Here is a 71733-nt window from a genome sequence, read left to right as displayed (position 1 = left end):
ATGCAAATTGGTACTAGTTTTTGGTTATCACCGAACGCCTCTTTGTAATTTTTTTTTTCTTGAAACGGAAGTTATGTCCAGTAGTATAAAACCCTACTAACTCTTATTTAATAAATAAAGTGGTATAGAATTTTAATTAAATTAATTATTTAAAAACACTCCTTAACTAATTAACCATAGTTACCAAAAAGTCTAAATTTATAATTGAATTTTTTTTCCGGAGAGAGTATTTTATGGAAGAGATGACTCATTCTCAAAATGACCAAATGAGTCATTACATGCCAAAAAAAATTAAATATTAAATTAATTATATTTAAATTCTGAATATGCGGTCTTTTAATTTATTTATTTTTGAGCACTCAGTCTTTTTGATAGGAAAAGTTATATGGTGGCAGTGCAGGGTATCCAATTCATGGGCTCAAAAAGGATAATTGTATCAGAAAATATTGGAATTAGTATGGGCAGCTTTTTCTTTTCTTATAAATATTAATTTATCGATCCTTACTCGAAGCCACCATTTAAGGTTTGACCTCGTTAAAAAAAATGTCAAAATAAATTTGTGACGAATATTAGATAATGAAATTCTAACAAGTCGTTAGACTTTCAAATAAATAGGTAAAACTTGTCTTATAAGAAAATTGTCACGATTTCAAGGTAGTCAAAATTTGCCACAACTTTAGTAGATTTTAAATATATTGGGCTAAATTTAACCCACAAATCTAATAGATTTTAAATATATTAGGCTAAATTTAACTTGTCAAAAATTCTAACGAATCACTAGAATTTATAGTTGTCTCTGACATATCATCAGAGTTATGATCATAAACCCTAATAAATTATCGTTATTGTCCACAAAATCCTGACTTGTCGTCATAACTTGTTGCGTGAAAAATTTACCAAGTTTTGCTTCAGAATTAGCCCAAATTACTCTAAAGTTAATAGGCAACCTTAGTAATTAGATTTAATTAACCTTAACCTTAAAAATCTATAGATTCTCCTTTGTCTTCTTGAACTAGTTTTTAAGTTCAACAAAATTTAACAATTATGTGTTTTTCTTAAGAAAATAAGTAATATGAGTCTTTGATTTTCTACGACACATATCTCATTGTTTTTCAAGTTTAATTATGTGCTCATAATTTGTTAGAAGAAGAAGCTAGAAAAGGGGGAGGAAGTTGGAGAAGGAGTAGGTTTTTAGTGGAGTCTAAAATGACCAAAATTTATTAATATGACTAAGAATTAAATGAGTGTCCTTTTTCGGAGAAAATTAGGAAATTACCCCCCAATGACTTTGAAACAGAGTGATCTTGAACTATTGACCACGTTCGCCTGATTAGCAAACCTTCATCGCTAGAGCTGTACAGGGCAAACCGATAAATCGCACCAAATCGATAAACCGAACCAAATCGGAAAAAAAACCCGACTAGTGGTTTGGTTTGACTTGGTTTGGTGTTTTGAAAAAAACCCGACCATTATAGGGTTGGTTTGGTTTTAACTAAATAAAGTCAAATCGAACCCAAACCAACCCGATTATAGATATACTACTTTTAAATTATGTTATACATAAAAATATTTATTAAAATGTAATTTATAAATATTTTCTTAAATTTTTTCATAATTTTTGTTTTTTTTCTTACATTTAGATTTGGATTTGAGAAGCTCATCTAAATAATATACAAAAAAAGCCCATCTTATAAAGTTATATTATAAAGTTAAAACTTCAAAGCCTCCATCTTATATGTTGATATTTTGTACTAGAACTCTTTTTAAGAAGTACTGCTCTATGCTTTTTATTAGATACTATAAAAAACCCGAGAAAACCAAAAAAACCCGAAAAAACCGAAAAACCCGAAAAAAACAAAAAACCCGAAAAATCCGAAAAAAATTGATATCGAAAAACCCGACTTTTATTGGTTTGGTTTGGTTTATAGATTTAATAACCCGACATAAATAATTTGGTTTGATTTGTAAAAAATCCGAACCAACCCGGTCCATGTACATCCCCTATTCATCAGCGTCAAAAGTAAACAAATGTTGTCTATAAGACAAAATTTGTTAGACTTAAAGTTTTGTTCATGAAGTAAGCGGAGTCAAAAGTTGAGACTATTCATTTTCGAAATCGTTCTTGTACGCCGCTAGAAAAAGACCCAACGTAAATTCATGTTGGGCTGAAGGTAGATGGTAAAAGCCCAAAATTTCATTAGGCAAGACAAATGGATTGGTTCATTGAAGCCCATGAACTTTTAGAACAGCATCTATTCGGCCTGCCAAATTGTAGGTGGGTTCAAAGCCCATACATTTTAAAATTGTAAAGCTTATATAAATCACATAGTATAAATGACTAATTATCATTTTTTTTCTATCATTTTTTAATTTACAAAAATTCCTTAAAAATATGGTAATCTGAATACATTAATTCACTAATCCGAATATATTAATTAGAGTTTTATGTATCAGCAAGTAACATTTAAATCATGATACATTGAACATAGAGATAATTTAAGAATCGAAATTAATATATCCGGATTACTGAATTAATATATCCGGATAGAAAGAAGAGATTTTTGAATTTTTTTTAAAATGGATAGGAATAATAAAAAATATAGTAAATAAAGGAGTGTAATAAGGTAATGAAGATGAATTCTGTATATTTTATACAAATTATAAATTTATATGTAAAAATTAACTAAAATATCAACAAATAATAGACCTTTGTATCCATAATTTCAAAATTACAATGAATTTAGTATTAAAAAAAATTAACGATAAAATAAATTAAAATTTAAATTCTAAATCTACCTAACCCACAAATAATTACAACAACTGTTGAAATGGATAATGAAAAATAATTGAAGAATTAAAGATAGCAAGAATAAAGTTTTTGGATAGGCTTCTCATGAAATTGACCATGCAAAAGTTGTTTCTTGAAACTCATTACCCATTACGTAACCACAAAATGTCTTTTTGTCTTTACAGATGTTTAGTTGAAACTTCTTATTCCTTTTTTCTCAATTTATTTGATAGTGTTCAAATTTTCCTGAGTTAAATAAATTATTTTTGGATTATAACATATTTGTATATAGATTTTAAATAAATTAATAATCTTTTTTTATGTAAGTTTTAAATGTGTTTTTAGTTTGAAAAATTTAAAAATTCTCTGTCCAAATATATAATCAAAATTAAGAAGTTTGAATCTGAATTATTATTTTTTTATGTAAATTGAGACGAGTAATAAATTTTGAGGTGGCTATAGGCTATAGTTTTTGTCTTTGTTACGCAAAGATTTTATCATTACACTAATTTTGCTAAGTATTAATCTAAAAATCAGTGACTCATATGTTGCAACGTGTTGCATTACAAAATATTTATAGAATTGCTTTTTGGAATTTGTTATCCTAAAATTGTGGCTAAAGTTTAAATATGTGCTGACTATGCACAACATAATTTGTTGATCTTTTGGATACGTAAAATAAGAAAAGATGTTGACAGGCACTAATATTACTATTATATAATTAGTGAATTTGATTATTTTTTAAATGGTCTAAAATAGATTAATTAAAAAGTGATACGTGTCACCATCTGAGTAGCTCAAAAATTCATTTAGAATTAGTATGAATTATAGTTTGTTTGATCAAACTTTTAGAAAATAACGTAGGCTGTCGTGAAGGGATATCACAAAAGAAACTCTTAATTTTGATTTGGGGATAATCCTATTAATAGTTGCAGAGATTTATGTGTTTTTAATTTAGTCCATCATTAAATTAGAAATTCTATACATAAAACCCCATATTTTACGAGGTGTCTTATAAACCTGTTTGACTATAAAATCATAATAGATCACTTTTAATTTAGGTCAAACTTTATTATAATGATAGCAACCAACATACAGTTATTTTTAATTTTAATATAATAATATATGGATAAGTCCGTAAAATATTTTACAAGAGCGTTTGTCAATACTGAACAAAACAAATGCTTTTGAGTAATAGCTAAAATCTATTTTTTCATAAGCTAAAAATAAATAGCTTTTTGTGGAAGTACTTTTGAAATTTTGATCAAAAACAAAGTAATACTTTAATATTAAACAAAAGTATTTTTAATATTAATTTACTAAATATAAATTACTATTCTCAAAAGTAATTTTTAAAATAAACAAATTCCTAAAAATTTAACCAAACAGGCTATTAATCTAATATGTGTAGAAGTTTATAACCAAATTCATTCAACTTATGAGCAATTTTAGAAATCTTTATATTCGATAAGTAACTTATATTTTTGTCTTTATTAACAAAAATACATAGAAAGGCAAACCTACATAGGTATCAATTTTGACAAAATTAGTGTTAGAAAATAACTTTATTAAAGAACAAAGTAATTTTTAATTAAAATTGAATTAGGAAAAAGTTGTTTTAATATGAAGCTGCTAATTGTTATTTGGCATATATACTTACCAATAGTCAATAGAGTTTCTACTCTTTTCAAGCAATACAAAAAAAAAGGGAGTCCAATTTCCTCTTTTCAAAAAATTATACTTTATATATAAGAATATTTCTTTGTGTGTATATATGAATAAATTTTTGAATCTCGTTTATCGTCAAATTTATTTATAGTAGTTATTATATATTGTTTATAATAACAGCTCTCTAAAAGAAATATTGTTGTTCATCATCTCATTATAATAGCCAAAAAATATTCAAACAAACAAAATCATTGTAAAAAAGTTTGATTGTATATACGAAAAACTTTTAATGTAATAATTAAAAATATTCAAAAATTATTTTAGGTTATAGGTAAATTTGCATCCCGCAAATGTAATATTTAGGGTATATTATTTAGTTACCTTAATAAGTGTTTTGCTTATGAAATTACCTTTCAAAATAATATTAAACCTATATTTAATATTTGCTCATATATTGATTAATTTTACAGATAAAATATGAAAGAATATCTATGTGAAAACTTCAAAAGAAAGACAAAATTCAAAGAGTTGGTAGTGGTTGAACAAATACTGATCAAGATGCCCAATAATTACCTTTTTAAAATTTTAATTATGTACTATAAATTATATCTCCACCAAGATATAGGTTTAGCTTCTAATTATCGTCTTCGTAAAATATGATTCAATACATTTAACGTTGAATTAATTGAAATATGTATTTTGAATTATTTTTAAAATTTTATTACTGTCAAATATAAAATAATAGAACAAGCTAACAAATAGCATGAGTAATTAAGCAACGAAACAATTAGTAATTACCATCAAAAATGTATATTTCAATTAAATAAAGATTAAATATATTTAATCAGATATCATAAGGGCTAATATCAGAATTTATCTAGAATTAAGGAACCAAAAGTGTTATATTATCCTTTTTAAATAATTTGATTTCGAAGCAATCAATTATTGTTACTTAGATTTGTTAGACCTAAAACTACATTAGTTAGAGTTTGAAGAATACGTCATTTTCAAATTATTATTGTGATTTATGTAACTAATTATAACTTAAATATCACAACCAATTCTTGATGCAAATTATATTATCCAACTGCAGCATTATTATTATTTTTTGACTTGATAGGTAGCTAATTGATTAACTATTTGAAAGAGACTAGTGGTTATCACTAACCAAAAAAAAATAACCACGGAGAACTTCTATCGGTAAAAAATAAAAACTCATCGCTAAGCCTATTTAGTGACGAATTAACAGTGAATTATTAAAAAATAATTAGTTTCGATCTCTCAACGATTCCCTAACTCTTCTTTGACTGAATATTATTCAACCTATGGTCAGTTATGATATACTGAACTTCTTCTTTTCACCTTTATTTTCAATCGATCTGAAAGACTTTTTTTAATGGTTGAAATCTCAACAGGACATACTAGTGACAAATTTCATATATAGCTAATTTATATATATATATATATATATATATATATATTAGTGTATATATGTTAATTAAGTGTGGTGCAAAAGCCAAAATTATGGATAAGTTGTTGGATAGAAGTACTTTTAATAATGTTCCATTGGGGGAAAAAATTTCTATAAAATTTGTAGTGTGACATTTAAGATAAGGATGGAAGGTGTGGACATTGGAATAGACTGGGAGAAAATTATTCCTAACAAAATTTCATTATTTTTTTTATGATATTTATGATAAGGTATGAAATGTGTGTGAAACTTTGAATATATAGATCACTACAAAAACAATCAAGAAAAATAGTTACGAAATAATTTATTGATAATCCAATATGGTAAAAATAGGATTAGGAGCGAATTTTATTGTTCATTGTCATCTTAGTAAGAATAGTCTAAAATATTTTTATTTGAACTATCGAAACTCATATTTTTGCATGTCAGTTCTTCTTGAATCATATTTAAGACTTTTCCAATCAGCATCTCAGATCGATAGCTAGATCCGAGGCATTACTGTCATATTGCACAACTAATATTGATCCGAGCCAAAGGATGAAAAAGTGATGGTCTTCGCGATTAATTATTTGGAGAAAACTCGTAAATATTGAGATAAAAATTGAATAACACGAAAAGTCCACTTTCATCACGTTCAGATTGATTCAACGATAGCTGAAACCTCTATTTCGAAGGGTCATGGCCCAGTCTGAACATTTCAAGTTGATTAACAAACACAGAAAGCCTAAAAGGGAGAACAATCGTAAAAAAAAAATAAAAAAATTTAGAGATTCTCAATAATAAATTTTACTTAATTGACATCGAATAAATCGAAAAAAGAAGTACACTTTTGCAAAACGTTTTAAATTTATTTTTTTTTAAGAAAGAAAAAACTCCCACCCTGTAAGTGGGCCTTTTGTATTGGGCCCCAATCCAACAAATATGGATAAGTTGAACCAATTGATTGTCCATGTTTACATATGTGGCATTCTACTCTATTACTTGAAAATTTGGCCAAGAAACTTGCCAAATAAATATAATCATTAATCATAGGGAAAAGAATTATCTTTTAAGGTTACGTTGCATGAAAGCAAATTATGTAGCATCTAATATACAGCCAAATTTTCTTATAATAATGATATTTATCTGACTTTTTTTTCTCGTTATTATCATAAAATAATGTTGTAGCGACCATGTAATATAACATGTGAATTGATTTCAAAAAAATATTAATTATTATAATAAAATGTTATTATAGAGAATGTCTAGCGAAGTCTAACATTATTGATTTTGCATGTTTGATTTTCCCAATGAAAACTAATCAGCAAGGTCGGCATTATTGTGAGTCGCTTTCATAAGAAGATTTAATTAATAATTAATAAATGTTTGTATAATGCCACTTTATAAAGTCATGAATTTGCTTTATCTTTTGCTTTTAGTCAATGATAAAACCAAAAAAAGATTGCTTATTGAGTCTATCTTTAAACATCTTTAATTTAGATGATTTAATTACAATTCTTAATTATTTCCAAAGGGCGGGTGTGGGGGAGTGGGGGTGGGGGGTGGGGGAGTGACTAACATATATTAGTTAGGAATCGATTAATATTTTTTTTTTATATATAGTGTAGCAAGCTTTTCTGTATATGGTTTGTTTGTGTTTTTCGAAATATTATTTGCGATTCAACATGGAAATTCACCCTATTATGTTCAAAGTATTGTTCGAATGAGAAGTATATGAAACATATACCAAGCTAAAAAATAATAATCCATATTGACAAAAAAAACCAACCACGTTTAATTATATATATATATATATATATTATCAAAATAATTAATATGTATCTATTGCTTTCATTAAAATTATATTTTGTGATTCAATTATTATTTCTTGCAGGAGGATAGGAATTTTCTTTCACGTCAAAATTTAATATTGTCATGTGAAAGCAAGTTGCTATAGATATTGACACCTATATATATATATATATATAGCATTTCACATTGACCAATGTGTATTGTTTATTGTTTTCTTTGTACAAAAAAATAGATTAATTAAAGAAGAAAATTAATACCTTGTTGAAAATAATTCAAGAGAGGTCCTTGTCTGCGGTTGAAAATTATATTGTAAACTTCTATGATCACTACTAAAAAGTTATTGTTTTTCTATTTAAATTTTATATTAGAAAATGTTAAGTGACTATTTTTATATATTTTGATTAAATTAGTGAGAAAAAAATAATATTTTCACATGAAAAAATTTAAAAAATTTCAGTATTTCGAAAGACTTTCTATAAAAATGAAAAAAATTATAGTTTCACACTATGTATTTATGTGTATAAGAGTGTGTTTGGTACGAAGAAAAAGATTTTCATAAAAAATAATTTCTTACTATTCTCGCTCGTGGACGGGGACGAGGGTAAGGAGAGGTAAGTGGGTTAAAGGAGCGTCTAGACTGAGAATAGGTTCTTGGAACATTGGGATGTTAACGGGCAAATCCATAGAACTGGTTAAGATTCTAAAGAAGAGGAAGATTAATATAGCCTGTGTCCAGGAGACAAAATGGGTCGGCTCTAAAGCTAAGGAGGTAGACGGGTATAAGCTTTGGTTTTCTGGTAAATCGAAGTATAGAAATGGGGTAGGCATTTTAATAGACAGTGATTTAAGGGATCAGGTGGTGGAGGTTAGGAGAGTCAATGATAGGATGATGTCGATTAAAATGGTCGTTGAAGGGATCACGTTGAACGTTATTAGTGCTTATGCGCCGCAAGCGGGCCTATGCGAGGAGGATAAGAGGCGCTTTTGGGAGGAGTTGGACGAGTTAGTGGGAGGCATACCACCTACTGAGAAGCTTATCGTGGGAGGGGATTTCAATGGGCACATCGGATCTATTTCGGGAGGGTATGATGATGTGCATGGGGGCTTTGGCTTCGGGGATAGAAATGGAGGAGGAACCGCACTATTGGATTTCGCAAGAGCTTTCGGGTTAGTGATAGCCAACTCGAGTTTCCCAAAGAAGGAGGACCACTTGGTAACCTTCCGTAGTTCAGTGGCTAAAACTCAGATAGATTTTTTACTCCTCAGGAAGGATGATAAGGGTTTGTGCAAAGACTGTAAGGTCATCCCGATCGACAACCTTACAACCCGACATAAGCTCTTAGTGATGGATTTAGGGATAAAGATGACAAGGATGAGGAGGGTCGGGGAAGAACGACCTAGAATCAGATGGGGGAGTTTGACAACGGTTAGTGCCCTTGAGATGGGAGAGAAATTGAAGGATATGGGGGCCTGGGATAGTAGTGGGGATGCGAACGATATGTGGGATAGGACAGCTAGTTATATTAGGGTTGTAGCAAAGGAAGTGCTAGGAGTCTCGACAGGTAGTCGTAGTCGGCATCGAGGGGACTGGTGGTGGAATGGAGAAGTGCAAGGGAAAGTGGAAGCAAAGAAGGTGGCGTATGCTAAGTTGATGGAGAGCAAGGATGAGGTGGATAAGTGGACGAATGGAGAACTGTATAAGATAGCGAGGAAGGAGGCGAAGTTGGCGGTTGCAACGGCAAAAATGGCAGCTTTTGAACGTCTTTATGCTGAACTGGAAGAGAAAGGTGGGGAAAGAAAATTATTCAGGCTAGCCAGGGCCCGGGAGAGAAGGGCACGCGATGTGGATCAAGTGAAGTGCATTAAAGACGAAGACGGAAAAGTATTGGTAGAGAAGACCCTTATCAAACAAAGATGGCAGTCATACTTCCATAAACTTTTGAATGACAAAGGGGACAGAGAAATTGTGTTGGGAGATTTGGAACATACAGGAAGGAGTCACGATTTTGGGGGTTGTAGGAGTATTACGGTCGATGAGGTTAAGGATGTTGTTCGTAGGATGCGCTGGGGAAGAGCGACCGGACCTGACGAGATCCCTGGAGAATTTTGGAAAAGTGCGGGCTCAGTAGGTTTGGAATGGCTGACTAGGTTATTTAATGTCATCTTTACGACGGCAACGATGCCCGTAGAATGGAGATCGAGCATCATGATCCCGCCTTACAAAAATAAAGGGGATAGCCAGAGCTGTGACAACTATAGAGGTATTAAGCTTCTAAGCCATACTATGAAAGTGTGGGAAAGAGTGGTAGAGATGAGGGTGAGGAGAGGCGTGTCTATTTCAGAGAACCAGTTCGGATTTATGCCGGGACGCTCAACTACAGAAGCCATCCACCTTATGAGGAGACTAATGGAGCAATATAGGGAGAGGAAGAGAGACTTGCATATGGTGTTCATCGACTTGGAAAAGGCTTACGATAAAGTCCCACGAGAGATACTATGGAGATGTTTGGAGGCTAAAGGTGTACCTGTAGCGTACATAAGGGTGATCAAGGACATGTACGAGGGTGCCAAAACCAGGGTAAGGACAGTAGGAGGGGACTCAGAACACTTTCCAGTTATGATGGGGTTGCATCAAGGATCAGCTCTTAGCCCATTCCTATTTGCCTTGGTGATGGATGGATTGACGCGACAAATTCAAGGTGAGGTGCCATGGTGTATGCTTTTTGCGGACGACATAGTCCTCATCGATGAGACTCGTAGCGGAGTTAACGCTAAATTGGAAGATTGGAGACGCACATTGGAGTCTAAGGGGTTTAAGCTGAGTAGAACCAAGACAGAGTACCTAGAGTGCAAGTTCAGTGAGACACCACAAGAGGTTGGCGCGGAAGTTAGGCTCGGGGACCAAGCCATCCAAAAGAGAAGTAGTTTTAAGTACCTTGGTTCTATCATGCAAGACAGCGGAGAGATCGACGAGGATGTCACACACCGTATTGGGGCAGGATGGATGAAATGGAGGCTTGCCTCCGGTGTGTTATGTGACAAGAAGGTGCCACCACAACTTAAGGGCAAGTTCTACAAAGTGGTCGTTAGACCAGCTATGTTATATGGGGCGGAGTGTTGGCCAGTTAAGGCCTCCCACGTGCAAAAGATGAAGGTGGCCGAGATGAAAATGCTGAGATGGATGTGTGGGCATACCAGGAGTGACATGATTAGAAATGAGGCTATTCGAGAAAAGGTAGGAGTGGCCTCGGTGGAAGACAAGATGCGGGAAACGCGACTGAGATGGTTTGGACATGTGAAGAGGAGAGTCCCAGATGCACCTGTGCGGAGATGTGAGAGGCTGGCCATGGATGGTTTCAGAAGAGGTAGGGGTAGGCCGAAGAAATATTGGGGAGAGGTGATCAGACAGGACATGGCGCATTTACGACTTACCGAGGACATGACCCTAGATAGGAGGGTGTGGAGGACACACATTAGGGTAGAAGGCTAGTACATAGTGGTTTTATTCTCCCTTATTCGTAGGCATATTGGCACACTATGATTTCTTGTACTCTGTTGTATGTTATTTATGGTATTTATGTTATTATCCAATAATAATATCTACTGTTTTTTGTGCTTTGATTATACTATTGTTTGGACCGTTTTCGTCATCTACTTATTTACTCTAATATTCTTGTCTGACCTTGTTCTATGTTTTTATTGAGCCGAGGGTCTTTCGGAAACAGCCGTCCTACATTGGTAGGAGTCAGGTCTGCGTACACTCTACCCTCCCCAGACCCCACGATGTGGGATTTCACTGGGTTGTTGTTGTTGTTGCTTAGTAAATAAGCAATTTTTTTTAATCTTAAAAGCCTTTATATGTATATGGAATCTAGCAAAACATTATAGGTGATGGAATTGAGTGTGTTGGGTGTGTGGAGAGAAAATAATGAACTTGAAATGTTATTTACAAAACTTGTTTTTCTTACTTCCATTAGAAAAGTCATTTTCCTTATTTTTTAAAAAGATATATTTTTTAGAAAATATATTTTTCAAAATAATTCTATTAATCATACATAAGAAAATTGAAAAACATTTTTCGAAAAATGTCTAACAAAAAATCTTTATATTTTTAAAAAGATTGTTTCTATTCATATAGAAAATTATTCGTCCATCCTACATATCAATCACTACTCTGCCTTATTTTCATCCCTGTTACTCACAAGTCATAACTAGTTGGCAATTAATTAGTACCAAACCATTAATTGCATAATTTAGTACTTTTTTTTAAAAAAGTTTATTGACTCTCTTGGTGACTTACTGACTTCAATACTAGCATAGTATTAGTTAGAAATTTTGCGCAATTGGTCCAACTAAATAAAATAATAATAATAATAATAACAATAATATATATATATATATATGATGTAAGCATGGTGGATTAATTAGAAACAAAAATACAAAATTTGTACGTGTAGTGGCATTTTAAAAAAAATGGTTGTTTTATCTTTTCACTACAATAAATAAATAAATTTGTCGCTAAATTGCTTATAGCTAAAAAAAATTTATACTAATTAATCATTGATTTGTCGTAAATAGAATTAGTAATGAATTTTGTTGTTTAATTACAAAAATTATCTGTCGCTAATTTTTTGTTACTAGAGTTTTTTTTGGTACTTTAGCTTTTGATTTTACTCTCTTTCTCTTTAAAATCAGAACAAGAATAAGTTTAAATGAATAGAAATTTTATTGTTTTATTTTTAATCCATTGTTTTTTTTCCTTTTATTTCTTGGCCAAAAAAATGGTAGGTACAATAGTCAATCAAAAATTAATAAGCTGGATATTGTTGATGGATTTGTTATGAATAACAACTCAAACTGTTGACAAAAAGACCATTGCTTAATTACTTGTTGGAGTTGTCTTCTTTTTATATCTTTTTTTTCTTTCTAACTGGATATTTTCTTTCTTTTTATATCTAACTCTTTTGAATTATCTATTTATAATTAAATATTTAATAAGTTTTCTGATATAATTACAGAATTAATAAGTAAAAGATGAGTTTGTCCAAACTGTTTATATCTAATATTATATCTCTACCCCTAAAGAAATTGATGTGTCTCACGTTGACTATCAATGCAATCACGTCTTCTCTCTTGATCACCCACAATATTGATTTTTTAGAAAAAATTGTTTTTGTGTCATAGAACTTGTACGTAGTTTGACAATCCATCATATTAATTTGTTTATTCTTAAGATTTCAATTGTGTTCTTGGATAGTTATATTTATAACGACTCATAAGGTTCAAGATAATTAGGCCGGGGAAGGGGTGGTCCCCCAACATAATTTTTTCACACGGTCATGAGTCATGATCGTTTAGTTTATGCATGGTTCAATCGATAAAAAATGTTTTCTGCTTAAACTCTCATCGCGTAGAATCAATTAGAATTAAAAGTTTTTTCTTATTAATTTTTTTTCTCGAGACTCGAACTCAAAATAAATGATGGTAGGAAGAAGACATCACACTCCCACTGGTGGTGGCTTCTGGTCTAAATTAAAATGATACATTCCTCCCTTGTAAGTCTTATATTCTTTAAGGATTTAGAAAAAGGGACCATAAAGTTTGCTTGTTTGTTCTTCTTTTGCTTTTTGTTTCATGAAGAATGGACCTAAAAGGAAAGCACAAAAAAGAAAAAAAAAAAAGGCATGGTGAAATATTTGGAGTAATGTATTGTTAAGTAAAATTTATTTTTGTTTGATGCTTATACTAAATTAATGAACGCAACACATATATTTTTTCACATATTCATTTATTACTTAATCATCATTATGTAATATATATTTTAATTTTAAACTATAAAAGTTAATTTGTTGAAAATATTACAAGCGCAAGTAAACACAAAGTTGAGTAATTGTAAGGATTAGACTTGAATATTCTTGATTTTGGAAGATACATGAGTTCTAACATTATATTGAATATGTGACTGAAATTAAACTACATAAATAACCTATGGAGGTGAGGTGTCGATCGAGTAACTTAAAATTTAAATTTATTTATTAGTACTTCAATAGTTAATTAATAATAAGGTAATAGAAAAAGTTAAATATCTTTCTTTTTATTTCCTAAAATAGATGAGTAAAGAAAAAAAATTATTTAATATACAAAATTATAGTAAAAGAGAAAGGAGGGAATATATGTAAGTTGAATCCTTCAATGTCGTTCTTTATTTTTTTTTTAATTTCTTATTTAGTGTTCAGTCACCACATAAAAAATCGAATAATTCATGTATTACAAAGTACAGTTTCAAAAAAGATCTGCGTGCCTCATTTATAAAATCACACTAAATAAATTATTATTATTTGTATTATTATTGAATTTGGTGTATGTCCAACATTGCAACAATTTTGTTTTCTTTCTTCAATTACCATACAAAGAAAAAGCATAATAATTCTTGTCTTAGTAACCCTCCATCTAATACTTCCCCTTAATTATAGTAATTATTTTCTTTTCTTAACAAAACCACAACTACAATTATATTCTTATCTTTTTCCTCTATAAAAACTATATAAAGTTTTCCATTGAGAAAAAGCATTTTTATTTTTGCTTACAAAGATAACCAAAGTATGCTATTCTAAACACCCCACCCCCCACAAAAAAAGGAAAGAAAGTGCATCCTCTTGTCATAAGTGAAGTATTTACTTCCAAAGACAAAGTTGCTCCAGAAAAATACCCAACATTATTTCATAAGCAAAGTAAAAATTTAAATTTTATAGAGTTTTAAATTCTAGGATATATGATCATGTATGTATTAATAATTTGGTTCTGAATTTAATATATGTTTAGTGAATTTCTTAATATAAATAAAATATATTTATAATTAAAATCACCGTAAGCTTATTATATTCATGATTAATCTTTTTTACTCGAAATCTTATCAAATTCAATCTCATTCTAGGGACGACACATATAGTAATAGCTAAAAGAATTGATATTACATGATCATATTTTTATATTTAGGAACCAGACTTGATGAGGAATTGAGATAAATTCATCATAATCTTATTTGACCAATCTATAATGGTGAATCTTGAATATATTTTTTACTGATTGAGCTACAGATCTATTTTTTTCTTTCATTTCATCTGTCTTGCATGTCTCGACATCATAGGTTACTTTCCAGCTTCGTCCAATCATAGGTAAACACAGACACCTAACCCCAAATAAACCCCAAATAAGGATTTTACAACAAGTTAAGTAGGCACATATGGGTATGAACACCTCAAGTCCACACAATATAAGTGTTATGATCCAAGCTACACCCTAAACATGATAGGAAGAATAGAACATTATTTTACTTCCAAAATTTACTCAAAAAAGAAAATAAAGCATTAATAAATTAAATCCATAAATTGGATAATCTAAGTGCTGAGTCAATTTTTGGGCCCCATTCAAGGAGTTGGGCAATTTCTTCTCCTACTTTTTTGTTTATAATATATATATAGCAGTTGCAGCTTCTCCTCATAACCAAAAACACCAAAAACGCAAGCAAAACACACACAGTGAAAAATATTTGTATAAATATTTCATTTCTCAAAAGAATCAATAGAGAACAGACAAGAAAAAAGTGTCATTCTTTTTTTCTTTTCTTCACTTTTTTCTAAAAGATTTTTTTTTTTTGAATGTGGGAAAAAAATGCTAAGGATTAATGTGTTGATGCTGCTGTTTTTATTAGTGATCTGTTCATTGGAATTTTTTTCTTCAGTGAAAGCTAGTGTTTCTTATGATGACAGAGCTATAATTATAAATGGGAAAAGAAAGATTCTTATTTCTGGTTCAATTCATTATCCAAGAAGTACTCCACAGGTAAATTATACACCAAAAAACTTGTATCTTTTCATTATTTTCTTGTTTTTTTGGTTCTAAAAATCTTTGCTTTACACTTTATCATGGATTCTGTGAAATGGGTATGCTTTGTTTTTCTGTAATTCTTGTTCTTTTAAGCATTTTTGGTTCTAAAAATGTTAACTTCACACTTTTTATGGCTTCTGTCAAAAGGGTCTGTTTTGTTTTTTCTGTAATTTTTGGTTCTAAAAATGTTTTCTTCATACATTTTTATGGATTCTGGGAAATTGGTCAGTCTTGTTTTTCTGTAATTCTTGTTCTCTTTTTCTTTTTGGTTCTATTTTTTTTTTTTCATTTTATAAACATATTTATGGATTCTGAAAATGGGTCAGTCTTGTTTTTCTGTAATTTTTGTTCCCTTATGCATTTTAGTTCTAAAAATCTTAACTTTTACACATTTTTATGGTTTCTGTCAAATGGGTGTGTTTTGTTCTTCTGTAATTTTTGTTCCCTTATGTTTTTTGGTTCTAAAAATCTCATTTCTACACATTTTATATTTTCTAAAACTTGTGGGACAGCACTACTAATTATGTCACTATTATTGTTGTTTATTTGTTGAGGGCCGATGGTCCGAAAATAATTTTTCTACTCTATATGGTTATTGTTGTTATTTTCTTTACTTGAGTATATATCATAAATGATGTTTCCACTCATGGAATTACGCTGAATATGCTGTTGAAAAATGGATTTGTTTGGTTCTTCTTTGACTTTTGGTTCTAAAAATCTCATTTTTACACATTTTTATACGTTCTAAAACTTGTGGGACTACACTATTAAAGTATGTCACTATTATTGTTGTTTTTTAGTTGAGCTGATGGTTTTTCTACCTTCTTAACGAAGGGCTAAAGACTGCGTATGTACCATCCTCGTGTAATTATACTGTATATGTCGTAATTGTTGTTATTTTCATTCGTTGAGTTAGAGTATTTATCGTAAATAACGTCTCTACCTTAAGGGGTAAGAATGCACATACACCACTTGTGAGATTACACTGAATTATTATTATTTTCTTTTTCTATTGGTGATTTTAGATGTGGCCTGATCTTATACAAAAGGCTAAAGATGGAGGTTTAGATGTTATTGAGACTTATGTTTTCTGGAATGCGCATGAACCTTCTCCTGGAAAAGTAATAGCCTTTTAACTCTACTTACATATATATTTTTTTCTTAATATAAATCATAATTATGCAATTAGTATCCAAAAAAAGAAAAAAAATAATATATTTTTTCATTTTTTATTCAATTTTCAGTATAATTTTGAAGGGAGATATGATCTTGTTAAGTTCATCAAATTGGTACAAAGAGCAGGACTTTATGTCAATCTACGTATTGGCCCTTACATCTGTGCTGAATGGAATTTTGGGTAAATATACACAAAACAAGTTACTCACTCCGTATTAATTTGTTTGTCTGATTTGCACGAAATTTAAGAAATTAAAGAAACTTTTTAATTTTATAATCTTAAACTAAAGATACGTAGAATGTATTAAAATATTTTTTAATTATGTGATCTTAAATATGTGGAAAATTAGAATTAAGGACATTCTTTATAAAACGGACTCTAAACTCTTAAAGGAAAGTAGGACAAACGAATTAAAACGGAGGAAGTATAAAAGATTGGGCTTTATTTTTATTTTTTTTTATTTTTTTTGTAGGTTCCCCTGTTTTATACTCTGTTTTTATGTTTTATTTGTGTGCAGGGGATTCCCTGTTTGGCTAAAATATGTGCCTGGCATGGAATTTAGAACAGACAATCAGCCTTTTAAGGTTTGTTTATTTTACTTTCTAATCGTCTAAAAGTTTGAGTCGTTAGAAAGAGCACAACGTCTCTCTTCACGTGTATGTTTAGTTCTTTTTTATGAGCTAAAAACGTGTAAATATCTTTTTGTTTTTTAGAAGTCAAGTTATAATATCATATTGAAATGTCTCGTGCCTGATGATCCTATCTAAAATTTAAACTGTTAATAGATTTATGATCACTTGTCTGTTATGATATCATATTGAAATATGCGGTAATTTCATCTAAAACGAAAATACATTTTAAATTAGTATATTTACTTAATTATATCACGTCACAACGACTCCTCATGTGTGGGGTTAATTTTTTTTTTTATGACCTAAAAACGTGGAAATTTTTATGTTTTTCGAGTGGCGGGGTCAAGAGTTCTACCTAGTCCCATTTGTCTGCTATAATATCTCGTTGAAACGTGTGACCATCCCAATTAAAATTTTAAATTACAAAAAATTGAAAATCATATGTTTTTATTAATATTATGTCTGAACTGTCATGCTTTCTGGTTGACTATGATGAAAGGTGGCTATGCAAGGATTTGTTCAGAAAATAGTCAACATGATGAAGTCAGAAAATTTGTTTGAAACTCAAGGAGGACCAATAATAATGGCCCAGGTTTGGATTATGCTCATGCCTTGTCTTTACACTATTTATAGAAATGAACTTGGAATTTTTTGTCCCCTCTTAATTGTTGTTTTGTCCCCTAATTCTTGTTTAAGGTAGTCGAACGTTGTTTAGTTTCCTTATCAGTAGTGTTATTTAGTAATTCTCCTATTATCGCATTCTTCGATTTTACTATTGCATGTTAGTTATTTGCTTCATTTATCGTATTATTTGTAGTTGCTACTGATCTTTTTTCTACCCTTAGCTGTTGTTTTGTCCCTTAACTCTTGATTAAGGTAGTCAAACATCGTTAAGTTTTCCTTATCAGTAGTATTATTAGTAATTCACCTACTATCGTATTATTCTATTTTACTATTACATGTTATTTCTTTGCTTCATTTATCGTACTATTTGTGGTTGCTACTATTCCTTTCTCTCTCCTTAATTGTTGTTTTGTCCCCTAATTCTTGATTAAGGTAGTCGAGCATTGTTTAGTTTTTCTTATCAGTGGTATTGTTAGTAATTCTCCTACTATCGCATTCTTCAATTTTACTATCACCTGGTGTTTTTTTGCTTTGTTTATCGAACTATTTGTGGTTGCTACGGTTCTTATCTTCATTATTTTTCTTTATGCTTCACTTGAACTGAGGGATTATTGAAAACGGTCTCTCTACCTTCACAAGGTAGGGGTAAGGTTGCGTACACATCATCCTTTCCAGATATCACTTGTGGGATTACACTGAATATGTTAGTTATTATGTTTAATTAAACTTTGGTAATTAAATGCTGCAGATAGAAAATGAGTATGGACCAGTAGAATGGGAAATTGGTGCTCCTGGTAAAGCTTATACAAAATGGGCAGCTCAAATGGCTGTGAGTTTGAAAACTGGTGTCCCATGGATCATGTGTAAACAAGAGGATGCTCCTGATCCAGTGGTAAGCAATTCCCAGTTTCCTCCTAATTTCAAATAACTTCATTGACTATCCTTTTTTTGGACTATTTCTCGATTTGTTCGTGTCATCCTTACACATTGATCATGTTAAATCTTCTTTGTATCGTTCCGATTTTATCAATATCTGCAAAGGAAACTACCTGCATAGGGTATTTTCTAAGCACTACTTAAGCCCATATAAGTTGTTTAAATGTGTGTGAAAAAGTATAGTGGCATAAGTGACGGAGCCAAGATTTCACAAAGGAAATTCCAAAAATAAAGAAGTAACCACAGGAAGAAGCCAAAGGGGTTCGATGTAGATGTAAAAAGATAATTTTGACGTTGTATGTACAGTATAAATTTCTAGCGAAAGTGATTCAAGTGACATTCCTTCGTCGGAAAATTCACTATGTAGATAGGTAAAAGAAATCTTTGTTATGTATATATACTATATGACGAATCCCCTTGACTTCTTTGTGTATTTACTTATTGTTTTCATTTCGACTCCCCTTAGTGAAAATCTTGACTCCAAGACCGCACATTCTTGTGGATAGTTATAGGAGGAACTTGTCAATTCTTGAAGTAGATAACTTTAGTGACTTGTTTTCAAGATTCTTTCGGACATCTCCATTCTCTCCCCAGAACTCATATTTTCTTGATTCTGCTACAGATTGATACTTGCAATGGCTTTTACTGCGAAGGGTTCCGTCCTAATAAACCATACAAACCGAAAATGTGGACAGAAGTTTGGACTGGATGGTAAGTTCCAAGAATGCAAATTACATGACTATAACACAGTTTATGTTCTTCTCAGTTGGTTTATTAATTCAACTACACTATTTAGTTGAGTGTTCGTTAACTATATACTCTACTATGCTTAGGTATACAAAATTTGGTGGTCCAATTCCTCAAAGGCCAGCTGAAGACATTGCATTTTCCGTTGCAAGGTTTGTTCAGAACAATGGTTCATTCTTCAATTACTACATGGTAAGTTAGACCACTGATTTTGTGTTCAAATTTTTCTCGTTAAACATAGCTATTTATTGTATTGATACTGTGGTTGCTTCAGTATCACGGAGGAACAAATTTTGGCCGGACATCTTCAGGGCTTTTCATTGCAACTAGCTATGATTATGATGCTCCTCTCGATGAGTATGGTATGAAAAAAGAACTAGAAATCTTCTTATATCTACACATCTGCATAGATCAGAACGAAAATAATGGAAAATTTTCCAACAAATTGTTCATGCTTGTCTTGACGATTTGCTTTATGGTGTAAAAGGGTTGCTGAATGAACCAAAATTCGGGCACTTGAGAGACTTGCATAAAGCTATCAAGCTGTCCGAACCAGCTTTAGTTTCATCATATGCCACGGTGACTAGTCTTGGAAGTAATCAAGAGGTTAGTCTGATATAGATAATTGTTGGTTTCAGTTTTTTTTCCTCTTGGAGCCGAGGGTCTATCAAAAACAGCATCTTTACATCTGCGGTAAGGGTAAGGTCTGCATATGCTCTACCCTCCCAGACCTCACTGTGTGGGACTACATTCGGTATGTTGTTGTTGTTGTAATCGTTCTAACGCTGTTTACATTTTTGTGACAAACATAGGCTCATGTCTATAGATCAAAATCTGGAGCTTGTGCTGCATTCTTATCCAACTATGACTCTAGATATTCAGTTAAAGTCACCTTTCAGAATAGGCCATACGATCTGCCTCCTTGGTCCATCAGCATTCTTCCCGACTGCAAAACTGCTGTTTACAACACTGCACGGGTAATGAAAGTCGATCCTTTTTCAAGTTGAAATAAATATATACAATCAGATCTTTGTATAACCGTCATTCTCTATAACAACATTTCTGTATAGTAGTCATGTTTTTTGTGGAACCGATCTTTCATGTTAATGTTATATTATGTGTTTTCTAAAAAAACATTTCGCTATTGCAGCCAAAAAGTACTGAAATAAACGATGTTGTAATGATGCAGTTATAGAGAGGTTTGACTGTATAAGCATTTGTGCCAGAAGTTTTAATGTCCTCTGTGTAATGCCACAGGTTAGCTCCCAAAGCTCGAGTATAAAGATGACGCCTGCAGTTGGTGGATTGTCTTGGCAGTCGTACAATGAAGAAACACCGACTGCTGATGACAGCGATACACTTTCAGCTAACGGACTATGGGAACAGAAAAACGTAACAAGAGATTCATCAGACTATCTGTGGTACATGACAGAGTGAGTAACTTTCATTTTCTTACTTTTTTTCGAATATCTGGTTCCGTCTTTACTCAGACAGATCTAATATCACAATGACATTTTTCGTTACTTTTTTCAGTGTAAATATAGCATCTAATGAAGGATTTCTAAAGAACGGAAAGGATCCTTATCTTACTGTTATGTCGGCTGGTCATGTCTTGCATGTTTTCGTCAATGGCAAACTATCAGGTAGCGGAAAAAGCACCATTTGGGATTGTGGCAACACGTTATTTCCTAACAAACTACTCCTCTGTTTCATTTGTTTGTCTTCCTTTCCTATTTAGTCCATTTAAAAAAGAATGCCTCTTTTAACCTTCCACATGGCATATTTAAGACCACAAGATTTAAGGTTATTTCGGTACATTCTAGTTTCTATATATCTTTAGTTTAACACCACAAGATTCAAAAGTTTTCTTTACTTTCTTAAACTTCGTGCCAAGTCAAAACCAGACAAACAAATCGAAACGGGCGGAGTAGTCTTTTTAAGTCTATTCCTATCTCCTAATTTCTCTGTCTTTGAATTGTGGTAGGAACTGTTTATGGGGCATTGGATAATCCAAAACTTACATACAGTGGCAATGTAAAATTAAGAGCTGGTATTAACAAGATTTCTCTGCTCAGTGTTTCCGTTGGTCTCCCGGTTAGATTCTATTTCCTGTTTATCCGATCCTTTATCTAGCAGTGGTAACTGAACCATTATTGTAGATTATTTATATAACCTAGGGTTTTAAATTACATTTCAGAACGTTGGCGTGCATTATGATACGTGGAATGCAGGAGTTCTAGGTCCGGTCACGTTGAGTGGTCTCAATGAGGGGTCAAGAAACTTGGCGAAACAAAGATGGTCTTACAAGGTATGCTAACTAACTAATTGCTTCTCTTCTCTTCCTAAAGCTTGATCATCGTATAATTTTGTTAGAGGAGATGAATCAAGCTTTTATGATCCGCTACTCCTAGCCCCTATTTTTTTTTCCTTTTTCCTTTAAAAGAGCTACTCGGATGAGAGAGTAACAAGTTGGTGCGATATATAGATCATTGATACTTGAACAATCTATAGTATTTTCTCATGATTCCTTCACTTCAGTTATTTCTTTTTCGATCTGCTTTGATATGCTTTTCCTTGAGCTGAGGGTCTATTGAAAATAACCTCTCTACCTCACAAGGTAAGGATAAGATCTGTGTACACTCTGCCCTCCCTAGTTCTCACCTGTGGGATTGCAGTGGGTATGTTGTTGTTGATACCTGAATATAATTTTCTTGATCATAGGTTGGTCTAAAAGGCGAATCGTTGAGTCTTCACTCCTTAAGTGGGAGTTCTTCTGTTGAATGGGTTCGGGGTTCACTAGTGGCTCAAAAGCAGCCCCTGACTTGGTACAAGGTAAATTCCTATTGGTATAATGTCTATAAGGTCAACAAAACTACATATCAACATGTGTTTGTCGATTTTATGATGTTGAATAACATGTTATAGCGCGTAGTTAATAGACTAGTACCTTTTTTCCAGGCTACATTTAACGCGCCTGGAGGAAATGAGCCACTAGCTTTAGACATGGCAAGTATGGGAAAAGGGCAGATATGGATAAATGGTGAAGGCATAGGTCGCCATTGGCCTGGATACATAGCACAAGGTGACTGTAGCAAATGCAGTTACGCAGGAACGTTCAATGAGAAGAAATGTCAGACTAACTGCGGACAACCTTCTCAGAGATGGTATGCAATTTCCATAATTCATACAACATTAACAGGAGTTGTGGACTAGATAAACTTTTCGTGGAAAATTTCACACGACAAATCAATCCTTACTTGTTTATAGCAAAAAGTTATAAACCATTTAAATATTAGGAAGACGTTTTATCCCTTATATTCCATAGATCACATGAGGTAGGGGTAAGGTCTGCGTAGACCTCACCTGTGGAAATACAATGGGTACATTGTTGTTGTTGTTCCATAGGATCACACAAATCAACAAAACACATGATGTTTGAAGAAATATGGTACTTTTCAACTTCAACTTCTTTTGAGAAACTTCGTGAAACTGTTAATTTCAGGTACCATGTTCCACGATCGTGGCTGAAACCAAGTGGAAACCTGTTGGTAGTATTTGAAGAATGGGGTGGTAATCCAACAGGAATTTCTTTAGTCAGAAGATCAAGATAAAGAGCTCAAAAAGGTATGTGCAATTCTTTGTGCTTTACATTTGTCATATTGTCAAAAGCTCATTTAAGGCGCGTTTAAGCCCTGAAGCTCAGGGTTGGCCCGTCCCTTTTTTAACTAAAGCTCACACTTCAATTGTTCTGGAGGTGCTTTTTAATGTTTTTCGCCTTTGACAACACTAGTCCTGATTCAAAATTCTGTATTTCACGTTGCGTCTAAAATCATACATTCTGTATATATATATTTTCATATTAACTTTTACTATTGTTTTACTTAATACTTTTCTTGTTATTTTTTTACTATGGCAGTAAGCTTGCTCAGTAAATATGTGAAATCGCGCGGAATGCATATAAGAAGCTAACCATGGAGGTTATATTTGCAAATTGAAGCTGAATAAATCATTTGAAGTACAGAAATATTTGATTAAAAGGTATATAAATTTACAGAGAATCTTCTTGATTCTCTGTAAAAAGCTTTGGTTTATGAAGTTTATACAGAATTCTGCCTGATTGGATTATGAGATTGAAGAAAATTGTACAGCTTCCAAATACTATTAGAATACAAATAAGTTTCATGTAACTATATACAATTACTACAATTTGTGTATTACATGATTATGAAATAATAATACAAGTTATATAAAGGAAGCCACATTTTTTCAGTTTTTCTTTGAAATCAGAGGTCTCGAATTCGAGTCCTGGGCATGGAGTTATCTTTAGTATGGTGCGTTTTACTTTCCAAGGTGAGACTTTTCGGCACAAATTTGAATTAGTCGGGATCCAAAGCAGATATCGGACAACAAATTGAAAACCAAATAAAAAAATAAAAAAGAAAGAAGCTATAACATTTGTTGTAATTTCTGTTAGAGCCTTGAATCCTTTGGTTTTTGCATTATTGTTATGAATTCAATTACAGATTTGTTTCATATGAAGTTGAAAGCAAGTATAGCAATTACAACTCCATGAATATCATTTTATATCTTATACTCGTGCTCGTGAAAAATAACAGATATTTTGTGAAATTAATTGAGGTGTGCACAAGTTGGCTTGTTATAAAAGAAAAATGAAATAAACAACTAATAATATATTTGATCGAAGTAGGATGATGAGCGGACACTATGGTTTTTACTAATCGAATCACAATCGGTCTGCATCAGTCGAAAATGGAACAAACGAATCTAGGGTGTGACTCGCTTTAACGGGATAAGAATTGCTTTAATCGACATTTAATTTCTTGTCCTTAAGTAGATTAGCAAGGTAAAAATTTACTCGCACCCCATATTTACGCCAAGTTAATAGAAGCATGACATATGTTTGTACATCAATTTTTAACACTTAATCATGATTAATTGACATACATGCATTCTCACCTCATTAAATTTTTTAACAATAGTAAAAGTTTATATGCTTCAGGTTAAAATGCTTACCAAATGAGAAAAAAAAGAAGAGATGTAATGATTATTATTATTGTAAATGTCGATTATTCTTATTAAAAAGGGCCATTCAATTTTATTTTTTAAATTCAAATGTTTTGCTTTTAGGATTTAAAACGTGATTTTGGGATTGAAGGGTAACTAACAAATGAAGAATGGACAAACTTCAAATTCTAATAGAATATAAAAGAATTTATTATGTATTTGACTCTGAAAAGAACATTCATTACAAAAAATAATACTTGCCATGCTGGCATGAGAGCCGTTTGGATTGACTTATAAGCTATTTATAAACTATTTCCAACTTTTTTTTTGATTATTTGACTGACCAACTTAAAGTCATTTTGTGCTTAAAATAAGCTCCAATAAATAGTTGAATTTATTTGGATGAACTTATTTTAGACAGTTTATAAGTTGAAAACAACTTATAAATCAAAAATAAATAAATTGGCTTGTACCTATTTTTTTTTGCTTAAAAATAAGTTAATCCAAACAGACTATTAGTACTATCTTGACCAAAAAAAGAAAGAAATTATATTGCTATGAAGACAGAATCCTAATCATTTTCTTACCAAAGATGTAAAATAAATTATTACTTAATTAGAAATTAAAAAAAAGATATTAATTTATCTTGGAGATATTTCAATTATTATTTTACCAAAGATGTATAATTAATTTTTTTAAAACCAAAATTAGAGATTTATATGCACTTTTGATCCATTTACACGTGAATATTCAAAATTTTACTAAAATTATCAGTTGTTCAGCTTAATTACCTCTATAAGAATCAAGAATTTACCAATAATCGACGGACTAAAAGTATAAATTATGTCAAAAAAGTAATATGATAGCACTCCTATATATATTTTTGCTTTTTGTTACATACTCACAAAACAATTTTTTTTGTTTTCACAACATTTTCATTATTTGCCTCTAAAATGGTCTCTCAAAAGCCCAAAATTGTAATAATTGGGGCAGGAATTGCTGGTCTCGCAGCAGCTAAAAAGCTTTATACAACACAAAACTCAAATGAACTATTTGAGCTTTGTGTTGTAGAAGGTGGAAACAGAATTGGTGGAAGAATTTTCACTACTGAATTCTGTGGTGATAGAATTGAAATGGGTGCAACTTGGATTCATGGAATTGAAGGAAATCCAATATACAAAATAGCTCAAGAAATCAATGCATTTGAAACTGATAAGCCATGGGACAGAATGGGAGGTAAAGTAATGGATAAAAAAGTGACTATAACAGAAGATGGGCATGAGGTAAATTCATCTTTTGTTAATCCTATAGCAATTTTTTTCAATAATCTGTTAAAATTTTCATCAGGTGAAGGGGATTTTGAAGGTGGGGTTGGTAGAAAAATTCTTGAAAGCTTCAATCTTGAAAAAAATGGTGACATTGATAATCTTAGTATTGGTTCTTATCTTAGAAAAGGACTTGAATTTTACTGGGGTTTAAGAAAAGATCAAGAAAATGTTGAAAGTTTCAATCTTGAAAATGTTGGTATTGGAAAAGATCAAAAAAATGTAGAAAGCTTCAATCTTGATGATGTTGGTACTGAAAAGGATGAAGAAAATATTGAAAGTTTCAATCTTGAACATGGTGGTATTGAAAAAGATAAAGAAAAAGTTGAAAGCTTCAATCTTGAAATTAGTGGTACTGAAAAAGAAGAAGAAAATGTTGAAGTTCTTGAAAATTGGAGTAGAAAATCACTTGAAGAAGGTGTTTTTGCTATGTTTGAGAATATACATAGGCATTATTCATCAGCTGGTGATTTGGGTACTTTGGATTTCAATGGAGAAAGTGAGTATTCTAATTTTCCTGGAGATGAAATAACTATAGCTAAAGGGTATTCATCTGTGATTGAATCTTTGGCTTCTGTTTTACCACCTGGTTTGATCCAATTAGGCCGAAAAGTCGCAAAAATTGAATGGCAATTGGAAAACAGTGATGGTACTGAGCCAGTGAAGTTGCATTTTAGTGATGGATCAGTTATGTATGCTGATCATGTCATTGTTACAGTCTCATTAGGGGTTCTAAAACAAGGAATTCGTGAGGACTCGAGTCTTTTTAGTCCTCCACTTCCAAGTTTCAAGACTGAAGCAATTTCAAGACTTGGTTTTGGTGTTGTTGATAAGGTGTTCTTGCAACTTAGCCCAACTCATGATGAAAACGTTGGCTACGATGGGATGAATTTCCCTAATATGATGATGGTTTTTCATCAGCCAGGCTCGAAACTGAGTAACCCGAAAATCCCCTTGTGGATAAGGAGGACAACACTTATACATCCAGTTTATCCAGAGTCAAGTGTTATTGTATCATGGTTTGCAGGTAAAGAAGCTTTGAAGGTTGAAACTCTTGATGATGAGGAAATCATCGACGGGGTTTCAACAACAATGTCACAGTTTCTAGCAAACACAGAGCATTTCAAGAACACAAGTGAAAGTGAAAGTTCCATCAAGTTGACTAAAGTTTTAAAGTGCAAATGGGGTACTGATCCATTGTTCTTGGGATCATACACTTATATAGCTGTTGGATCAAGCGGGGATGATTTAGATGCTATGGCGGAACCATTACCAAAAGAGAGCAGTGATGGTGAAAATTCGAAGAATTGTCCTCAACTTCAAGTTTTATTTGCAGGTGAAGCAACAAGAAGACATCACTATTCAACAACTCATGGTGCTTATCTTACTGGTCTTAGAGAAGCCAATAGGCTTCTTGAGCATTTTCAATGTGTTGATGTCTGAAAAAGAGATTGTTTTTCATTGTTTGTTTGTTTGTCCGTCTTGTTATTGTTTTTGATGTTCATTTGGAATTGTGTTGTTTGTTATACTTTCTGTGTATGATGGGAATTAGAGAAAGTAAAGGGAGTTAAAGAAGCTTTTCATTTTGTATTGTTTTCAATTTGTTGGTGATGAGGAGTAAACACTTTTCCTTTCCTTTGTATGTTTTGATGGTTCTTGCTTTTACTCTCCTTAACTTTATTGACAAATGAAAATGAGGATATAGTTGAAAGTTTTTTAAAAGTATATATTTGGGAAAATACATTAAAAAAAATTCCCAAATAGCCCATTTCCACTTATTACAATCTTTAACTATGCAAGATCCTATTACTCCCCTATTCTATCGTAACATATCATAATTCACCCCCTTCAACACTTGATGCCAAAGAGAATGTATTACACCTATACAACAACATATCCAGTATAATCACACAAGTTTCATTTCAATTTTTTTTCCACTTTTTAAAATTTCCTTTTACTTTCCTTTATTTTCTTCTTATCTACAAATGACTCTCCACAGGAATATCATTTTTTATGATTTTTTTTTATTTTTTTCCTTTTATGCTTTTTTTTTGTCCCCTTTGTCACAAAATTAAGGTACAAAAGAATACAATGATACTCAACAGTCACTTATTTAAAGTTCTAAAATATGTCTATTATTTGTAAGATTTGCAGCATGTAGTAGAAATGTAGCATCATTTTATTTCTTTATGCTGACAAAGTATATCTATGGCCAGACATCTCTATAACACCTCATTATAACAGATTTAACTGTATTTTGGAATTGATTTTACTTGTTATGTTATATTCTATGTTCTCTATAACAACATTTCTCTATAGCAACCAAGAAAATATCCAGACAAACAACTTCATTTTAGTCAGGCTTTGACTGTATAGGTTTACTTGTTTAATTGCTATGTAAACCCAAGCAAAGGGATCCTTACCCCTACCTTGAGAGGTAGAGAGGTTATTTCCAATAGATCCTCGGCTCAAGAAAAAACATAACAAAGGATTACTCACTTTTGTTCTATAAAGTAATTGATGAATGATGGCACACTAATATAAACTATCATAAGAAGTATTTTCTTGTACCTCAGAAATTTTTCAACTAGTTCTCCACCAATGCTTGCCATTCAGTTATAAATTCTCAGACTGCACTAGGTAACAATAATCAGTTCTATAGATACTGTCTTCAACCATAAGTCAAATAAAATCAACTGTAGTACTCAAAACTGTTCATGTAGAAACAGCAGTAAAAAACTTCATCTCTATCCATGTGGATGGATCAAACATATACGCCAGAAGCAAGTAGCAAAAACAAAGATCCAAAACCCTGCATGAGGTGCGGTGAGGAGTCAGCACAAGCAACTAGCGAAAACGAGAGATCAAATCATTGTACTGTACATACCAAGAAAACAGACGCCACTGTTCCAGTTACAAGCTCCTTTGCAAGACTGCGATATTTCCTTGGAGAAGTAGCTTCATAGCTGTCACACATTCATTGGTTTTGTTAGAAGAAGAAAAGACAACAACACTTGTAGAACCCGGAAAAACAGTCATGCTGACTATTAATCGTTAACATTGTAAAGTTATAGTCTGATGAGTTATCAGAGAATATTTTTTATTCGTTGAAGTATTATAATTTAAGGATTTTGGGGAGTTTCCATGATTCATGAATTATATCGCAGTAAAGAGTTTCAGAGAATTATATCTCAGTAAAGTTGGATATCCATGCATATGTAGATTATGTACTCTTCCAGAAGTATGTCACAAACAGATATTTCATGAAAGTGATGTCTCAAATATCAAAACTAACCTTGCTAGTTTGTTCTAAGGTAATAGAAAAAAGATTTCTCTTACCACTTTTTCCCAAAGGTCAAAGGGTTAAGTGATTGAATGGTAAATAATAAATGACATGAATTTGAAATCTCACATAAACTGATTAAACCTGAAAGCCCAAACTCTCAACATTTTAATAGCGTAAGCATGGATATAAAGGGTCAAAACCAAGAATGACAGAAAAGTCATAAATAGTCTATACAAATCCCATGAAAAACAAGTGAGTTTCTAACTTATCTTTTAATGAATAGTACGTAAACAAAATTATATTATCCCAAGAGCAATGTATGTAATCTAGCAAAAAAAAAAAAAAAACTATGACAGTGGGAGGAGGAGACAATGAACTTGAACTACTTCTATTAGGAAAGTCATTTTCCTCATTGTTAAGAAACTTAGACAAAATATTTTCCAAAACGTTTTTAACCAACCAAACATGGGAAAGTTAGAAATCCATACCAAAAGGAGCTCCAACCCTTTTTTGCTACCTCAATGACTCGAACCCGCAACCTTAGGATTGAAACTGAAGGGTTTTTACCATCCGAACAACCCCTATCCTCTACCAAACACACCCTTAATCTCAAACTAGTTAGATCCACTAAACTAAACCCCCAAATCACTCTATTCAGGCCAATTTCATTCCAACATTGATAAACAACCTATCTATTTAATGCATAAACAATTGCAAAAAATAAACAAAAAAACCCAACATTTTCTGAGCTTGAAAAAAAAGATCAGATCGAGAACTTACATGAAGAATGAAGCAGTTACAACAAGACCAATTGCAAGCATAAACACTGCTAGGGTTGGGTACCACGCAACAGGTACTGGACTCGAGATCGGTTTTGCTGATTGAGCCTTTCACAAGAAAATTCACAAAAAAAAAAATACAACAAAATCACATCAAATTTTTCCAAAAAATTCTCTGAAATTCTAACAAAAACAACAAAATTGAAACAAGGAAGAAGAAATTGTATACCATTTCTTCAATAAATTTGAGAGAAATCAGATAATCTCGCGGAGACTCAACTGTTGAAAGCCTCTACTACGGCTGTGAATCTGTCTTTTAAGTAGTCAAGCAAGAAAAGAGTGACAAACGTTGGGTCGGGTCGGGTCGGGTCAGATTGGGTCGGATTAAAAGTGGACGGGTCAAAAACAAGTTAAATAAAGTAAAATATTCGATTATCCATATTAAGATAACCACAAGTTAAAAGCCAAAGTAAAAAAAAAAAGAACAAAATAATGATAATATGGACATTCATATTATTCGTTTTGATATAATAATATATTCATTTATAAAAATCAGTGTTTAATGAGTCAGATTAGATGATTACATGTTTTTAAATCATTTTGTAAGCCTTAGGTAAACTTCCCATGCAAAATTGTTGCTCCGCCTCCCTCTTTCTAAGTCAAATATTCGAAAAGTAAATTAAGTCAAATAGTTATTATAGGAAAAACTTATAAACATTATTGTTGCAGTATGAAAAAGTCATTCTTGAATTTCGAATATAAAAAATAAATTTATACCAAGAGAGTATATATTATTGAGAAGTTGATAAACCACTATTTTTGCAAGCTTGAAAAAAATGAGTTTTTGAAGATATTTATAGGAATGTGAATGTACATTGGTAGCTCCAGCCTTAGTAAAATTACTCTTTTAAGTTCGGAATGTAATATATTTAAAACTTAATAAATTTGATTCAATCGTCAAGCTCAGTTTGATCTTTGACAAGTCAAATTTTATATAATGTATGAACCCAACCAACTATTTGGGTAAAGATCCCAACCTTTAATGCTCAAAATCTAGAGTCCATGTGCATTTGGATTGACATTTTTTTTTTTGGGTGTTTGATAGAAGGGGAAAAAGTAATTTTTTAAAATAAACATCTATAAAGTACAAACAAGAAATAAACTAACAGTTGCAATTCATAAAGGATCCAAATATTTTTAACAAAGACAAACAATTCACTGGACAATAAAGTTACAATTGCTTCAGCAAAAAAGAAGTTACAATTGTGTATTAATCACCTTATCTAAAATAGCTAAAAAAAACTCACAAGTTCATACATGAACAACTACCTCAATACATGAAAATTGCACTAATGTTGTTGCTGCCCGGTTAGGCGGTTACAACAGCGTCCTGTCACACGACAACAATGTTTTCAGATAATCATATAGTGACTGTTCAAGCATAACACAAACATGTGCACGTAAAGAATTTGAAGATACTTGCAGTTAGATTGAAGCCAGGAGCAAAGAGAACCTTAAAGAAATGTTAAAGTTGGAGAAAAAGAACACAAGTGAAAGAGCTTTCTATCTTTCTCGGCTATCCTATTGATTTGGATCGTATTCTTGAAATCGATTCTTGAATCTCTCAACCATTTTAGTTTCTTCTTCTTTACCAAGCTTACAATTTCGCCAATCAGCTCTATCGGCTATATTCAACAAGCCTGCTAAAACCTGTGGGACATTCATGCAACATTATATCTGTTACTAAAGTGAAATTATAGCGGTTAAGACATATTTAACATAAAAATGATGCAAACTAAGTGTCTATCAACTGTCGGATTTGTTTTAGCTAAATGATACATTACTAGACAAAGGTGGACACTCCCCCCCACCCTATCCCACTAGTGGCTTAGATCCCCTTCGCTATCTTGGCGACTCAAAATCCAAACGTCATAGCTGAAGGTGGAGCCCCCCTCTTCTACACTAGGCTATCTATCCCTCCCTTGTCAGAGAACATCTTACCTCGCGACCAAATTGAGCTGGGAATTTTTCATTCTCCTCAATAACATGTGACAAAATATCACCTCCAGGAACTTCAACATAAAATAAGCTGCAACTTCTGTCAAACTGTGTCCGCAACGCTTGTCTTCCTTCTGCGGTAAAAAGAAAGCACCAACATGTCATCTCTAGACTGAATTGTTCTCACGCAAGACAAACTAGGCTACTTAAAAATGCAAAACAACGAAAGCACCAGAGGAGTATATTCAAATCCATGAGGTTTTCTCCACAACCACGCTAACCCACATGTCCAATTAGCAGAGACAAATGAGAAAAGGTTTTAATGAGAAAAAAACAGAAGTTTAGAATTAGCATCTGCAATGCTACCTTGAATAACAATGGTTAGAGTTACAGGTTGAGTAGAACTTGCAAAATAGGTTTATATAATGAAGGAGTAACCTATGCACCTAAAGGTGCTGGACATACGTAAATTAGGGTAAATTATCAAAAGAAATTCTTCATATCTATTTTGGCACTCCCTAGCTTCACTAAATAAAAAAAGCAGCACCCCCTAGCTTCTCAAGCAAATGATATCCAGTCCTATAGTCATAGACTCATGGATAAATTGCCTTTAGTGCTGAAGAAACTTGCATAGCTTAGCTGACTCATCTGAGATCGAACTCTTATGAACAGCAAGCAAGATAATAGTCCAGCAGAAAGGACCTTAAGGTGAGGCAGAAGATCTTCTCGCAAAGACAGTGGTGGAGATAATAACCTTCCTAGGATACACTTGATGCAGGTGCCATGCTCGTAAGGCCATTCAAAGATACTACTCATTTCGGTCTGTATACATTTCCAGGAAATTAAAGGACAATGACAAGTAGATAAAGCTGAGGCATGAATAACAGTTGAGCTGTTTTTTCCACTCTATTTTCTCTACCTTTACCATTTTTCTTTCTATTATCTGGTTAGGGAATGAGGCTTTGTACAATAAAGTAACCATACCTTTAACCATATTAAACTTGAATCCCAATTTTTCAGCAGCCATGTTGAAAATATCTAGAACCACAGTTGCCCTGGACGAGGGAATAGGAACAACCTACAATAGACACAACGAACGGAGGTTAAGGTAATGGTAAGTAATAATTAAAAAAAAGTAATAATAAAGAAGAAAAAGTAATGGGCTAAAGAATTGTGACATGAGATTAACAATTAAAGATTTAATGTTAAAAAAAAAAGATTGATCTATTAAGGCGAGGCAGCTGCAATTTGCCCCAATATGTACAATTAAATGCATACTTCTAAAAGGTGCAACTAAAGCTCTGCCTATTGGTGTCTTCATTGTAAGCTTCACATGACGAGCGTCAATCATGTTTGATCCCTGATTGAGTCTTTCTTCTCAACCACAGTTTAGGTAAACCGTACTCAAGTTTTAAAAGTTTCCACAAACTGAACGTTCTTTTTTTTCCCCGAATAAGAATTTAATACTAATTCCTGTTAGCCAAATGTTTGTGCTTCATGGGGTATGCCTCACCTGTGAGTGATGAACACAGACAAACTCTTTCACGAAGAACAGAATACTGAGGAAAAACAATCATGTAATGGGACTCTATGGAAGGTTTCTAATCAATCCGTTTTTGTGCTTATTCAGAGTTCCTAGGGCCGGAGATCACAAATATAACAATACATGTATGAGCTGCTACATAACACCTTTTTCTGTAAGTAAAATATGCTGCAACATAGGTAAACTGCCATCATATCTTATAAAGGAGATTGCTACCACAGCTAAAATAAAAGGCAAAATATGTAAAGTAAGGTATGCTTATAAAAACCAACTTTTAAGGACAGAATGGTGGTATAGACATCTTCTTTTTCTTCCTTTTTTTTTAACAATATGCAGTACAGGTATACATCCATTGCAATATATGAATGCAAATTTTTCCATACCTGAAGATTGGCATGACTTCCTCGTTTGAATACCCACTCAAAGAAAACTACTTCCTTCCCTTGCTTTTTGAAGTAAGCTTTGAGGCTGCTTTGAAGTTGTTCCAATTCCTTTTCACATTCCAGTGGCAGAGATAACGTATTGGGTGTGTGTTCAATGGGCATAATCAGCACATGATCTGGTAATAAGGGTCCTTTAGCAAGTGCACAGTAGTAATATTCTCCAACACTAGTAATGAGATGTGACTCAACGTTCGGGCTTGACAAACAAAACCAGCATTCTCTTGACCTGAAAACAGTTAAAGTTACCACAAAGCTTCCTACAAAAGCAAGGGAGCACTAATGAAGGCTCACAACCCAGTAAACATTGACACTGCAAAGATATCAAGGAAAATCATGTTGTTCGATAAATATTAACCTGTTAGAGCTTGCTGCCCCAGATGCTGATCTGTCACCTTCTTCCTGCAAACTGTGCTTGAAGTTGCAATCAGGACCTTTTTCACATTTTCCCTTGTTGAGGAAGTCAAAACACACACCTCTTGAGTATTGTTCTGAAGCTTCTTCATCATGCCTAAATTGGCACTTGTTTCCTCTTGGACAAGAGCCAGAAGAGACAAATTTAAAGCAGAGTCTGTCACCACCACCATCTCCCTGTTTCTGCCTTTTCTGCGACACGTCATATCTCCAATGCTGTGACTCAGAAGTACTATCATCGGGCCTCTTTGTTGCTCCGTTGGGTGGGGCTGTTTTGTCAAGATTCGTATATGGACATAAAGTAGTGTTTTGTGGCTTTGCGCTAAGCTCAGTTTTCGACATTGTTGATGCTGGAGTGGGAGATATTGCATGAATAAATTTCTGTGGAGAATTCATGCATAAAATGAGGATTCAAAGTGATACAAAGGTAACATGGAGAGAAGTTGTCTTAAAAGACAAAGGAATGGATGCAGACTTTGCTAAGAAGATAAGTCCTGCATTTTTCAGAATTCACCTCATATCTTATAATGGCGTTTCAAAAATTAAAAACTCGATCAGAATTTCATCAGAAAAATGAACAGATTTTAAGAGTTTCTATGGCATTTTGAGAATATATAATCATTATCAACAAGTTTGAAGTTCAACCATAACTATGTGGCATAATTTTTTGTGGTGGTGGTGTGAGGGATTGAAGACGGAGTGTGTGTTAAAGGGTGACAGCCACCGAAATTAGAGAAAGTAAATAATGTTTGATTAAACATTCTGGATATGTTTTACAAATGCTTGCAGGAAATTTAAATCAAATGTCGGTGGTGGTACCTGTTTATCTTTGTTTCCAACAGGAGCTAAGCCCAAAAAGCGAGTTGCGTGTAGAGCATCAGCATTAGCATACGGCTCACGATCAAAGTATATACCCATAGTTCCTGCAACATGATACCTACCAGTAAAACAATTTCAGATGGGGAAACATTCACATCTAGGGATATATTGGGTAACAAAGTACAAATTGAAAGTTCTGGTTCGTTAAAATGAAAAAAGAACTAGAAAGCAACAGAAAATGTCTGACTTCAATAGCATTTCTTTAAAAATAGCAGGATTACAAAATAGCCATTTGAACAGATACTTCCTTCACATGAACAGAACATTGTGGATTCTCCGAAAGCCAAGAATATATTTTTTGAAATTTTTACTTAATTTTTCAGATTGACATCCAGCAAGCTGACTGCCAAATGCAAATTCCCACTGCTTAATTTTATTTTAGGTGAAGCCCAAGTATATCAAGGACAAACATATCCACTGCGAAATGAACCCCTTGGAAAAGATTACCAGTTCAACCACGAGATAAGAAGATCAGTGACACATACCAGCTCAAATTAACTATGAAATGGCAGTCCAACCTAGGTGTGATTTTTTTGAACTTGAAAAAAAAAACATATCCAGAATGTTTGTATATCTATATGCTTCTACTCACTCTCTTTATATTCAACCTAGGTGTGATGAAGCTTGCACTATTAATGGATAAGAAAAATAGGCTGAATATAAAGAGAGTGAGTAGAAGCATATAGATATACAAACAATATATTTTGTAGTACAAAATTAAAATGAAAAATTCCACATATGGCTCCAGATTTTGAGGAGTTCAAATTTTCTTCTCCAAAGGACGACAAGAAATGTTCAAAATGAAGCTCAAGAGCAAAGGACTTGGTAGACCATGACACCAACTCAATAAGTGAACTGCACTTTGAAAAATATGATCACTCACCGAGGCTTAATCTCAGTTACTAATTCTGACACTGTGGGATCACTTCCAGATGAATCGGAAATTTCTGCAGGAACTTTTGACGTCGTTCTATTTGTTGCTCCACTGGGCCACTCATTAGTGTTTTTTGATTAAGGAATTCAAAGAGATTGTATAGAGTACTTGCAATAGGGGGTGAAGAAAATGAGGGAAATCAATATAAAACCAAAGGATATGTAAGAAAGATGTCTACTGTTCCTGGATCCTCCGCTAAAGCCCTCAAAGCATCAACATCGTCTTGACTGTATGTTCCAAATTGAGTTCCACTTGGAGATCGCCTACCAGATAAGTATACCACAGATAACCCTAAACATGAGTACAGTATATCAGCTATCATATCCAACAAAAAGTCTCAAATCATTCATGAGTCATGCACCTCCAATAAGAAAACTGTAATTCTATACGGAGACATATTATGAAACCCTAATTTTGTTCAGTCTCATTATTCCAGAGATATGAGCTTAGACACCCCCTGTTTAGTGAGATTCTATTCTCACAAAGCAAATTAACCTATCAATAGGATGAACCTTCAAAAATCAGGAAAAACCCTGGGGTTATCGTGGACTGGATGCAGTTATTACAAAATAACATTGAATAAGAAAATAGTAACCAATAATATCAATTGGTCAACCAACTGCGCCTCAATCCCGAGTTAAATGAGGAAAAAAGCTAGCCAATAAAGCAAAAAAGGTACACAGCTTCTTGAAATTAAGATAAATTGTGTGATGTTTGGATGTGCTCACAACACAATCTTTTTTTTTGGATATGTAAAATTGCATGGTGCTTAGATACTCTCATAAAAAGTTCCAATTTTCAAATCTTAGACATCGGCATCTCACAATGCATAGCTTGGCAATGGTGCAACTGTCCACTATCTTTAATTCAATACAACATTGGGTTAACAATTTTGCAACATAAAGTCCATTAGGCTTCTGACGCCAATGGCATAGGCTTTTTTTCAATACCACAGAGAGGTAGGAGACAATACAACCCTTTCTTTACCAACTACTACAGAAAAATTAGCCGATAGTGTTAAAGACTTAACAGCTTTCAATATATGTGCCAAGATTTCATTCTTGCAACATGTGTAAACTGATAGACCAAACAGTACAAGTTTGAACAAGGAAATGATAAGCTGCATTAAACAAAAGTCATTTGGTAAAAGGTGCACCCACCATCTGCTTTGCCCAACAGATCAATAGTAACAAAATTTAACTATTACCCAAATGCTCCTCTGATTCACAAAGGCGGATTAAGAATTGTGGGTGAGTGTACAAGCCACAATTCTTTTGTTGCAATAAATGCAAACTTTGTATAACATACATCTTTTAAGAATGTATAGGTGAGGCTTAAATGTAATTGAAGCCGGAACAGACCATATGGAGACCAGGGTTCATGTCCCGGAAGAAACAAAAGCAAGGTGATTTCATTCCACCTGTCTAAGCCTTGGATAAAGCTATGTGATATTGCGTTAGTGGGCGGGCGCAGGTACCTGGTGAAATTGTAGAGGTGTGCACAATCTGGCTTGTTCAGCCAATAGACATTTACAACTATACAAAAATATATAATATACATACACACACCTCCCCTAGTAGAGTAGATGCAGACAACACCCCAGGGTGTGGCCTAGTGGTTAACAAAGTAGGCTGAACTGTCAGGTTTCAGGTTCAAGGTTCAAATTCTAGTTGAGGCAAAAATGGTAAGCATTTTTCCAGCGAGAGAGCTCAAGCTGGCCCTGACACTAAAATTATCAAACAAAAACAAAAAAGTGGATGCAGACACATCCACTTCTAAGCTGCCTGTTCAGTCCTTACACTAAACAGTCTTTAAGTAAATTGGAATAAAATGATAAATGAGGTGCTGATTAAAGTCTTACCATGAAGGCTAAACTTCCCACTTCCTTTCAACCAATACAAATTGTCACAGACTCTAAAACCCTCCATCTTAAACCCTTTGTTGCTCGGGTCCTTCAATGCTTCTGACAATATTTTCGGGGACCCTGCACCATAATCGCCAATGAAATAGGTCGGAATCGAAATCTTGGAACACCCCTCAATGTAGCCATTGAATTCCTCAAGCCCCTCAATCGAATCCGGAAAAAATTGACCTACGCAAAGAAGAGCATCGAATGGACCAGCTGCCTTGTTCACCTGAAAGAGTTCAAGTTCAGCTATAAACTACAACAACATACCTAGCGTAGTCTCACAAAGTGGTGTCTGGGGAGGGTAGAGTGTATGCAGACCTTATTCCTACCTCAGAAGTAGAGAAAAAAACAGTCCAAAATGGTCCAAAAGAAGTAACGAAAGTGAAAGCATAACAACACATATTGAGCAGTTACTACAAAAAAATAATACAATAATCAAAATACAAAAAAAAAAAAAAAAACATCAGAAATCAAAGGGCAAGAAACTACGACTACTAGGATGGACGGATAGCGAGACAACACACTACTATCTCCTAACCTTCTAGCCTAATTTGTGTCCTCCATGACCTCGTATCTATCGAAGGGAAAGAAACTACGACTACTAAGATGAACGGATAGCGAGACAACACAATACTATCTACGAACCTTCTAGCCTAATTTGTATCCTCCACGACCTCCTATCTATTTTCGAAAACAACCTCTCTACCTCCTCGAGGTAGTGAAAAGGTCTGCGTACACTCTACCTCCTCAGACCCCATTTAGTTGGATTTCACTGAATATGTTGTTGTTGTTGCACGACCTCCTATCTATCAAAGAGCAAGAAAATACGACTATTAGGATGGATGGATAGTGAGACAACATACTACTACCTACTAACCTTCTAGTCTAATATATGTACTCCACAACCTCTTTTTTTTTCTCTCCACAACCTCCTATCTAGGGTCATGATAAGCTGAAATTGCATCATATCTCAGCTCTAAACTAAGTACTTAATATTCAAACACAATAGCAAATCCAAAATCTAAAGTCAGTAAACTATGAATGAGTATATCTATCTAAAGACAGATCCAAAATTTAAACTTTATGGCTACTCTTAAAAGGTTCTTAGCATTAAACCCATTGTATTTTCAATGTTATGAGTTCTATTTGCCGCAATATTTTTCTATTTTACACATAAATTTATGCTCCAGATCAAAAGTATTGGATTCAAATGAACTCGATACCACTATTCTCCATCCACCTCTGTATCTAGTTTATGTATACATACATAATATATATGTATAATTTGAGTAAAAAATAGATGATAGTAGAGAAGACAAACCGCAGAAACGCGCTTGAATAGCTGATTGAGACGGCCGAGTACATCACCACAGAGGAGAATTTTTAGAGGAGCCATAACTGAGAGCTTGTGAGAGCTCGAAGGGAGAAAGAAGAGAAAACAAATGAGAGAATCCGGTTATTGGGCCAAATCCTCCAGTGGTTTTTCAGGCCCAATATGTAAACATTTTAGTGTTATAACCACTTATTTTCTTCGTAATGCTCGTATCAGTAGGTATTAGTTATATTGATTATTTTTTTGAGATTATGTATTATGTATATTGGTTTTTTGTATTAAAAAGTAACATGTATTGCATAATATTTTTAAATATCTACTTATAAAAATATCCTTGGCAAATAAGGTGAAAGGGATGTGTGATATTTTTTAAACAACATATGCATTAGAATTTAGTTATATTGATTTTTTGGGATTATTTATTATGCATATTGATTTGTTGTATTAAAAATAATATATATTGCATATATTTTTTTTAAAAAAAATTGCTTATAAAAATATCCTTCACAAATAAGGTGAAAAAAATGTGTGAAAAAGTTTTAAACAATGATGACGTCAGAATTTTCACTAAGAACTGTATAAATATAAACAAATAAATCTTCGAAAAACTGAGAAATATCAATATGTAAAATGTATATACATACATAAAAAAAGAAAGTACTTTTACCTAAATGGTGTTGGTTAACACTCTCAAGTGGGAAATTGTGTCTTTAATAATACATTTATTAAAAATCATTATATTGATAATATCATAATTTATCATATTTTAAGTATATACAACATAATATCAAATAGACGGAGCATATTATTAGTTATACAAATGTATATCAAATAAGATGTGCAATACACAATTTCAAAATAAATTTATACCATAAACAAAATATAATATAAATTTTATCCGATGCTTAATCATAAATATATCACCTTATTTCGTTCAATTTTAAATTATTTTATTTAAAACTCAAATATAATTTCGAGATAATTTAGTCTGCTTACCAAATAATAAAAGGCCCTTGTTAATGACTAGAAAGTGGCTATATATGCAATTGTTCATTTCTGACGAAGCCCTTGCTACCGCAGTATCCATATTTTTGTTCATAGAAAAGAAGAAATATTATTTTTTCTAGGAATTAAGCTATTGATTGTTGCTTGAAGATTCACAATGCAGTTTCTACTACAATTACCAGCGCCTTTTTTTCGAAAAAGTCTGCAAATTTCAGAGTTTTCACTGTTAAATGCTCTTCAGATGGTTCACTTTCTGGTTCGTGTTTTTTTTTTTTGAAATTTTGTGTCATTATTATATCTGAATTTATTTGCATATTGTTGTTGTTTTTCGACTATTCAAGTGTAAATCATATGCGGAGTTAGGATTTGAAGTTTATGAGTTTAGTATACTAGTTTATTTTAAGTTAGTGTGTTCTAAATTATTAATTTGTGCCAGAGTGTGGCTAGTGGTCAATGAAGTAGTTAACTGAGGTCTCAGGTTCATAACTCAACCGACACAAAATATACTCGGTAATTCTTCCTATTTGTTCTAGCTTGGTGGACAGAGCTATCTGGTATGTATTGCTGGTGGTGGGAGATGGTAGGTGTCCCGTGGTATTATCGGGGTGTGCGAAAGTTGGCCTGGACACCTGGCCGGGACACTATGGTTATAAAAAAATAATTATTAATTTGTATGTGCTCAACAAATTAAATACAAGGTTTGGACCAAAGCTTTAGTTTTTTAATGGCAATCTGGTGCAGACATCTGTATGTTGTCCTGCAGCAAAAGTGACCAATAACTTGGAAAATATTTAGGTAAGGTAATTGATATAGTAGTACCAAGGAGGTTTGTGTGCATTGTATCCTTCCCAGACCCTACTTGTGTGATTTACACCGGGTACATTGTTGTTGTTGTTAATAGTACCAAGGAGGCACTAGCAAGAGTAAAAAGATGAGGAGCACTGTTGCTGGTATATTACATCTTTAGAGAATTTAGTAACTGCAAAAAATAAGATGGAGACACAATCAAGCTGCACCAAAAAAAAATGTAAACTTTGTACTTTATAAAAGAATAGTGTTGCTTTTCCCCAACAAAATGCCTTCTATTCATCTGAAGGCAAATGGTCCATATGATGTATAAGGAGATGGTTCTCAAAGATTGTTTCATTCTTCTGTCAATTGTTTGTCCAGTCCAGGCTCATAATTAGCATTTAACGTCCTTGGGGCATCACCTAAGCAACTCCAAAAAAATGTTTAGTAAGGTCCAGTTTTGCTGAATTTTTATTTTTGATAACCGTTGTGTCTAGGCGAGCTTGCCCACACCTCGACTAATTCGACGGGAAACCTGGTACATCCCATTGATATAAGGTATCAGGTAACTCTATCCACCAAAACACATCACCTAATCTTTTGTCTTTGCTGGGATTTTGAACCTGAGACCTCATGGTGCTCAACCCACTTGGTTGACCACCGCACCCTTGCGTGCCAGTTCATCTGAAATATTGGAGACATGAAAGTGAAGTTGTGCAAATGATTCCCTTTTGAGAGTGGAGGAAGAAGTAGTTAACATAAGAAGCATTTGCAGGAGCTGCTTATGCTATTCCAAGCTAGAAAGGATACAACATGAAAAATAGAGAATAAAGAGGAGGAAGGAGATAGAGGTGCTGAAGAAAAGCTCCTCTGTGCATTCTGTGTACTGTTTGGATAGAAGAGAACAGTTTACCTTTGAGGGGATTAATGATTGTACTGTTCAGATTAAATTTAAATGTATCCAAATTTGCATAGCTGGAGTGGAAGGAATGTTGTAGCTAACTTTGATGATCATATACTTTTCTGGACTCCTTGTAGGCTCAGAAGGAGCAAAAAGCATCATGACTTTCTGTAATGTACAGTACCTCTTTATGGTTTGTGCTGCTTATACAATAAGATGATCATTTATTAAACCAAATTAAAGGTGGCAGAAGAAAAGCTAGAAAAAATGCAAAGAGCGATGAGCGTAATTTGCATTTGGTTATGCATTTTTATGTTTGTTAGAATTTAAGATGTAGCCTTATACTGTTTCTGGGAGAATCTTATTTTCGAGCCATTGTTTGAATTCAAATGCTTCTATCGCCGATTAGTATACATTTGAATTCGTTTATGTAACTACTTTCATATAAACACATTATAAAAAGTCAAGAATAATTACCTTTGCTGGAAACTCTTAAGATTTGAAATCTGGTAAAATGTTGATATTCTCCAACTTTTGAACTGCTTCTAGTGTTCCTTGCCCTCCAAAGTTAAGTGCACAAGAATTATAAAAAACAAAAGTATTAACAGTCAAGACACTCTAGATAGGGTGCCTTCTTCATTTTGTTGGACCGGAAAACATGAAGTAAATGCTGAATGCCCTTAAGGACAGTTAAGTTCGTTCCGTTAATAGAAACACCAAAGGTGTCCCAAGCCATGTGCATCTTCACTATATGGAAATTGGTCCAGAAAATGAACCATTTTTGAAAAAGCTTCTTCTTTTTGTAGTCGGCGCTTTGGTTACAAGCCCATGTTCCATAGCTCAGCAACTAGGCATTGGAAGTTGTTGGCCTTAATTCAGCTTATATCGTAGAGAAAGCTGGGGTACTTTACTTATCAGTGTAATGGGGCTTTAGTTTGTTTGTATTCCATTAAATTATCTAATTTAGTCACACAAAAAGGGTGAATTAAGATTTTGTTGTAATTTTCTGGGTTTCAACGTCTGCTTCTTTTAGTTTCTCCATAAGCTGAGACATATATAGTCCCATCTCAATTTCGGTATGGTGCGAATCTGTGTTATCTTTCCATTTTTAACTCAGTCCTGCTATGTTCTCTTTAAATTGTTGTCAATTCATTTTATGAGCTTAAGGACCTTTTATTCTCCTTATTTTAGATTGATTTGAAATTAAAAGTGTATATTTGAGCTGTGAATGGTTTAATATTTTCCTGGATGTGCTGCAGGAGCTTCAGGTCTAGTTGAAAGACCTTGGAAGGTAGCAGATGCTAGACTTGTTCTAGAGGATGGTTCAATTTGGAAGGCAAAATCATTTGGTGCTCGTGGAACCCAAGTTGGAGAAGTGGTTTTTAATACCTCTTTAACTGGGTAACACTTTTTTTTTGTTTGCTAATTTTATGATGACATATCTTTTTAAAAGGATACGTTATGTATGAAATTATCTTTAGCTTTCGGTCTTATCCAATTTAGGTGGTTGTCAGAGCATTCATAATGAACTAGTACAGAACTACTATTGGCTTGTTTCATAATTAGTCCCCACACATTTATTTAATTTTGAAATTTGGTCGTATAAACTTCCATTTATGCTGATCTATGCTCAATGATTTCAGTAAAGGTATCGTTACCTCAAGTTTGCATAAAACTATTAAATAAAATTTGGCTTTCGTTCAAGCAATTCCCCAGTGCTCCCTCTTCCCCGGAAAAAAAGAAGTGTGTATTGATTTCTACTTTAGGGGATGTTTTATCAGGTGGAAGTAGGATTCAACTACTGTTGGTTCTTTGCATTCTTTAAATGATTTCATTACTCTTTATTTTCTCTCTGACTTATGAAGATTCCTCAAGAAATACAATGAGATGTTCTCAAGAAGTAAACTAATTCCTTTTCTTGAAAACCTCTTCCCTAGAAAATGAATACATCAAAGCGCATTTTCAATAGGAAGATTATCCCCTTCTATATTTTTTTCCCCTTCTATATTTATTTTGGTAATAACAATGATGTTCAAACCAACTTGTACGTATTTTGACTATTCTCCACTAATAAAGGTGTTGGTAACTCTGCCACCAAGGCTACCTCATAGAGTTATTCAGAGAATGCAGGAAAGAATGAGTTTATTTCCTCTCTACTTTTAACTCTTTCTACTTGCCACTTTTTTCTTTTTCAGAGTCTTTAGAGTGTCTATTTACAAGCTGCTATTTCTTTTACCTGATATTATATGTATCAGGAGATACTTACAGATCCCAGTTATGCGGGCCAGTTTGTCTTGATGACTAACCCTCATATCGGGAATACTGGGGTCAATTTTGGTGCGTTTAGTGTTTGCTTCATGACAGATTGTTATTTTTGTTTGAATAATCTTTGTGACTGTTTTGGAATTTCTCTGGGCAGACGATGAAGAATCAATGCAGTGCTTTCTTGCAGGATTAGTCATTAGAAGTTCAAGTATCAGGTTTGGTCGCTATGCCCTACTTTTCAAATCAGGCTTCAAATGGTATCATGTTCATAGTTTAAATTGTTGTATATTTCTCTCAGCAACTCCAATTGGAGATGCAAAGAGACGCTTGGCGACTATTTGGCTGAAAGGAACATCATGGGTATATGTAAGTCCTATGTGTGTCCTATACAAGACCACTTGTCATTTCCATGTCAAATTATGGAATTCAAATATCAGCCACTCTACCATGCAATAGATGATGTTGACACTCGAGCAATTACGCAAAGATTGAGAGAAGACGGAAGCCTCATTGGAGTCTTGAGCACAGAAAATTCAAAAAGTGACACTTCTTGAAATGTCCCGCCCATGGGACATTGTGGGTAAGTTTTACCGACCTTGTTTCTTCCGGATTTTGGGAAAAAATATTTATTCTTAAATGAAAGAATTTTATTGTTAAATGTATTATGCAGTGTTGTCAAAGGCGTGCTTAAGTCCTGAAACAAGGCGCAAAACATATTGAGCATTTCACCTCTCTTTATGGGTGCTTCAGTGCCGTCATCTAGGCTCTAAGGCATACTGTTCCTTGCCAATGAGCGTAATCTTGAAGGTGTACACCAAACAATTGATATTTCACCTAATTTCTATTTTTTTCAATTTCCTTGTCCATATATTTGTTATTCATGCTTATGATTAGTAATCTTGGACGACACATGTATATTTGTATTTTTTTTCTCCATTTGCGCCTTTTTGTAATAAGGCCCACACTTTATTTGCGCTTAAAGACCCAAAGGACCTTAAAGCTTTTTGCGCTTTTCGCTTTTGACAACATTGGTATTTTGTTGTGTAGGTGTGGATCTAATCAGTGGTGTTTCATGCAAATCTCCTTACGAATGGGTTGATAGAACCGCCTCAGATTGGGAGTTTATTGATAATGGAAGAAATAAAGAAACTTTCAATGTCAGTATTGTTAAGAGTTTATTAGATTCTGAAAAAGAACATTGTTTCTTGTGAGCAAACTAATTCTTTTTTCCCCTCCGGTGGATGAAGGTTGTTGCATATGATTTTGGAATCAAGCATAATATACTTCGGCGCTTAGCATCCTACGGCTGTAAAATCACTGTTGTTCCTTCAACATGGCCAGCATCTGAAATTCTGAAGATGAAACCTGATGGAGTTCTTTTCAGCAATGGGCCAGGAGATCCCTCTGCAGTTCCCTATGCAGTCGAAGCAGTAAAAGAACTTATTGGAAAAATTCCTGTTTTTGGCATTTGTATGGGTCACCAGTTGCTTGGTCAAGCATTGGGGGGTAAGACATTCAAAATGAAATTTGGTCACCACGGAGGAAACCATCCAGTTAGAAACCTTCAAAATGGCTGTGTTGAGATCAGTGCCCAGGTATGTGCAATAGAAAACTCTAGCTTGATTGCTTCTGTGTCGTTTTTCAAATTTTCTGTACAATTACACCTTAGTTCATCAATGTGTACATCCTTTTGAGTACTACATTCATTGCATAATGATGATGATCTTAAGTTTTTAGTTTAAATTAGAGCCGTTTGTACTTCAGATTTGTAGAGTGGATGACCTTAGATAAGAGGTTATGGAGGTCACGGATTAGGGTAGAAGGTTAGTAGGTAGGAGTGCATTGTCTTGCTGTCCGTCCATACTAGTAATTATAGTATTACCCTTGTAGTTTTTTTGTCCTTCAATTTCTGTTACTATCTGTTGTTTCTTGTGCTTCCATTACTTCTTTTTCTGGACTATTTTTTCTTGAGGCGAGGGTTTATCGGAAACAACCTCTCTACCTTTGACGTAGGGGTGAGTTTTGCGTACATTCTACTCTCATTAGACCCCACTTTGTGGGACTACACGGGTACCTGTTCTTGTATTTTACAGTCTTGATGACTTTCCATATGCAGAATCACAACTATGCTGTTGACCCCGAGTCTCTTCCAGAGGGTGTAGAGGTGACTCATAAATATAAATGATGGGAGTTGTGCTGGTCTTGCCTCATCCAATATGAAGCTGATGTCACTTCAATACCATCCCGAAGCATCTCCAGGGCCTCATGGTTCAGATCCAGGTAACCTCGTATGCAACAAACCTCAGACACTTGTTTCAGTGGTTGTCTTTAGCTGTAAACTTTTAATGAATACCGCTGTCTATTATGAGGATTTGACTAAGATGATAAGTACCATCTTGAGAAAAATGATGTCACATGGCCAATCTAGGATTCTGCTGTCTTGTCAAAATCTTCATCAAACATATTCTGCTGTCTTAAGTCAATTAAAGTATTTCTAGCTGGTCTTGTGTTTCATGATAGCTCTCACTTATTTCAGTTTTCATTGGAATTTTCGAGATGAATAGAATGATAAAAGGGTCAAGATTTAGAGTGAATCAAAATTTGCTTGAACTTGAATGCAGCTACTTGAATCGAAAACTGATTGCATCCTTCTTTATCTGGGCAATGTTTGGAGAATTTATACAACTTATGAAGCAAGAAAAAGTGAAGGCATAAGCCACAATCGCGCAGAGGTTGAAGCAATAATTGCTAAGATATATTTTGGAAAACATAATTTCGACGAGGATTTGCCATCAACAAGTCAGAGCAATTCGTCGTGCTGCACCTTCTTCTTGCCATCAACAAGTCAGAGCAATTCATCGTGCTGCACCTTCTTCTTGCCATAAATCAAATCAGAACAATCTATCGTGCTGCGCCTCTTCTTTACAATTATATTGATGGATATATATATGTATGGTTCTAAGTTTTGTTCAAGGCTGTGCCTTTATCTAGTCTAAAAACATGTTACATTTGGTTTGTGTAATAGTACTGTGATCTGGTACTTGTAATACTTCTATACACTTATTTATCAGATGTAACTGGTATTTTGAACCCAGACTTTACTCCTACCTTTGTGCCTGAGAAGTTGTTTTCGATAGAACCTTCGACTCAAAATAAGTGTAATTGAAGTAGGATTAGAAGGGAAAATAATGACAGCAAAATAGCAAGATTAACAAAATAAATGAGGTAACAAGTAGTGGTAAAAATTGAATAAGATACAAGGTGAATACTAATTAAAGAATGGAGAGAAGGGAAGAGGAGATTGGTCCCCGTCGACAACACTTGGCTACTTATTATCCTTCTGGCCTAATTCTGGACCTTTATGTTTTTTTATTTAGGGTAATGTCTTTAATAATGTGTAGATATATCATGTCTTATCTAATCACCTTTTCTAGTTCTTTCTCGGCCTATCTTTATCTCTTCTAAAACCTGTTATAGCAAACCTCTCACACCTTATTACTGGTGCATTCACACACCTGTTCACATACCCCAACTAATTTAGCCTTGCTTTCATTTTTTTGTCCGCTACAAAGGTTACTCTCACTTAAACCTGTAAAACTTTATTCATAATCTCATGTCCACACATCTATCTGAGTATCCTCATTTTCATTATCTTCATCTTCTGAATATGCATGTTCTTTTTGGATGAAAAGAATATATTTTAGGTTATTGTTTTGAAATATATCCTATAATATATTCAAGACACAGAAATAAAGTAAAAGGTAAAAAAAAAAAAAAAAAGAGGGGGGGGGGGGGGCGGGATCTGGGAAGTTTTAAAGTCAAGACAGGATAAAGACAAGCAGCCACAAAGGTAAAAAGGGCAAAGATATGGCTACTTCTTAAACTCTTTATTTGGATTTTAGTAGCCTTTTTGCCGTTTAACGGTTCAACTTTTTGCCCTCCATATTTCAGGCATAATCATTAATCTAAACTCACATTTGTTTAATCCTTTCTTAATTTTTATAATCATCTAGTATTTAAAACTAATCCATTTATTCATTCCATTGCATAGTAATAATATGAAAAAGAATGGTTCAGTGTATTAACCATCTCACATTCACTTAAAATTTGAGAAAAAAAATCGCATTTCTAAAAAATGTGATGTAAACAACCTACTCTAAGTGTTGATTGATTTCACGATTTGAACTCGTGACCCAAAAACTACACGAAAATTAAAATTTAATCCACAACTTCTCCAAATAAACAAACAAAAATAAATTAAAATACATCAACTAAAGCAATTAAGAAATTACTATTTTTAGACTTTGTAGCTCAATACAACTAAGTACATTTTATTGGTGAAAAGCTAATTAAAAATTCTTTGTCCAGGTGATAGAATCATCTTTGGATCAAATTGATTTTTTCTTTGTTGAAAAATATTCCATTTTTTACCAAAATGTTTTATCCAATCCTCTTGTGTCTTGTAATGTGGAAGATATTGCTTTATTTTGAGCCCAACTTTATCACAATACTTTAATATCTCTTCATTTTGATTATCCAAAATCTTGCATTCATTATATCCATTTGAAGAATGTAAAAGTCCCACGCAATAAAATATCTCCTCTTCTGGTATTACTGCTGACATCCTATCATCCCATCTGGATTTTCAAAGATAAATAAATAAATTTATTATATATTTTTTTATAATAATATCATATCATTCAAAAAAAATATCTACAAGTAAGTGCTTATAAACGATGATATTTGTAATTTTGAAAATAACACAACTTCTTATTATACTTGATATATATATATATATATATATATATATATATATAAATAAAGGAGGATGCAGAAGTTTTAGTTTATGGTTCTGAATGACAACACTTTCTAATTTACTTATTGATTAGTTCAGTATTTATTATTTCTCTCTATTTTAATTTGTTTATCGTACTTTCTTTTTTTATTTGTAATTTTAAAAAGAGCATCTAATTTTTTTGACAAATTTTTAATCCAATTTTTCACATGACATATTTAAGATTATAAGATTTACATATATTTAATTTAAAATCACAAGATTCAAAAATTTCTTTTTACTTTGTTAAACTCCATATCAATTCACAACAAAACAAATAAATTAAAACAAAGTTACTAAATTTTACTAATTCGTAATTAAACTCTACTACTTCCTTAATCTCAATTTATGTAACACATTTTTTATTTTAGTCGGTTCTTAAAGGAATGATGACATATTTATATATTTAATAACAATCTAATTTTAAAATACCTATTTTACCCTTAATGAGATAATTTATATCCACACAAATATTTATGATTTGTTTTAGACCTCAAATTTTAAAAATCTTTCGTTCTTTCTTAAATTATGTGTCAAATCAAACAACATCCCCTAAATGATAGTTTGAGAAGGAGGAAAGTAATATATTACTCCTTTCTATTTAAAAAAGAATGACCGAGTTTTCTTTTTAGTCTATTTCAAAAAGAATTAGACCAGACCTCACTTATGGAATTTCAGTAGGTATGTTGTTGTTGTTCAAAAAGAATTATCCATTTTTTTGGCAATGCTTGAATTTCATCTTTTCACGTAACATGTTTATGACCATAGTACATTTGACATAACTTTAATTTATGATCATAAAATTGAAAAATCTTCTTTATTTTTTTTTAAAATTATATGTCAAGTCAAATTAGGTCATTTTTTCCCTAAATAGACGGAGTATAAAAAGGGGTTGGGGTGAGGGGGGTGGAGAAAGTTTTTTGAGAATACCTTTTCCTATTTGTTGGGTAGACAAGGATGGGTCCAGTTGTCTTGTTTTGTCTAAGGATGATGTCCACAAAAACAGCAGCATTAAAATGCATGATAGAAGACTTTGGTACAAACAAATTGAGCCATGGATGTGGAACATCCCACATTCCTTTTGATTGTAACTCCAATTCCCCACTTCTAACTCTATTCAAAAATTCCACAAAAGTGGCATCTTTCTTGAACATAAATCCAGGCAAATTGTTCAATCCTTTTACCAACTTCTTCAGTTCCTAAACAAAGTTTAAAAAGTTAATACAAATAGAAAGTATCCTCCGAAAATTACAATGTATATATATAGTGTATTTTTTGTAACGAAATAACATGCTATATAACAAGTTAAAATATACTGATAGTGTCAAAATCAATGCATACTATAAATTTATATAATGCATATTGAGTGCTTACGTACGATGCTTAAGAAATAAAAAAATATTTTTTGTCTTGTAGTTTGTAACAAGATCATAGATATATGTGTAGTTGATATCATTTGGTAAAAATTAAATAGATTAAAATTATATTTAAATATAAAAAAATAAAGTGAATCACATAAATTAGGACGAAATTATGCATGGTATATATATATATATATATATATATATATATATATATATATATATATATGCATACACATACCTCATCAATAGTAGTAGCACTATGATCATCATAGTATTTCACCATTTCTAAGCAATAGATAATTCCATTTTTGGATAATAATGAAGCAATTTCGATCTGATTGGAAGGTGAAAAAAATGAAGATCTCCAATTATTTAGAGGGCTTTGTTCCATCAGTAGAGAGCCTTCAACATAATTCAATCCATCATGAATTGAAATAAGATGTTCTTGATCTTTTGTGAATTTTGAGAAATCATCATACAACATTCTCACCCATTTCACCTATAAGAAAATAAATAAAAATCATCATGGATAATTGGATAGGTAAGCAAAATTAATATATAAGGTGTATCCAGTAAAACGTACAAGTAAACCAGATATAAAAATGGCGACCAAGAGTCACCAACTCTGAAAGTCTTTTTTTTTTCCTATAAATTTCATACTCATTCAAATACCGTTATATAAAATAAAATAAAAGAGATTTTAAAAAATAATAATAATAAATAAATATACACACACACTTACTCTTGTTGGTGCTTTATCTAAGACAATTCTTGCCCTAGTTATTATTCCAAACTGTCCCAAACCTCCTAAAACTCCAAAAAATAATTCTGAATTCATTTCTTTGGAGCAAGTCACTAATTCCCCTTTACCTGAAATCAAACATGAGACAACAAAAAAAAAGTTAAATAAACAATGATTAATAAAAAAATTTAATCATACATTAGCAACTTAGCATCACCAATATATATATATATATATAATTCCCCAAATTAATTATGTTGTTTAAGAAAATAAATATATAAATTAGTGTGTTTTTGGTCATGCATGCACTGGTAAGTTACCAAATATAAAGCTGCCACTTGCAATTAAGTATAGATAAATTTTTCTATGATTAAAAAAAGTATGGATTTTTGTGATATATTTTAATATATATAAGATGAAATCTTATCTACAAGATCTTCCAGGTGGAAAAAGAGACATTACAACCTATGAAATTGATTCTAGGCACATTACTTTTACATATTAAAAGAAAAAAGTATGAACTTTTTTTGTAAAAGAATCTTATAGTATTAGTTAGGCCCCAAACAAGACATGTTTCTAACCTTAACTAAATATTGATAGTGACCATCTCCCCATATTTTATTTTTTGTTGGTACTTAAACACTTTCCATGAAAATACCAATATAATAAAATAAAATAAAATAACAACACCTTTAATCATATAGAGGAAAGTCGTCGTATTAATTTGAGTGATACCACTAAAGTGTAAGTCGTCGTATTAATTTGTATAGAGAAAAATAATATGTACGTGCTTAGTAAATTTTACCTGTAATAACATCCACCTCATGAACGTTACTTATTTGAGGACCATATCGGAAAGTTTGGCCACTAATTCCGGCATTAGAGAGAGTACCCCCAACTGTGAGGTACAAATAATCCGTCCACGAGACAGGTGCTAGGCCATACTCTAGGGTGCTACGAAGAACATCAATCCATAATTGTTCACCTCCGACATCAGCGTAAAACCCTAAAGTCGAATCCCAAGAAACCCTAATTCCACAATTTTCACTATTATTAGTATTATTATTATTATTTAAAGAATTCATTTCCACAATTACCCCATTTTGTGCCATGGCTTGTCCCCTAATGGAATGACCATGACCTTTGGCTGCAACATGAAAAGGGACAGAAAGGCCATAAGAAAATTGAATGAGGTCAATTATGTCATTAACACAAGAAGGATAAAGAACAGCAGCTGGGAATATTTCTTGAACAATTTTTCCAAAATCTTTGGAAGATTCTTTAATGTCATCAGAATTTGTACTAAGTTTGGATGAAATATTAAGGGAAAGAATTTCATAAGGAATTGAAGGATTCCAAGGATTTAACTTGCCTAAAATGGACATTAAATGGCTAATAATGAAGAAAATAATAAGATTATAACCATAGGATAAAAAAAACTTAGCCATATTTTTAATATATGGGGAAAGAAGAAAGAAGGAAATTATTAGAAGTAGGTGATTTTTGGTGAAGAGAAAAGAGAGTGATATGAGGGTATATATAGAGGGAAAAATAATATATAATAATATATGCATGCAAAAGAGTAAAAAAAAATAATAATAATCTTGGATATAGTGACAGTATAAGATTTAGAAGATCTTGGAAAAATAAATTACACATATGGGGTGGAACAGTGGAGAAGCCAAAATTTTAATTAAGAGGATTCAAAGTTTGAAAAAGCAAACATATGAACTAGCGAAGACGGATCAACATCTATTATATATATATATATATATAAAATAATTATAATTATATATAAATTATATAATTTTTTATCAAAAAGATACTGATAAACTCCCTGATCATAAACTTGCTCCACCCTTGGGTGTGGGTGGGGTGAGGTGGAGAGAATTCAATGTAAGATATGAAAGGACAAAAGATTTTTGTGATTATTGCTCTTTTGCCTTTATGTTCTAAACGTCATATCTTTCTCATGGGATGGACAAACACCTCTTTCATGTGTTCATAGTATTGTCATTACACGATTAGTCAAGATTCTCTAATTATTTGATAAACAAGATCTTTAATTGATGTGTCTAAATAAGGTTGATTAATGATAACTGTTTGAAGTTTTCTTGCTTAAAGAGGAGCAGAAAATACTTTTGCGTTTTCCATCCTTCATCGATCCTTTTTGCCTTTCTTATCAAGCTCTCAAGCATTCTTTGCTTCGTCTTGCCATAAAAGCCACCAGGATATATGAGATTTCTAGATGCGATCATGAATAGAACTAGATCAAAATTATGAGAAAATCTGGTAAATATTATGAATGTCGAGGAATGGGGTATTTTTCACATTACTATTCTAATGCTCAATGTTTACACCAAATCATATAAATTTACTATAGCAAAGTGATTAAATTTAATGAAGGGAGATTAATCCATGTGATGTTAATTAATTAAGTTTGATTAAATGTTAGAACTTGTGTATAAATACATGTCATGTATTTATTGATTTGAGGTAAATATTGAATAGTTTTTATTCCCTTTGGATAAAGGGTGGCTCCGCCACTAACGAACTCCGTACTCAATGTATACACTAAACTATACTAAAATATCATTGTTATGTTATAAATTAATTTGAGAATGTATATTTACCGATTAACTATAGTTTGTGATAAAATTGTATATAATTATGTGTCATGTATTTATTGAATTAATGTAAACCCGTTATGCATATATCCATTGAACCCATGAATATAAATTATTGTTATTATTATTATTATTTTATTTGTCTATTACTCAACATTATACTTGTGTGGAATAATACCAACCATCTGACATTTCCTTATATTTGGTATCAAGAAAGACTATTATCTATAGTACTTCTGGTTTACTTGGGTCTTTGTTTCACATATAGGAACGATATTGTCAAATAATATGGTTGTGGTTTGTACCAAGAAAAAAAATTAATTTTTTTTATAAATGATTAAGATTTTTAGAAAAATATTTTTTCAGGTTTCATAAGTGATATTCAATATTGATTATGTCCTCAACAGTATCCAATGTAATTTATTTTCACCCCTACCTATGTTGCCCCATCTCCACCACACCGCACCCCTATATCCCCCACTCCACGCTTATAGTATTTGTCTAGTTTATATACAAAATCATCAATAATTTTTAACGTGTTTGCTTGGACAAAAGATACCTAAAAGGGAATAAAGAAAATGAGTTTTTAGTATAATTTTTTTTGTTTACGTACCCACTATTAGAAATATAATCAATGAAAAATTTGTGTTATAAAACATGATTTTTCTACTCCATTACCACCAAACCAATTTACTAGAAAAACAAATTATGAAAAATAGATTTCCACTAAAATATTGGGAATAGCGACTCAACATATTTTTTTTCTTTCTGATTCATAATTAAAATATCTAGATGAATAGCAATTGAATATTTTTCAATAAAAAATTTTAGTAAAAAAATAATAATTTTTAGTAGTGACGAAACACCAAAAAAATATTTTAAAAATCTACTTATTTTCTAGAAAAAATATTTTTCATCAAAATCATTTTCCTTCCCACCAAACACCCTAGGCCTAGGTATGCACATATGAAAAGCAATTTCTAAATTTATCCATTCAATATCTTATGCAATCTTCATGTATCTTTGATTTAATTGGATAAGAAAATAATAACATTTAGAAATAAGAAGAATTTTCAAATTAAAAGTTGACACATTAGAGAAGGGAAATGTACTGGAAAGTTGATGGAAACATCAACATGATTTTCCTTGTTCATTTTAAGATCTCTTTTTCTTCAATGCAAGATCTTATTTGTAGGTATTTGATGTAACATATGAATAAGAAAAGTCAATTCCATGCAATTATAATTACCAACAATTTTCTTGTCAATTTCATTGAAGATTTCATCACTTTCCATTGATCTTATATATCTTTTTCATTCATTTCTCATCGAACAAGCGCTCTCAAAAAAATGTATGGTAAAAAATAATTTTTCATTAAAATAGTAAAAAAATATATATTAATTTTTCTATACGAAAATATTACTATTTTTTCTTTTTCACTAATTCAATCAAAATATCTATGAAAATAACTATAAATATTTTTTAGTGGGAATATAGTGGTTTTTTAGTGGTGATTCAATTTTCACTCGTAGTAGATTCAGAGGCGAATTTAGTATTGCAGTAGCTAATTCATCTGAATAAAATATTTTCGACACATAATATGGATAAAAATTCACTAATTGAAAACAAATAGTAGATATGAATTAACATTCTATAGTTTTAAAAATACAACGGGAATTCGGTGCTAAAACTTTAAAAAAAAAGATAAATAAAACTTAAATTCTGAATCAACGTAGATTGAAATCAATAATTTATTATGCGTTAATGAGCTTGTAGTTCTCCTTGCTTTATATTAGTTCATAATTCCACACTTGAATTGTCGCTATATATCAGATGGAAAAAGATTTGCAAAAAAGTAAGAAAAGAAAAAATAAACGTGTGAATCCAAATAAGATCTTAACGATTTGTATATGGTCTGAGCGGATTTAAAATTTAAATTTAGCAAGTTTAATAATTAAGGTTTTTAGCATTTATGATGACCTGATCATACATCCATGTGAAATACGGGTTCCGCATTTAATTATATCGTCTAAACTTTAATAATTTCTTCATATCTATTTATATCCATATAAAAAGTATTAAATTCAGTTGAATTCACCGCTCTCCTATTTTGTTGGTTCTTGCGTATCTTTTCACATCCAGCCTGTTTAATGTCTTATCTAACAATGTGATTTGTGTGGAGTGTCCCAACGACCAAAAATAAGAGAAAAAAATGAATAAAACAAAATAAACACACACACAAACTTATATATATATATATATATAATATATTGAAGAAACAAATTGAATTAACACAGGCAAATGTGCAGAGACAAAATTAATATTGAAGAAACATACATGCATGAAATACTAAAATGTTGTATATTGTTCAGAGTCGATCGATCGAATCCATGCCCTAGAATTTTTTTTAATCCCTTTGTGTCATCATTAATTTTTTTTAAAAAAACTCCTCGTATATATTAATGGAATTCTAATAATATCAACATTTGTGTATATAAAAGAAAATATTTCACCTATATATATAATAAATATTTGCTATTAAAGATGATTCACTGGACGAATATGGGGGAAGCTAGCTTGAAAATAAGGGAATTCAATTGATAATAATTTTATTTGAATAATTATATCGTGCAAATAAGATAAAAATATATATTCTTTTTGATTATATATAACTTATAGAATTCCTTGAAAGAAAATTCTACTAAAATTACAAAAAGGAGATCAAAATTTGATTGAACGGACTTATATATTTAACACACATAGATCTCCATGATTTAGTTAGAAGAAATATAATAATTGATAGAGACACAAGAGAGGTTATGTATTTAATAAGTTAATTGTATATATGTTAGTTAAGTGTAATACTCTCCAATATATTATGTGAGGTCCCAAGCAAAGATTTAGGTTTGAAAGTATTAATTATTATTTTCTAGAAAACTATATAATATAATATAATATATATATCATTCAACTTATAATCTTTGACTATTTGACGTAAAGATCATATCTAGCAGGTAAGGATTTTTCCAAACAACGTGCCATACAGGCAATATTTTTTCATATATTTTGTGGTCCAAACATATATAATTTTAAAAGATTCTAAGAATCAAAGAGAGTTTTATTTATTTTGCAATCTTTGAACAAGTTGAAAACTATTTTGAAAATTATGGAACATTACGTTTCCACAGTCTGAATTATGAAATGTCATCAATAGTACTTAGCATAAAATGATTCCTTTACTATTGGAATATTTAAAAGGATAGCGTCACACATATTACATCAATCACACATGTCCCCTCAAGGGACGTTTGATAAAATTAAAACGATAGAAAGAAAATTTGCAATAAGAAAACACACACAGTCTCCACAAAAAATGAATTTTTATCTTATTAGTTAAGTTTATATGTATCCATGCTTTTGTTTATTATTTTCTATAACATCAAGAATTCCAATTTTCCCTAACGTAGGAAAAATGCTTTACAATCTTAACCTTTACGCTTAATTGAAGAAATGTACTTGGTGGATATGAGACTTTTTTTTATGACAAGAAAAACCGCAGCCACTATCCTTTGGGTGCACACATGGTAAAAATCTCACTCCTATGTAATAGCTCGCAAATCATACAGGAGAAGTAGCCCGCACTAGGCAAGATCGGTGCGACGAGTTCGACCCAGAAGGCAAACCCCTTGTTTTCGCTGGCAAGGGGTTTCAAACTGGAGACCTCCAATATGAAGTCCCAAGCCCAAACCACTGGGCCACCCCGAAAGGATATTACTTGGTGGATGCGGTACTTCGGACCCTAGAATTACTTGATGAGAACTACAAAAATGTCAATCAATCGAACCACCAAGTTTGACGTCTCATTAGTTAAAGAAGACCCTAATCATGGCTTGCTTAAACGTCAATGACGGAGACATCATAAATTAATTGCGAGCATCGCCATAAGCCCTATATCCTCTCTCCACCCCTAGTATATTATGTCATGGGAGGAAAAGGGAAAAAACCACCAACGTACTTACAAGAAAAGCATTTTTTTTCCACTGATGTCAATACTAGAAAATCAAAGTGATCAGAGTGTTAGATTTTTTAGACAAGAAGTTTCTGTCTCAATTCTCAACATGTTAATTTTTTGTGTACGGACTATGTAAAATATATTTACAACTCAAAAGGTCATGTAGTGAAGGCCTCGTGGTAAGGGTTGTACATGGACTGAGTTGGTTCGGATTTTTTACAAACCAAACCAAACTATTTGTGTGGGGTTATAAAATCTATAAACCAAACCAAACCAATAAAAGTCGGGTTTTTCGATATCAATTTTTCTCGGGTTTTTTCGGGTTTTTCGGGTTTTTTCGGTTTTTTTTCGAGTTTCTCGTATTTTTCATAATATCTAATAAAAAGCACAGAGCAGTGCTTCTTAAAAAGAGTTCTAGTACAAAATATCAACATAAAAAATGGAGGCAGAACACTGTTTGAAGTTTTAACTTTATAAGATGAGCTTTTTTTTATATATTATTTAGATGAGCTTCTCAAGTCCAAATCTAAATATAAGAAAGAAAACAAAAATTATGAAAAAAATTTAAAAAATATTTATAAATTACATTTTAATAAATATTTTTATGTATAACATAATTTAAAAGTAGTATATCTATAATCGGGTCGGTTTGGGTTCGGTTTGACTTTTTTAAGTTAAAACCAAATCAACCCTATAATGGTCGGTTTTTTTTTTCAAACACCAAACCAAGTCAAACCAAACCACTAGTCGGTTTTTTTCCGGTTTGGTTTGGTTTGTCGGTTTGGTGTGGTTTATCGATTTGCCCTGTACAGCCCTAACCCTTGATAAAGTTAAAAGATGCATTCCAAAATTTACTCTCTCAATTCTAATCTTATAACGTCTAAATTTTGAATTCGCTACTGATCGAGAGGAATTAGAGCGGCAAGTGGGGTTGATAGATTGAGAGAAGACAAAAGGTCGTGCAATAGTGAAGGCCTCATAGTATACCCTCAATAAAGTTAAACGATGCATTTCAAAATTCACTCTCTTAATTCTGATTTTATAACATCTAAATTCTGAAATTCGTTATTGATCGAACGAAATTTGAGTGTCAAGTGACCGAAGCTAATAGATTGGGAGACGTACAAAAGATAATGCAATAGTGAAGGCCTAGTGGTACCCTCAATAATTAAGTTAAAAGATGCATTTTGAAATTTACTCTCTCAATTCTAAACTTAAAATGTCTGGATTTTGAAGTAAATACTGATCGAAAGGAATTGGAGCGTTAAGTGGTGTTGATAGATTGAGAGACAGACAAAAGATCGTGCAATATTAAATGCCTCATGGTACCCTCAATAAAGTTAAAAGATGCATTCCAAAATTTCTCTCTCAATTCTAATTTATTATAATATCTAAATTCTGAATTTGCTACTAATCGAGAGGAATCAAAGCGTCAAATGATGCAGATATATTTAGAGATAGACAAAAGGCTATGAAGTAGTGAACACCTCGAGGTTACCCTCAATAAATTTAAAAGATGCATTTTGAAATGTACTCTCTCAATTTAAAACTTTGTTTAAACTCCGAATTCGCTATCAATCGAGAAGAATTGGAGCGTTAAGTGGAGCTAATAGATTGAGAATTGAATAGACAAAAAGGTCGTGCAATAGTAAAGGCCTCATGATACGCTCAATAAAGTTAAAAGATGCATTTCAAAATTCACTCTCTCAATTCTGATTTATAACATATAAATTCTGAATTCACTATTGATTGAAAGAAATTAAAGCTTCAAGTGGCGCTGATAGATTGAGAGACAACAAACAAAAGGTTGTGCTTTCATAGGGAAGGCCTCACAGTACATACACTTAATAAAGCTAAAGATGCATTCCAAAATTCACTATCCTTCCAATTTTAAAACGTCTAAATTCTAATTTTGCTTCGGATCGAAAGGAATTGGAGCATCATCAAGTGGGGCGAATAGATTGAGAGGCAGACAAAAGGCCTCGTGGTGTGGAGTACCCTAAAAGATATTGCAAATCTTCATGGGGATGACAATATCATGATTCATGAGAATGTGGTCTCATATATGTCTCTAATTGAAAGAAGAAAAAAAAACACAAGTACTTTAACCAACTTGCCTTTGGCCACGACCAAATTTGTCCAAATGTGCAATCATGGCGATGCAATATTGCATTAGATTTTTTAGTGAACCACAAAAAGTACAATCAATCACTTGCCACCATAATAATATTAATCAACATATTGTCTAATCGCAAGTATACATATGTCCATATGACAGCCAATGCCATCTACATTCACTGACATTTACTTTAAGGATTTTTTTTGTCACATTGATAATGTAAATCTCTGATTATACATTATTAGTGTACACTTATAAAATGGTACAGCTGAATTTGTAGATGTGATTTAAGAACATGTAGATTGAGACGATTGAAATTATATAACATGTGATTTATCTATTGTAACTTGCTTAATCAATATGAACAAAGCAAAATAACAAATATGGAATTGACTTATTGACATGATCAAATAATAAGTTAAGTAAATAAAATGAGGCTTATTAGTTTCGGTGTTAGAAGACTATATTTATAGCTAAACCCTAAAAAGCACAATCCAAGAATTTCACCCTTATTAAGTCCATTACTTGTAACATTACTTTAGTTATGTAATGGCTGGCGAAGATCTCGAATCTTCTACGGCGGTTGAAATTTTGATCTTATTTTGTTTGATCACAACTTAATGTCCGGTTTTCTGTACTTTCGGAGCTAGGTGAACTTTGTTGATATGACATCAATTTGATCATACTGTCTTGAATTCGAATCTTTTATGAATAAGATTATCCTTATCGATCACGTTTTGAGAATAACAGTAATTGAGTCACGTTTGACCTATTTTTGCCACGTGCCCCTCTTAATCATTCGCCTAAGTCTTAACTATTAAGTCCAATTTTTACCTCATACAAACTTATATTCTATAGTTACATATCAAAGAGGAAACTCGAAGCACTTAGATTTTATTATGAACGGAATCCAAGAAAAATTCTGATCACTTAACACTATGGTAGACAATTAGAACCCGTGGTTATCATGATAAAGTACTGTAGAAGAAAATCGTATTGTCCAATGAAAAATATTCTGCAAGATGAGCTGGTATGACAAACATAGTAAAAGTTATGACAATGATGGATCTATGCAAAATGCTACTATATTAGCGGGTTGAATTTGAGCAGATCAAAATGATCCGAACAAATAATAAATTTGAATTATATCTTTTTTTTAAAAAATTAGTCCAGCATAACTTATAGATAGACATCTTAATTTACTCTTAACTAACAACTAAACACTTCAACTTTGAGGATGCGTGCACTCATTCTAGATACCACAACTCTTCCTAACGGTATCTAGTGGACACCCAACGCTGACATATCATATAAATTTTAGAGGTATCTAAATGACCGTTTTGTAAGTTAGTGTTTAACTGACACTGTAGAGACGAATTGAGTTATCTAGATGTCCATCCTCAAAATTAAAATATTAATTTATTTATCTTGAGGTCAAATTATAAAGTGTCTATCTATGACATGGATGAATTATTAACTCACTCAAATTTAAACGAATCAGATAAAAAAATATTCATTTTATTAACTAATTTTACAACGTCATCCAGCATATATATACCACACATTTATTAGAAAGAAAATTAAGTTGTAATATATTAAGAAAAAATAAAATCATTTTATTCGAAATTGTGGACAATTTCCAAAATTTGGATGGATTTTGTGGCCACTCTCCCAAAAGAGAAAACTGTTTGTCAAATAGCCAAAAATGGTAAAAATCTTGCAAAATCAAACAATTATGTACGATGAAGATATACTTGGGTCCCTTAGATTCTTTGGGTTCCTCATTATCCACAACTCCAACTTGGCTTTACAATTTTTTTAAAAATGAAATGATTACATAATTTACCATGATTCATATACAAAATATAAAACAAGTTTGAATTTCATCGATATTTATTATCGAGAATAAATTTTATATACTAATTGGCCCATAAATAAAGAATCGTGCTTGCACGTCAGGAAACATATTGAAAATATTATTAATTAATAAAAGTGTGTTATTTCTAATAGTTTATAATTTTAAACGTGGTGATCATCAAGTTCAACACTACTCAAAGTCAATAATAGACTTAGTAATGGATACATACTTCGTGAGTTTGACGAAATCTAGTGTTAGACGTCAAATTGTATATACATGTATGAAAAAATAAGTAAAATATAAATATTTTTCAGAATCTACAACGTCTGAATTTTAAATTTGTTGGTACATGTATGTTTTCCACTTTTTCTTGAGCTTATATTATCATCACTACAAAAACTTATTGATTTTAAAATTTTAATTAATTGACAAACATTATCATGATGTAGTAGACATATAGTGCAGAATAGTCAACATGTAATATAACTTTAATATATTGCTCCTAATGTTTATTCTATTAGTATAGCTGTCTAATTAAATACCAAAAAGAATGACCTAATTATGCATACATTAATAGTCTATCCATAGAAGAATCCTTGGTTATTATGGTATGTCTAGCTCTAATTAATTTAATTTATAGCCCCTTCTCCAATTAGGCTATGTAAGAAACATCTATAATCACTTTTTGTCTTGCAAATCACTGAGCAAATCCCTACTGATGGTAACCACAAATTAAGTATTGCAAAAAAATCATTAATATTAAGACAAAAAAAAATTCTATAATATGGGATACACGTTTGCAATTATTAGGCTAATTAATCAATAATAATCATGCTATGTATAGGTTACAAATTTAGCCAAAATAATTATGTTCCCATCTCTTTAAGTCTTTTTAGTCTTCGTGTGCACGCATGCTGGTTTAAGATCATAATTATCTTTGATTAAAGATTTCAATTATTTGCTTTATCAAGGTAATCTCATTATTAAGATTGACATCTATGTCAAGGAATTATTGAAGGAACGAGTTACAAGTTTTATGCATTGACGGTGTATATAATAAATTATTTATAAGATATAGTAATTATATACTTAGTGTAATCTTACAAGTACTGTAATCTGAGGATGATAGAGTGTATGCAGATCCTACCCTTGTCTCTTAGAGATAGAGATGTTATTTCTGAAAGACCCTCGATTTAAAATAAAACATATCCAAGTAATTTGGAAAAAGGAATACAAAAATAAGAGTAGTAAAAACCACGAAATAATGTGAAGTGAAGAACAACACTACATACAGAGGAATGAACAACATGACAATAAAACAATGTAATGTTCGAAGCACAAAAAACACAGGTGATATCTGAAGAATATGAAACTACGAGAATAGTGCTAATACCATGGATAAGAAAGGAGGTCCAAGTACGATTACCAAGCCTATCCTGCAGAAAAATGAGAAAACACTCAACCTCAACTAACCTTCAGTTACAGGATCTAATCCTCCACGAAAAGTCAGAAATTCTGTATATTTTAACCAATTCAAGATGAAAAATGTCATAATCTACGACCACAAACCCTTCTATCTACATATAATCTCCACAATAAGTGTTATTCAACAACGTGATAAAAATATATAGTAACTAACATGCTATTAAATTTTAAAAATCACTGATAAAATAAAATTTTCTTAAAATTGTCAGCGTACAATATGGTAGAGCCAATTGACACTCCTTCACTAAAAAATTATAGTTAGTAAATAGGTAAAATTAAAATAAAATACAGTTGAATTATCTTTGACTCTTTCATGCATTTACTTTTTCATAATTTAAGTACTTTTTTTAAATAGAATTTTTAGTTTCGCTACATTAAGTATTAAGTACTCCTCCTAGTAAACATTTTAGTTCCGATACTATTAAGGGGTCGTTTGATAGCTAGTAAAAAGGTAACTTATTTATGTATATATATTGATTTCTACGTAAATTATACAACATTTGATAGCTAATTTAGAATGTAAGTTATTCATGTATAATATTACTCCGGGTTTGGTTTACAATTTAGAAGTCCCCATAATTAATACATATCTAAAACATGAGGAAGTTAATGTAATATCTTATGCGAGGTAGACGATGGATTAAATAATACTTGCATAATTAATACTCGTATTACTAATACCTGCATTATTAATATCTGTATAATTCTAACTAACTACCAAATGACCCGTAAATATATATAGGCACTATTAATCCTCTTAGTGAAAATTTTGGTTCCTACTCAATTACTCTATTCTTGTTTTCTTGTGGTGGGGTGTAAATCTTTTACTAAATAGTAAGAATGTATTACCACTACAATAAAAATAATTTTTAACGGCGATAAATATGCACATTAACAAAAAGTGCTAATTTTTTTATCGGCAGTAGTTAATTGCCATTAGATCTAATGTTTCTATAGGTTTTAGCGACATTTACAAAGATTGTTAATTGTCTCTAAAAAGATATTTTTAGTAACAATTAAACTATTTCGTTAATTAATTGTCGCTAAAAATTATTTTTGGTGTGGTGTACTTTTTTGGGACAAAAAGGTGTTTTATGAAACATGTTGCTGTAGTATATTTGAAACTTGGGCAATCTAGAAGATAGATTCACACTTTGGAATATAAAATGAAAATTTTAGTTAGGCATGTGAAACATAAAATAGGTGGGGCTAATCTAAGTCATAAAAAAATAAAAGTAGGGCACAAATGTGATATTTGGGTCCAACAACATTGACTCCACATCAAAAGCTGTTGGTGGATTGTATGGGCTCATGACAATGCTAAAATACAATTATGCCTCTATCTCAAATAAGTTGGATCAATCACGTGAATCTTTATCAAGAGTGGTATATGATAAGTTAATTTAAATTAGATATATTTGAGTCAGATTAAATTCAAAAATACATAAAATATAAAATTTGAATTCGTGTTAATCTTCATTGTCCAGATTGTCAGTCTCAAATCAAGATAAATACGAAAGACAATAATAAAACAACTTAAAAATAATCAATTTTTAATGAGTTTTCTTGATGCTCTGAAATGTTTGATTAATTTTAAAAAGAATATATATAACAGGTTATGAATATTATATTTTCCTTTGATTTTGGCTAGTAGGATTTCACCAAGAAGAAGATTGATCTCATTTGACATGCCTTTTCTGTAACTTCTTTCACGACAGAACAAACTTTTTATCCAAAATATCGCGTAAGCGAATTCAGAATTTAAAATTTGTATATTTTAAAAGTTGGAAGTGTGAATTTCAAATTATATATCCAACATTTTCTGTACTTATTTTTGACATTATATATATAAGTGTGTGTAAAATTTTAGTTTGGATAGTCGTATTTCAACTCTTTCTATTCTCCGAGCAGAACACCAGAGATGCATAACACGTTGGCCGGCCTCGATATGTGGAATCATCTTGAGCCATATGTATTGAGATTGTTCGGGAGACACGGTCCAAGCCAAACGATCCCCCAAAGCTAGTATTGGCGATGATGGAATCATATAAGTTTAACGATAATTAATTGAACACTTCTCATCCAAAAATAAATAATATAGTATATCTTTAATATTTTTAGCGAAATTTCTAACTTTACTACTGAACACTAAATTTGCTATTGTATCATTGGGCACCTTAAGATTCCAAGATTCGTGTTAAATGTTCGTATCAAATCTGCCTAGAAATTAAGCAAGAAAGAATGAGTGACATAAAGAGTCTTTAATTAACTTTAAATATTAATGTTTAATTATTCAGTATTATAAAGTATTAAAAATACAGATATATATCGTAGGTTCGATTGTTGCTAGAAAATAAAGTAAAAAATTATTTCTTCTCATATAATTTAATGATTAATTAAGTATAAATTTATGAAATGAGGACAACGTAAAGAATTTTTACTCCATCATATCGATTTGATTTATAATTTTAACTAACTCTTTGTTTTAAATCTTCTATAATAACTTGGTAATTAAAATGGAATAATAATAAGGTAACTCTTCACATTAAACATGCCATGATATCTTGAAAAAATGCAATAATAATTTGCAATAATCAATGAAATTGCAATGTTGATATAATTTTTTGGATTACCAATTGCTTATAAGTTGAAACAATTCCTTATATACTTTGTATTCTTTAAAACATGTTATTGGTAATATTTATTTTAAAAATAAATAAATAAACATATACTAACGTTGATTATAAAATGCATATTAATATTTGTCAATATCCTTCCAACTCACTCGTTTTGAGATGCTAAACTTCTTTTTCGCTAGATTATATTAAAATAAGAATTAAATTCAATCAAGCTCTATCGATTTTATTAAAAATAAAATAAAATTAAAATCAAATCAATTGAGTACGGTTGATTTTAGGTCAATTTATATCGTATTTTCATAGCCACTAATCATCATTAGTTTTAAATTCATTCTATTAGTTGGATCAAAGCCCAATGTTGTTCCACTTTAAATCAATTGAGCTTGGTCTATTTTATTAAAAAAAATTAGAATTAAATCGATCGATTCGAATGCCGATCGAATTTTATAGTATTTCTATAGTCATCATTAGTTTTTAAATTTATTCTATTAGTTAGATCAAAGCCTAAAATTACTTCACATTAAATCGATCGAGCTCGATCCATTTTATATTAAGTCCATTAATTTAAAAGTCAGATCAAATTTTGTGATTTTTTTGGATAGTCACTATTAGTCGAGCCAACAAATACTTTCCCCTTTTGACACGAGAACAATACCGGGAGGGAAAAACGTCATCGTTTTACGTGACAATTTCTACTTCAAGTTTCAGCATATTTCTCCAGAGCAACGGAACCGGAGTTTTTTTTTTCTCTGAGTTTCTTCTGTAATGGCGGAGAAGCTCCAACCAGTTGAAGTTCAATATTGTGGAGTTTGCGGGTTACCCGCTGAGTATTGTGAATTCGGATCCGAATTTGAGAAATGCAAACCCTGGTTGATCCAAAACGCACCCGATCTCTACCCGGACCTTGTTAAAGGTTATTATAAACCCTAAAAATTTGAGCATGTAGTGCTATTATTTATCTATTTTCTTGTTGTTGTTGTTTTTTGGTTGATTAGTTTATGTATTTGTTTGTTTTTGCAGATTCCAATTTGAAAGAAGCTGATAAAGTCTCTGATCAGCTCCAGTCGACTTCAATCTCTGAAGGTAAACTTCTTTTTATTTCCTGTAAATTGAAACATGAGTTTCTTGGCTTTTATGAAGAAAAACAGTATTTATTTTTTATTTTTTTAAATTATGCATAGTACTGTGTTGTTTTGATGAATACAATGTTGAATAGATTGTGTTGTTTTATGTCGTTACGGAATGTCACACGTTAGCAATTTGAAGGATAAATCTTATAAGAAAAGTGGGGTATGAGTTATAGCTATTATAAAAAAGGTAGTGTGAAAGATAAAATAGGATTATTAGATATTAAGTAAAGACAAAATGAGAAAATAAGAATAATGTAACGATGCGATCACACCAAATCGGTCTTTGTATAAAATGGGACTTTTCATCTATGATATGATACAATAAAATTTAAGTAACAATTGAAACAAACATTATATTTAAACTAACAACACAATACAATACGATAGATAACAACTATCCAAACAAGTGTTGGGAACAACGGTGGATACAAGTGATATATCAAGAAGTAGAGGACCTATAAATAGATATACTCCTTCCCTTCCTATTTTATGTGAATGTGTTTGACTAAACAAGGAGCTTAAGAAAGATACAAAGACTCTTGAAAGTTGTTGTCGTAAACAAGCCATGACATTTTTGTAGCTATAAAATCGCATCATTAAGGATAGAATGGGGTTTCTAAGATGAAATTGTTTTCAAAAAGAAAAATGTTTCGTTCGTTTTGAACTGACTTGAAGGAGACATTGTTACATAAAATGACATGGATGGAGTAATTTTCTGTGAAAGACACCTAATCTTTTTTCACAATTTGGGACCTAATTGTTGTTTCAAAAGGAAACTAGAAATGAGAGGTTATTCCTCAAGTGTTCAAAGTCATTTTGCATCCCATCTTCTATCTTTTATAATTCCAACTAAATAGTGCCTCCTGAATGTACACCCAATGGATTATTGGATCCATATTGATGCAATGCGGCCTCGGTGCTTGGTGTTGTCCATTTTTGTCTTGAACCATCTCAAAACTCTACCACCACTAATGCTTAGCTAGCTGACAATACAAAAAGAGATCCGCATCCTCGCTCGAGCTCTTTACACATATAACACCAAATAACATATGTGATCCTTCTCCTTAAATTTCAACTATTAGGATTGCTCTTATCGTTGCCAATCAAGTGAAGAAGTGGCACTATAGGTATCCAAATGGTGCAGGAGATCGAATCCTCCCTGATTAAAGGTTTAATGTACTAGGACATTACTAGGAACAATTTACTGCCGCTCCCCCCTCCACCTCTATGAGTCTTGGTTCAATGATGTATTGTGATTATAAAGCATTTCAATTAGGCTTTGAAATTCTGCTACCTCCAAATCCCAAAGGTTCCTCCTAAATTGTCGGTCCGAGGAACATCACAATCTTGTAGCCTTCGTATATGTTGGATTGCATTCCTTTTGGCTCATGCTTCTTTAGATGTTTGATGTGAGCCTCAAAGTATTATATCTAGACCATGTGTGCTTCCAAAGGTTGATACTGTTCTTGTTCCCTACCTTGAATGTCATGTTGCCTCTCTCCGTTCCTTCACATTGTTCCTCCAAAGCCGGACCTAAAAGGGATAGTGATGCTTTTAGTCCTTCAACCCCCTTCTATGATTCCATATTTATCTGCTATTACCTTTCTTCGTAATGCATGCTCCTCTACCCCCAATCTGCACATCTACTTCTCTAACAGAGCTATGTTATAAACACACAAAACTTTTATCCTAAGCTCTCCATCTCTTTAAGGAACCCATTTATTCCATTGATTTCTTTGTCAACAACCTTATGTAACAACTGCCTATTCGATCTAGCGCCACACTGGTCGCTGATGGGTAGGACTAACTTCTTTACCCACACTGGTCCATTTTACCCAAACTCGTCCATCACATTGGAACCCTTGCTTATATTCCTCACACCCGGGTGGAGATGTTGTGGAACCTTTTACCCATGTAATGCCATACTCAGGCACCGAATAATGCATGCCTAGACATCTCAGCAAGTTCATTCATGAGTTTTGATAAAATTTGATTACTATTTTATTGTTGTCCATCAACTCACCTCACTCTCCTCCTTTATATGGACTTGAGACTGGTCCCCTCCGCAAACATTGGTGAAGTAAAGGTGTCACATAAGAAGAAAGCTGTGAGTGGGCTGTACTTCTTTTGTTGCTACACTATAGCCGCTTTACCAAAACAACCCCTTTCAGTTGCATTCTACAACACTTTGCTAGGGCATTGCATTACGTTAATGACCAGGAATGGTGAGAGAGTAGCACTTTTAGCTGAGCTTGCTATCAAATGGGATGAATCCTCCCGAACTCCCACAATGGAAGACGTGAAGATTGAAGAAACTTCACCATATTGCATAGCTCATATGTGTTAAAGGAGGAGTAATAATGAAAAATTTCAAAGATGTCAAGTTCCTTTTTGCTTATTGCAACTTTTCATTTCATCGCTTTGACTTGATGGTATTGAGAACTATGAGGTTTGATTTTGATATTCATTTAGCTACCTTCCAACAAATTGAATCTTGTTCTTGAACTTTTCTATTTGGCAAGTGTTAGAAATCTTGGATTTGGTATTTGGTTTGAGTTTCACGCGCATTTAATCTACCTTCTCACAAATTGAATTATGTTCTTAACCTTCCTCTTTCCATCTGCATTTCTGGGTTTTTTGTCTGTTCTTGGAAGAACAATATTTACTTGATGTTTTAAACCCTGTCTACCTTCCCTATGGGGCCAATAGTTGTAGAGAAAAGTTTGAACAAAGAACTATAGGGCTTGATTTTTGATTTTTTTTTTTGCTTTTGGATTTCATTTTATCCACTTTCCCCTTTGCATGTTAAAATTCTGTTCTTAACCTTTCTGTTCCCTTTGTTGGGTCAGGTTCTTCTACATCTAAGAAAGAAGAAGTCAAGCGCCTTCCTGGTGGAAAAATAAAAAAGAAAGTAAGAAATTTCAAGCATTTTTCTTTTTGTCTAATGCATATTAATCCTTCTTTCAAAATGTCATGGCTCTGTGCCATCCATGTGATGTTATAAGCTCTTAGAAAATTCGATGACGTGAAGTTCTTGTAATTCTCCCATTGAATTCTTGTGCCTGTAGAACTTTTCATTATTGTTCCCTAACAGCTATCTTCTTAAGGTTGTAGTTTGACCAACAAATTATGAATCAGGATCATTTTAATTGAAAAGTTTCACTCTTTTGTATTGAGATGTTAAGTTACAAATCTTGCTTTTATCATTTATATTCAAATAATGGATGGATGCTATTTCACCTTGTTGAACTAACTTGAAGCTGTTATGCTTCAGTATGGGTTTTCACTGCAATGTGAATATGCAAGCATCCTTAGTATTTTCTCCTTGTCTGTTCTTTCTCAGCAGAAGAGGCAATAGGTAGAGACTACAGAAATAAAAAGAGCAATCAGTTTACCAACCAGAAAAAATCAGTGAATTGGTTTAACTTCCAAAGTTACTACGGACATCTTTGTTGTTGGAAATTTTACATTGTTACATACTTATATTAATAAATTTCAGTTGAACTGTGTGATATTTTATTGCAACGGTGAATCTTTAATGTCTGGTCTGTGATATAATCTCTTTTATTATATGCCAAATCAAAGGTTTGCTTCTTTGGACCAATTTGACTAAACCTGACCTAGACGAATCTGGGAGGTCATTAAATTGCCTCTTTTCTGCAGCCATCTGTTAAGATGCTTGCAGTTCAGATATGCATTCATCGTTGTGGACGTAGTATAGGCATGGTTAAGAAACTTGGTTTCTGTGAGGTGTGGGGGAAAAGTAATTGGTTCATGGCCTTGACTCATGAGCATGATCACCCTCCATAGCCTCTCCACTGGAAGTTCTAGTGTCAGTTATTAAAATCAACTAGCCGAACTCACTATGTGTATTTGAAAAGTTCCCTAGTGGATTTCATTGAAATGATTCCATCTTATTGAGGTAAACTGAGCATAGAGATCCCAGATCATTTGGCATGATCTACTTTCCACTCTGTCATGGTGTAGCAGCAAATGAGGCTTATCTATTAGCACATTTCAACTTCCAATCGTTTCTTTTTGTCTTTTTAGCTGCTTTTTAATTCTGGCGCATTCTTCTGCTCCTTCCCTCACTCCCTCAGGAGAACCTCATAAGCAGTGGTAACTGAAACTATCATCTTGCCTAATGCTAACCTGAGTCCTCACTATATTTGAACAACTTTTCATATAGCGTGACTCTCATTTCAAGGCGTAGAATGGAGCCCTATCCATTGGTTTAGCAGTGGCACCACGATCCAAAAATATAATGCTGTGAAATTGGACTGATAAGCAAGTCTACAAGTTGTAAAATTTGATTGGTTGTTATTCTGTAGGATAAGCAGGAGATTATTATTGAAAAGGTCACCAGAAACAGACGAA

At 32.3% G+C, this 71733-nt stretch overlaps 6 protein-coding genes, 1 long non-coding RNA gene, 1 other non-coding gene and 1 pseudogene across 11 annotated transcripts in view; 5 read left to right on the top strand and 4 right to left on the bottom strand.

Annotated features, from left to right (window-relative positions):
- Positions 1-15238: 15238 nt before the first annotated feature.
- LOC129870093 (beta-galactosidase) lies at positions 15239-23990 on the top strand. Its single transcript, XM_055944684.1, has 19 exons — positions 15239-15560; positions 16631-16726; positions 16850-16962; positions 17300-17366; positions 17914-18006; positions 18787-18930; positions 19597-19685; positions 19808-19913; positions 19996-20083; positions 20209-20327; positions 20534-20698; positions 20979-21154; positions 21255-21364; positions 21706-21815; positions 21919-22029; positions 22443-22553; positions 22680-22885; positions 23224-23345; positions 23638-23990. Exons 1-18 carry the CDS (start codon positions 15390-15392, stop codon positions 23330-23332), a joined length of 2184 nt encoding a protein of 727 aa, XP_055800659.1. The 5' UTR covers positions 15239-15389; the 3' UTR covers positions 23333-23345; positions 23638-23990.
- LOC129871842 (U6 spliceosomal RNA) lies at positions 18981-19084 on the bottom strand. Its single transcript, XR_008762315.1, has one exon. It is a non-coding gene; the product is annotated as a U6 spliceosomal RNA (small nuclear RNA).
- A 1706-nt stretch (positions 23991-25696) lies between the features above and the next one.
- Positions 25697-27761, top strand: LOC129870140 (probable polyamine oxidase 5). Its single transcript, XM_055944758.1, has one exon. The coding sequence runs from the start codon at positions 25700-25702 to the stop codon at positions 27512-27514; it is 1815 nt and encodes a 604-aa protein (XP_055800733.1). The 5' UTR covers positions 25697-25699; the 3' UTR covers positions 27515-27761.
- Positions 27762-28612: 851 nt separating this feature from the next.
- Positions 28613-30472, bottom strand: LOC129870141 (uncharacterized). Its single transcript, XM_055944759.1, has 4 exons — positions 30366-30472; positions 30138-30244; positions 28959-29037; positions 28613-28883 (listed from the first exon to the last, which is right to left on the bottom strand). Exons 1-4 carry the CDS (start codon positions 30366-30368, stop codon positions 28836-28838), a joined length of 237 nt encoding a protein of 78 aa, XP_055800734.1. The 5' UTR covers positions 30369-30472; the 3' UTR covers positions 28613-28835.
- Positions 30473-31311: 839 nt separating this feature from the next.
- LOC129870139 (zinc finger CCCH domain-containing protein 64) lies at positions 31312-39706 on the bottom strand. 2 transcript variants are annotated; one of them, XR_008762043.1, is made up of 11 exons: positions 39575-39706; positions 38206-38479; positions 36508-36635; positions 36294-36412; positions 35351-35468; positions 34476-34912; positions 34061-34346; positions 33119-33212; positions 32138-32268; positions 31650-31846; positions 31312-31526 (listed from the first exon to the last, which is right to left on the bottom strand). XR_008762043.1 is itself a non-coding variant. In XM_055944757.1 (10 exons), the coding sequence occupies exons 1-10, from the start codon at positions 39647-39649 to the stop codon at positions 31718-31720; spliced, it is 1791 nt and encodes a 596-aa protein (XP_055800732.1). In that variant the 5' UTR covers positions 39650-39706; the 3' UTR covers positions 31312-31717. The 2 variants fall into 2 exon arrangements, 1 of the variants encoding a protein (XP_055800732.1); XM_055944757.1 differs by having other exon boundaries at positions 31312-31846.
- A 946-nt stretch (positions 39707-40652) lies between these two features.
- On the top strand, positions 40653-45086 carry LOC129871353 (uncharacterized). 3 transcript variants are annotated; one of them, XR_008762246.1, is made up of 5 exons: positions 40653-40847; positions 43541-43659; positions 44701-44761; positions 44845-44912; positions 45003-45086. It is a non-coding gene; the product is annotated as an uncharacterized LOC129871353 (long non-coding RNA). The 3 variants fall into 3 exon arrangements; XR_008762245.1 differs by having other exon boundaries at positions 43541-43682; XR_008762244.1 differs by lacking the exons at positions 40653-40847; positions 43541-43659 and having other exon boundaries at positions 44279-44761.
- Positions 45087-45101: 15 nt separating this feature from the next.
- LOC129870947 (carbamoyl-phosphate synthase small chain, chloroplastic-like) lies at positions 45102-47431 on the top strand (annotated as a pseudogene).
- A 1387-nt stretch (positions 47432-48818) lies between these two features.
- Positions 48819-52984, bottom strand: LOC129870481 (cytokinin dehydrogenase 3). Its single transcript, XM_055945286.1, has 5 exons — positions 52292-52984; positions 51487-51614; positions 50983-51243; positions 50311-50579; positions 48819-49183 (listed from the first exon to the last, which is right to left on the bottom strand). Exons 1-5 carry the CDS (start codon positions 52932-52934, stop codon positions 48892-48894), a joined length of 1593 nt encoding a protein of 530 aa, XP_055801261.1. The 5' UTR covers positions 52935-52984; the 3' UTR covers positions 48819-48891.
- A 13893-nt stretch (positions 52985-66877) lies between these two features.
- LOC129871545 (translation machinery-associated protein 22-like) overlaps positions 66878-71733 on the top strand; it is a 6941-nt gene continuing 2085 nt past the window's right edge. The window contains exons 1-4 of the mRNA XM_055946486.1: positions 66878-67139; positions 67247-67309; positions 70206-70267; positions 71688-71733. The exon at positions 71688-71733 is cut by the window's right edge and continues 36 nt beyond it. Coding sequence (XP_055802461.1) covers positions 66992-67139; positions 67247-67309; positions 70206-70267; positions 71688-71733 — 319 coding nt within the window. The 5' untranslated portion in view covers positions 66878-66991. The remainder of the gene's footprint in view (positions 67140-67246; positions 67310-70205; positions 70268-71687) is intronic.

Source organism: Solanum dulcamara, chromosome 10 (genome assembly GCF_947179165.1).
Source record: "Solanum dulcamara chromosome 10, daSolDulc1.2, whole genome shotgun sequence".
NCBI classification, from domain to species: domain Eukaryota; kingdom Viridiplantae; phylum Streptophyta; class Magnoliopsida; order Solanales; family Solanaceae; genus Solanum; species Solanum dulcamara.
The sequence above is the reverse complement of the archived record's forward strand: the minus strand, read 5'-3'. Positions and strand labels throughout refer to the sequence as shown.

Coding starts and splice junctions, on each gene's coding strand:
- LOC129870093 (XM_055944684.1), top strand. CDS start 15,390: ATGCTAAGGATTAATGTGTTGATGCTGCTGTTTTTATTAGTGATCTGT. Junction 22,030..22,442: donor AACAAAGATGGTCTTACAAG/GTATGCTAACTA, acceptor TCTTGATCATAG/GTTGGTCTAAAAGGCGAATC. Junction 22,554..22,679: donor AGCCCCTGACTTGGTACAAG/GTAAATTCCTAT, acceptor CCTTTTTTCCAG/GCTACATTTAACGCGCCTGG.
- LOC129870140 (XM_055944758.1), top strand. CDS start 25,700: ATGGTCTCTCAAAAGCCCAAAATTGTAATAATTGGGGCAGGAATTGCT.
- LOC129870141 (XM_055944759.1), bottom strand. Junction 29,038..30,137: donor GTAACTGCTTCATTCTTCAT/GTAAGTTCTCGA, acceptor AATGTGTGACAG/CTATGAAGCTACTTCTCCAA. Junction 28,884..28,958: donor CAGTGGCGTCTGTTTTCTTG/GTATGTACAGTA, acceptor CACCTCATGCAG/GGTTTTGGATCTTTGTTTTT.
- LOC129870139 (XM_055944757.1), bottom strand. CDS start 39,649: ATGGCTCCTCTAAAAATTCTCCTCTGTGGTGATGTACTCGGCCGTCTC. Junction 38,480..39,574: donor TATTCAAGCGCGTTTCTGCG/GTTTGTCTTCTC, acceptor GAACTCTTTCAG/GTGAACAAGGCAGCTGGTCC. Junction 36,636..38,205: donor TGGGAAGTTTAGCCTTCATG/GTAAGACTTTAA, acceptor ACTCATGTTTAG/GGTTATCTGTGGTATACTTA.
- LOC129870481 (XM_055945286.1), bottom strand. CDS start 52,934: ATGGCTAAGTTTTTTTTATCCTATGGTTATAATCTTATTATTTTCTTC. Junction 50,580..50,982: donor GTGCTACTACTATTGATGAG/GTATGTGTATGC, acceptor AACTTTGTTTAG/GAACTGAAGAAGTTGGTAAA. Junction 49,184..50,310: donor TACCCAACAAATAGGAAAAG/GTATTCTCAAAA, acceptor TTGAAAATCCAG/ATGGGATGATAGGATGTCAG.